At 41.8% G+C, this 72,089-nt stretch overlaps 1 protein-coding gene and 1 non-coding gene across 21 annotated transcripts; one reads left to right on the top strand and one right to left on the bottom strand.

Moving 5' to 3' along the window:
• Nucleotides 1-19,349: 19,349 nt before the first annotated feature.
• LOC120028374 lies at nt 19,350-19,403 on the bottom strand. The gene has a single exon (XR_005473440.1). It is a non-coding gene; the product is annotated as a U7 small nuclear RNA (small nuclear RNA).
• An 18,733-nt stretch (nt 19,404-38,136) lies between these two features.
• On the top strand, nt 38,137-71,228 carry slc8a1a (solute carrier family 8 member 1a). 20 transcript variants are annotated; one of them, XM_038971611.1, is made up of 10 exons: nt 38,137-39,950; nt 55,019-55,125; nt 57,732-57,752; nt 58,165-58,182; nt 58,285-58,299; nt 62,340-62,408; nt 63,798-63,925; nt 64,869-64,968; nt 67,534-67,806; nt 70,852-71,228. In XM_038971611.1, the coding sequence occupies exons 1-10, from the start codon at nt 38,137-38,139 to the stop codon at nt 71,226-71,228; spliced, it is 2,922 nt and encodes a 973-aa protein (XP_038827539.1). The 20 variants fall into 20 exon arrangements, with proteins under 20 accessions (XP_038827539.1, XP_038827530.1, XP_038827570.1 ...); XM_038971602.1 differs by lacking the exon at nt 58,285-58,299; XM_038971642.1 differs by lacking the exons at nt 55,019-55,125; nt 57,732-57,752; nt 58,285-58,299 and adding exons at nt 56,130-56,230; nt 60,843-60,856 and having other exon boundaries at nt 38,398-39,950; nt 58,165-58,187; nt 62,344-62,408.
• Nucleotides 71,229-72,089: the final 861 nt, after the last annotated feature.

Raw genomic sequence — 72,089 nt, 5'->3', positions numbered from 1 at the left:
CATTGTAAATAAAAATTTGACTGAAATAAAGGTTAAATATTTGTTTTTTGCTACAGTTTACTAAGGTGTACTACATAATTCTATAGAAAGTGCTGTATTATTCTATGGTAAACTATATTATTTTTCATGTGGGTATGAGGGTGTTAACCTTGATTTATTTCCATAAATATAATTATCTTATTCATTATATGCGTTTTCAAAATGCAGTTGACCCCTGACCGGGGGTCCCATAGGGCGGCACGCAATTGGCCGAGCGACGTCCGTGTTAGGGGAGGGTTTGGCCGAGGGCGGGGGCTTTACTTGGCTCATCGCGCTCTAGTGAATCTTTCTGGCGGGCCGGCGCCTGCAGGCTGACCTTGGTCGTCAGTTGAACGGTGTTTCCTCTGACACATTGGTGGGACTGGCATCCGGGGTTAAGCGTGCTGGTGTTAAGAAGCCTTGATTGGCGGGTCATGTTTCGGAGGATGCATGACTCGACCTTCGCCTCTCCCGAGCCCGTTGGGGAGTTGCAGCGATGAGACAAGACCGTAATTGGATCACAATTAGATATCACAAAATTGGAGAGAAAGAGGTGGTAAAAATGTTTGGCCTCTCAGTCCCACCTTTGATGCACCTGTACTGACCTCGCCTTCTGGATGGTAGCAGGGTGAACAGGCAGTGGCTCAGGTTGTTGTGGTCCTTGATGATCTTTTTGGCCTTCCTGTAAAATCGGGTGCTGTAGGTGTCTTGGAGGGCAGGTAGTTTGCCACCGGTGATGCGTTATGCAGACCGCACCACCCTCTGGAGAGCCTTGCAGTTGAGGACAGTGCAGCTGCCATACCAGGCGGTGATACAGCCTGACAGGATGCTCTCGATTGTGAATCTGTAAAAGTTTGTCAGGGTTTTAGGTGACAAGTAAAATTTCTTCAGCCTCCTGAGGTTGAAGAGGCGATGTTGCGCCTTCTTCACCACACTGTCTGTGTGGGTGGACCATTTCAGTTTGTCTGTGATGTGTATGCCGAAGAACTTAAAACTTTCCACCTTCTACACTACTATCCCTTCGATGTGGATAGGGGGGTGCTCCCTCTGCCTTTTCCTGAAGTCCACAATCATCTCCTTTGTTTTATTGACATTGAGTGAGAGGTTGTTTTCCTGAGTGCCCTCACCTCCTCCCTGTAGGCTGTGTCGTCGTTGTTGGTAATCAAGCCCACTACTGTTGTGTCGTCTGCAAACTTGATGATTGAGTTGGAGGCGTGCATGGCCACACGGTTATGGGTGAACAGGGAGTACAGGAGAGGGCTGAGCACGAACCCTTGTGGTGGATCAGCGAAGTGGATATGTTGTTTCCTACCTTCACCACTTGGGGGCGGCCCGTCAGAAAGTCCAGAACCAAATTACATAGGGAGGGGTTGAGACCCAGGGCCTCCAGTTTAATGATGAGCTTGGAGGGTACTATGGTGTTAAATGCTGAGCTGTAGTCAACGAACAGCAATCTTACATAGGTATTCCTCTTGTCCAGATAGGATAGGGCAGTGTGCAGTGTGATGGCGATTGCATCGCCTGTGGACCTGTTGGGGTGGTATGCAAACTGAAGTGGGTCTAGGGTGGCAGGTAAGGTGGAGGTGACATGATCCTTGACTAGTCTCTCAAAGCACTTCATGATGACAGAAGTGAGTGCTGCGGGGCGGTAGTCATTTAGTTCAGTTATCTTTGCCTTCTGGGTACAGGACCAATGGTTGCAGCAGACTGGGATAGGGAGCGATTGAATATGTCTGTAAACACATCAGCCAGCTGGTCTGCGCATGCTCTGAGGACGCGGCTAGGGATGCCATCTGGGCCAGCAGCCTTGCAAGGGTTAACACGTTTAAATGTCTTACTCACGTCAGCCACGGAGAAGGAGGGGGGGGGGGGGGGCAGTCCTTGTTAGCGGCCCGCGACGGTGGCACTGTATTATCCTCAAAGCGGGCAAAGAAGGTGTTTAGTTTGTCTGGAAGCGAGACGTTGGTGTCCGCGACGTGGCTGGTTTTCCTTTTGTAGTCCAGGATTTCCTGTAGACCCTGCCACATACGTCTTGTGTTTGAGCCGTTGAATTGCGACTCCACTTTGTCCCTATACCGATATTTCGCATGTGTCACGTTCTGACCATAGTTCTTTTGTATTTTCTTTGTTTTTGTGTTGGTCAGGACGTGAGCTGGGTGGGCATTCTATGTTGTGTGTCTAGTTTTCCTGTTTCTGTGTTTGGCCTAATATGGTTCCCAATCAGAGGCAGGTGTTAGTCGTTTGTCTCTGATTGGGAGCCATATTAAGGTAGCCTGTTTTGTGTTGGGTTTTGTGGGTGGTTGTCTTCTGTCTTTGTGTTCTCTGCACCAGATAGGACTGTTACGGTTTTTGCCACGTTTGTTATTTTGTATTTGTGTAGTGTTCACGTTATCGTCGTTTATTAAACATGTTGTACACGAACTACGCTGCGTCTTGGTCCGATCCCTGCTACACCTCCTCTTCAGACGAAGAGGAGGAAGGCTGCTGTTACAGCATGTTTGATAGCGGAGAGAATAACTACACTGTTTATATTCTGCCATATTCCCACTCCTCTTTCCATGCGGTTGTTTGTTCTTTCAATTTTGCGCCACAGTTTCTGGTTATGGTAGGTTTTAATAGTCACAGTGGGTACAACATCTCCAATGCACTTCCTTATGAACTCACTCACCAAGTCAGCCTATAGATCGATGTCATTCTCTGAGGCTGCCCGGAACATTTTCCATTCCGCGTGATCAAAACAATCTTGAAGTGTGAATTCCGATTGGTCAGACCAGCGTTGAATGGTTCTAGTCACGGGTACATACTGTTTGAGTTTCTGCCTATAAGACGGTAGGAGCAAGATGGGGTAATGGTTAGATTTGCCGAAGGGAGGGTGAGGGAAGGCCTTGTATGCATCTCAGAAGTTAGAGTAGCAGTGATCGAGTGTATTACTCGCGCGAGTGCTGCAATCAATAGGCTGATAGAATTGAGGTTGCCTTGTTCTCAAATTTGCTTTGTTAAAATCCCCAGCTACAATAAATGCAGCCTCATGATATATGGTTTCCAGTTTACAAAGAATCCAGTGAAGTTCCTTGAGGGTCGTCGTGGTGTCTGCTTGAGGGGGTATATACACCGCTGTGATGATAACTGACGAGAATTCTTTTGGAGATAATATGGCCAGCATTTGATTGTAAGGAATTCTAGGTCGGGTGAGCAGAAGGACTTGAGTTCCTGTATGTTGTTATGATTACACCATGAGTCGTTAATCATGAAGCATACACCCCCGCCCTTCCTCCTCCCAGAGAGGTGTTTATCTCTGTCGGCGAGACGCATGAAGAAGCCCAGTGGATGAACTGACACCGACAACATACCCGAGAGAGCCATGTTTCCATGAAACAGAGAATGTTACAATCTCTGATGTCTCTCTGGAAGGCAACCCTTGCTCTAATTTCGACTACCTTGTTGTCAAGAGACTGGGCGTTGGCGAGTAGTATACTCGGAAGCGGGGAGCGGTGTGCACGCCTACGGAGCCTGACCAGGAGGCCACTCTGTCTGCCTCTTCTGCGACGACATTGTTTTGGGTCGGCTTCTGGGATTAGATCCACTGTCCTGGGTGGTGATCCGAACAAGGGATCTGCTTTGGGAAAGTTGTATTCCTGGTCGTAATGTTGGTAAGTTGACGTCGCTCTTATATCCAATAGTTCTTCCCGGCTGTATGTAATAACACTTAAGATTTTCTGGGCTAACAATATGAGAAATAATGCATTAAAAAACTAAATACTGCATTGTTTCCTAAGGACCCGAAGCGAGGCGACCATCTCTGTCGGCGCCATCTTAGCCAAGCTCAGAGAGTTAGTCTGTGTTTAAAAAATCTCAGTAGATCAGTACATTTTCTTTCCAGTCACTAAATCATGATGATCAAAATTGCAGATGTTCTTTTAAAGTAGTCAAGCCTTCGATGGGCCTCTCCAGTGCACAGACTCTGTAGCCTACAGTTCTTCATCATTTTCGCCACTGCCAGAGAAAAGACAGGGAAGAAATCACCATTTACCTACCTCTAGGTTGCTATACATATTTATTTGGTTTACATGAAAAACTATAGAATGACAGTTTTATTGGTAATTAAATAGAATTTATTTAGAATTTATCAGAATACATTTTCCAGAAAGAGATTTACCAGCTCTGTGTATGCTAAAATGTCAATGATTACAGTTGCAAAAATAAGGAGACATTTTTAGTTTGACCATTTCTTACTTTTATATTTTTTTCAATTAATCTTCCACATTTTATTGAACAAACCAGAAATGTAAAATGTAATGAAATGTTTGTTTGCTTGTTTTTATATGCTTTGCTACTGATAGCATTTCTGTAAAATGTTGATCCTGTTATGTTCTAATAAAGGGGTTATGAAATATTGTAAACCTACAGTAGGACACATTAGTGATAATAGCTAATTGTCTTTAATATAGCTAGCTCTTTACAACGACCCAAAGTGTTTGTAGCCTCATAGACCAAACAAACAATAAAATGGGTAACCAGTCTATCTTTAGTTTCAGAGTTGACAGCTGTTAACGACAAAATAGGGTTGTGTTTCACCTCCAACAGGGTTCCATTTCAAGCCACGGGTGATGTCTGGTATTGACACTTAAACATTTTTCATCAGGCACAGTGTTGGGTGAATCAAGAACGCAGCTTCATTCTAATCTCCTTTTCCCCTGAGGGTCCATTTTGTCAAGTCAGAGGACCTAACAAAAGGGTCACGGATCTCTGGGACACGAAATGTACTTCAACCTGTATATTGCAGTGATGTTTTTGTTGTATTGTCTGTCACAAGTATCAGGTGCATTCTTATATTTCTTAATAATCTTTTTCTATGGTCCTCCCCATTTCTAATAACAGGTACACCACACCACCTAGTACTGTTTCCCACTGCAAGGCACTGGTATATGCAGTCAGAGTGAGACAGGTGTCATTACCTAAGGTAGAATAACATTATTCACAAACATATTACATCAGCAATATCATTTGGTGACATTTACTATGGTAGTGTAACATGTTGGCATTCAGTGTGAAGTACGCCCACTGAAAAAGGTTAACATATTCACTAAATTAAGTAATAAAATAGGATTTTATTTTGAATTTTTGAACCTGGGACTTGTTACATTACTTTGTGTACACGAACATCACAGGTGTTGTCCAGCGTTGCTTGCAAATCTTGTAACACTATTGTGTCAAAGACAAGTGGCTGTGGAACATGAATAGGTGCTAAGTAGTGTTTTAGTCTAGATGCTATCAGGTGGGGATCAGTATCTTTCTGTAAGAAGGCGGGGTGACTCATGGCCTGCTCTAGTCTGAAACCAGAATAACCTGAATCTGAATGCCCTGGCAGAGGGCGTAAATAATGTTGGGGCAGGGTGGCTGGGACACGCATGTCATTGGGACCCATTGGAGCAAGCATGCTACACACACACACACACCATTTTGAGTGGGCAGTAACTACTCCCGTCAGAGGTTAAGGAAATTAAAATCACCATATGACTTGTTCATATTATACACCATGGCTCATACTGTTGCCATGAATTAGCATCACTATTTGGCTGATATTTTGATTTGATACTGATTGTATGCCCATGAAACACACAGGTTCACTTACATACAGTGAATCAGAGAACTACAAATTGTGAAATACAATGAAAATGTAGAACCATTGATATTAGATTTTATACTTTCATCCATTTATGGCGCATGCATTTATTTTATCCATATGATACACACAGGTTAATTTACATAAAGTGAGTCAGAGGACTAGAAATGGTGAAATACAATGAAAAACAGTATTTAAATGAATCATCACTTAATGTACTGTAAGTGAACCACACACGACAAGGCGTTGCTTCATCTGTCATGAAATGTCATTATTGATATGTTAAATGTTGTAAAATAACACTCAAGCACCACCATGTGTTGGCCCGTCCACATTACATGAAAAAACTGACTCAGAGGAGAACTCCGCTTTGGGATTAGGTGAGTAAGCACATTAAACCACACACATTTTTATTTGATTTATTTCACCTTTATTTAACCAGGTAGGCCAGTTGAGAACAAGTTCTCATTTACAACTGTAACCTGGCCAAGATAAAGCAAAGCAGTGTGACCAAAACAACAACACAGAGTTATGTATACATGTATAGCCCCCACTTGCACAAGCTTTGTAAAGGGACAGATTGAATGGATGCCAATGTAACATTTGACTTAATTGTTCATTTGCTGAGCATTTTGGTAAAAAAACAAATGTTTATAGAGAAATAGCTAGGTTTCAAAACATTTCTTTAATGTAAACAGAATCTACTCTTCCAATTATATTTGTTACTTTAGAGGTCATTCAGGTCAAGAATGCACCAAAGCTTCAAAAACAGAATTAAAAGTGATCAAATGCTGCAATGAAAATGTCAGTACAGTCACATTTTGAAAGAGATGCATTTGAAAAGTTTTCCTTTCCCCCCTCTGATAACCAGGTGGTGAATCGCATCTCTGCATGTCTGGCAGACATATCAGTGTGGATGACGGATCACCACCTCAAGCTGAACCTCGGCAAGACGGAGCTGCTCTTCCTCCCGGGGAAGGACTGCCCGTTCCATGATCTCGCCATCACGGTTGACAACTCCATTGTGTCCTCCTCCCAGAGTGCTAAGAACCTTGGCGTGATCCTGGACAACACCCTGTCGTTCTCAACTAACATCAAGGCGGTGACCCGTTCCTGTAGGTTCATGCTCTACAACATTCGCAGAGTACGACCCTGCCTCACGCAGGAAGCGGCGCAGGTCCTAATCCAGGCACTTGTCATCTCCCGTCTGGATTACTGCAACTCGCTGTTGGCTGGGCTCCCTGCCTGTGCCATTAAACCCCTACAACTCATCCAGAACGCCGCAGCCCGTCTGGTGTTCAACTTTCCCAAGTTCTCTCACGTCACCCCGCTCCTCCGCTCTCTCCACTGGCTTCCAGTTGAAGCTCGCATCCGCTACAAGACCATGGTGCTTGCCTACGGAGCTGTGAGGGGAACGGCACCTCCGTACCTTCAGGCTCTGATCAGGCCCTACACCCAAACAAGGGCACTGCGTTCATCCACCTCTGGCCTGCTCGCCTCCCTACCTCTGAGGAAGTACAGTTCCCGCTCAGCCCAGTCAAAACTGTTCGCTGCTCTGGCACCCCAATGGTGGAACAAACTCCCTCACGACGCCAGGTCAGCGGAGTCAATCACCACCTTCCGGAGACACCTGAAACCCCACCTCTTTAAGGAATACCTAGGATAGGATAAAGTAATCCTTCTAACCCCCCCCCCCCTTAAAAGAGTTAGATGCACTATTGTAAAGTGGTTGTTCCACTGGATATCATAAGGTGAATGCACCAATTTGTAAGTCGCTCTGGATAAGAGCGTCTGCTAAATGACTTAAATGTAAAATGTAAATGTAAAAGAATATGCTCTGTGCTCCCCTCCCAAAAAATGTATGACTTATCTACTCCTTCCGGCGCTGGAAACAAACCACCAGCTATTCCCAAAATATCTTTTGGTGTCCAGAGAGTCAGTAGATAGGCTACAGTGGTTTGCGACAGTGGGCGACTGAAGATGAACTATTTGAGCACCGCCATTTGTGCGATGACATCTGCTGTGCTGTAACACCACATGAATACAAATGTACCCTCCCCTCCCAGTTTCAGATGTACTGTCTCACACTGTCATTCATTGTGAGTCCTGAGCCGCAAAACCTGACAGCTGTATTTTATCCCTTGATGAGATATAATATATATACAAAAGTATGTGGACACCCCTTCAAATTAGTGGATTTGACTATTTCAGCAACACCCGTTGCTGACAGGGGTATAAAATCGAGCACACAGCCATGCACTCTTCATAAACAAATATTGGCAGTAGACTTGCCTTACTGAAGAGCTCAGTGACTTTCAATGTGGCACTGTCATAGGATGCCACCTTTCCAGCAAGTCAGTTCCTCAAATTTCTGCCCTGCTAGAGCTGCTGCGGTCAACTGTAAGTGTTGTTAATGTGAAGTGGAAACGTCTTGGAGCAACAATGGCTCAGCCGCGAAGTGGTAGGCCACACAAGCTCACAGAACTGGACCGCAGAATGCTGAAGAAGCCTAGCATGTAAAAATCGTCTGTCCTCAGTTGCAACACTCACTACCAAGTTTCAAATTGCCTCTGGAAGCAACGTCAGCACAAGAACTGTTTGTCGGGAGCTTCATGAAATGGGTTTCCATGGCCGAGCAGCCACACAACCCTTATGAACTCACTCACCAAGTCAGCGTATAGATCGATGTTATTCTCTGAGGCTGCCCGGAACATTTTCCATTCCGCGTGATCAAAACAATCTTGAAGTGTGAATTCCGATTGGTCAGACCAGCGTTGAATGGTTCTAGTCACGGGTACATACTGTTTGAGTTTCTGCCTATAAGACGGTAGGAGCAAGATGGAGTAATGGTTAGATTTGCCGAAGGGAGGGCGAGGGAAGGCCTTGTATGCATCTCAGAAGTTAGAGTAGCAGTGATCATCAAATCAAATCAGGTTTATTTTATATAGCCCTTCGTACATCAGCTAATATCTCGAAGTGCTGTACAGAAACCCAGCCTAAAACCCCAAACAGCAAGCAATGCAGGTGTAGAAGCACGGTGGCTAGGAAAAACTCCCTAGAAAGGCCAAAACCTAGGAAGAAACCTAGAGAGGAACCAGGCTATGAGGGGTGGCCAGTCCTCTTCTGGCTCTGCCGTGATCGAGTGTATTACTCGCGCGAGTGCTGCAATCAATAGGCTGATAGAATTGAGGTTGCCTTGTTCTCAAATTTGCTTTGTTAAAATCCCCAGTACAATAAATGCAGCCTCATGATATATGGTTTCCAGTTTACAAAGAATCCAGTGAAGTTCCTTGAGGGTCGTTGTGGTGTCTGCTTGAGGGGGTATATACACCGCTGTGATGATAACTGACGAGAATTCTTTTGGAGATAATATGGCCAGCATTTGATTGTAAGGAATTCTAGGTCGGGTGAGCAGAAGGACTTGAGTTCCTGTATGTTGTTATGATTACACCATGAGTCGTTAATCATGAAGCATACACCCCCACCCTTCCTCCTCCCAGAGAGGTGTTTATCTCTGTCGGCGAGACGCATGAAGAAGCCCAGTGGGTGAACCGACACCGACAACATACCCGAGAGAGCCATGTTTCCATGAAACAGAGAATGTTACAATCTCTGATGTCTCTCTGGAAGGCAACCCTTGCTCTAATTTCGACTACCTTGTTGTCAAGAGACTGGGCATTGGCGAGTAGTATACTCGGAAGCGGGGAGCGGTGTGCACGCCTACGGAGCCTGACCAGGAGGCCACTCTGTCTGCCTCTTCTGCGACGACATTGTTTTGGGTCGGCTTCTGGGATTAGATCCACTGTCCTGGGTGGTGATCCGAACAAGGGATCTGCTTTGGGAAAGTTGTATTCCTGGTCGTAATGTTGGTAAGTTGACGTCGCTCTTATATCCAATAGGTCTTCCCGGCTGTATGTAATAACACTTAAGATTTTCTGGGCTAACAATATGAGAAATAATACGTTAAACTTCTTGCGAATATAGGGGGTGCTGTTTCGACTTAGCATAAATCGGGCTCCAGATTAAACGGCTTCCTACTCAATTCTTGCTCGTACAATATGCATATTATTATTATTATTGGATAGAAAACACTCTCTAGTTTCTATAGCCGTTGGAATTTTGTCTCTAAGTGAAACAGAACTCCTTCTACAGCACTTTTCCTGATAGGGATTTAGATTTTAGAAATGTTGGCCTCTGGTCCCAGGTCAGTTTTAAAGTCGCTGTAAATGCTATGGAGAAACAGACACTGCCTACGTCTTCCTCTGGATGTCAGTACGTGATGACGCTTTGAATGGAGTCGATTGCGCAATCAGAGCCACTATAAAACACCAAAACGTGGAGTTAGCATTCTTTCCCTGGCTGCGCCTGACGCAAGATGGACATCGGACTTGCCTCCTTCCAAATGGTTGTTTAGCCAGTAATATTTCTCTGGTCATGTTTTTACTCGTTAGAGGTGTTAAAAACATCATAAGGTAGTTAATTTAAACCGTTTTATAGCAATTTATATCCGTTTAGTGCGATTTTGAGGCATTTATTTCTGAGACACTTTGAACCGCTGGGCACGTTTCCAGTTCATGCCGAACGTTAGTGGGCATTTCCACATGGCAAGAGGACAGCTTTCGACCAAAAGACGATTAGACCCAAGAAAGGATTCTTTGCCCAAGATTCTGATGGAAGAACAGCTCACAGTAAGAACAATTTATGATGATAAATCGTGTTTCTGTCGAAAAATGTTAAACGCTTATGCCGCCATTTTGTTTTGTATAGCTTCGCTTGGCGCAACCTGTATTGAAAAGTAAGGATAATTTAAAAAATGTAAATCAGCGATTGCATTAAGAACTAATTTGTCTTTCGATTCCTGTCAACCCTGTATTTTTTTGTCAAGTATATGATTAGCTTTTGATTAAACTAGATCACTCTGAAAGATGGCGACCGACATTTCCATGCTTGTATTGCTACTATTTTCATTGTATAACCACGTTTTTTTATGGCTAAATATGCACATTTTCGAACAAACTCTATATGTATGTTGTAATATGATGTTACAGGAGTGTCATCGGAAGAATTCTGAGAAGGTTAGTGAAAAAATTAATATATTTTGGCGATGATAACGATATCGCTCTCTTTGGCTTGAATTCATGCTGGGGTAACGTTTGCATATGTGGTATGCTAATATAACGATTTATTGTGTTTTCGCCGTAAAACACTTAGAACATCTGAAATATTGTCTGAATTCACAAGATCTGTGTCTTCCATTGCTGTGAGCTGTGTATTTTTAAGAAATGTTTTATGATTAGTAATTAGGTAAGACACGTTGCTCTCTGTATTTTTTCTAGTCGAGTTGTGATGGTGGGTGCAATTGTAAACTATGAGTTATACCTGAAATATGCACATTTTTCTAACAAAACCTATCCTATACAATAAATATGTTATCAGACTGTCATCTGATGAGGTTTTTTCTTGGTTAGTGGCTATCAATATCTTTATTTGGCCGAATTGGTGATAGCTACTGATGCAGTAAGAAAATGGTGGAGTAAAAAAATTGTTGTCTTTTGCTAACAGTGGTTAGCTAATAGATTTACATATTGTGTCTTCCCTGTAAAACATTTTACAAATCAGAGATGACGGCTTGAATCACAAGATCTGTATCTTTCATTTGGTGTCTTGGACTTGTGATTTCATGAACAATTTTTTTTATGATATCCCTGTAACTTTAGGCTAGGCTATGCTAGTCAGCAATTATGCTGGGGGGGATCCCGGATCCGGGTTTGGTGGTCGGTAGAGGTTAAAAAACAAAATACTGCATAGTTTCCTAAGGACTCGAAGCGAGGCGACCATCTCTGTCGGCGCCATCTTAGCCAAGCTCAGAAAGTTAGTCTGTGTTTAAAAAATCTCAGTAGATCAGTACATTTTCTTTCCAGTCACTAAATCATGATGATCAAAATTGCAGATGTTCTTTTAAAGTAGTCAAGCCTTCGATGGGCCTCTCCAATGCACAGACTCTGTAGCCTACAGTTCTTCATCATTTTCGCCACTGCCAGAGAAAAGACAGGTAACTAACCACCATTTACCTACCTCTAGGCTGCTATACATATTTATTTGGTTTACATGAAAAACTATAGAATGACAGTTTTATTGGTAATTAAATAGAATTTATTTAGAATTTATCAGAATACATTTTCCAGAAAGAGATTTACTAGATCTGTGTATGCTAAAAAGTCCATTATTACAGTTGCAAAAATAAGGAAACATTTTTAGTTTGACCATTATTTACTTTTATATTTTTTTCAATTAATCTTCCACATTTTATTGAACAAACCAGAAATGTAAAATGTAATGAAATGTTTGTTTGCTTGTTTTTATATGCTTTGCTACTGATAGCATTTCTGTAAAATGTTGATCCTGATGGATCCACCTACTGTTATGTTCTAATAAAGGTGTTATGAAACATTGTAAACCTACAGTAGGACACATTAGTGATACTAAATAATTGTTTTTAATATAGCTAGCTCTCTTCAAATACCCAAAGTGTTTGTAGCCTCATAGACCAAACAAACAATAAAATGGGTAACCAGTCTATCTTTAGTTTCGGAGTTGACAGCTGTTAACGACAAAATAGGGTCGTGTTTGACCTTCAACAGGGTTCCATTTCAAGCCACGGGTGATGTCTGGTATTGACACTTAAACATTTTTCATCAGGCACAGTGTTGGGTGAATCAAGAACGCAGCTTCATTCTAATCTCCTTTTCCCCTGAGGGTCCATTTTGTCAAGTCAGAGGACCTAACAAAAGGGTCACGGATCTCTGGGACACGAAATGTACTTCAACCTGTATATTGCAGTGATGTTTTTGTTGTATTGTGTGTCACACGTATCAGGTGCATTCTTATCTTTCTTATTAATCTTATCTCTATGGTCGTCCCCATTTCTAATAACAGGTACACCACACCACCTAGTACTGTTTCCCACTGCAAGGCACTGGTGTATGCAGTTAGAGTGAGACAGGTGTCATTACCTAAGGTAGAATAACATTATTCACAAACATATTACATCAGCAATATCATTTGGTGACATTTACTATGGTAGTGTAACATGTTGGCATTCAATGTGTGACATACGCCCACTGAAAAAGGTTAACACATTTACTAAATTAAGTAATAAAGTAGGATTTTATTTAGAAAATTTGAACCTGGGACTTGTTAATTTACATTGTGTACACGAACATCACAGGTGTTGTCCAGCGTTGCTTGCAAATCTTGTAACACTATTGTGTCAAAGACAAGTGGCTGTGGAACATGAATAGGTGCTAAGTAGTGTTTTAGTCTAGATGCTATCAGGTGGGGATCAGTATCTTTCTGTAAGAAGGCGGGGTGACTCATGGACAGCTCTAGTCTGAAACCAGAATAACCTGAATCTGAATGCCCTGGCAGAGGGCGTACATAATGTTGGGGCAGGGTGGCTGGGACACGCATGTCATTTGGAACCATTGGAGCAAGCATGCTACACACACACACACACACACACACACACACACACACACACACACACACACACACACACACACACACACACACACACATTTTTTGAGTGGGCAGTAACTACTCCTGTCAGAGGTTAAGGAAATTAAAATCTCCATATGACTTGTTCATATTATACACAATGACTCATACTGTTACCCTGAATTAGCATCGCTATTTGGCTGATATTTTGACTTTACTGATTGTATGCCCATGATACACACAGGTTAACTTACATACAGTGAATAAGAGAACTAGAAATGGTGAAATACAATGAAATGCGTAACCATTGCTATTAGATTTTATACTTTCATCCATTTATGACCCATTCATTTATTTTATCCATTTGATACACACAGGTTAATTTACATAAAGTGAGTCAGAGGACTAGAAATGGTGAAACACAATGAAAAACAGTATTTAAATTAATCATCACTTATTGTACTGTAAGTGAACCACACACGACCAGGCGTTGCTTCGTCTGTCATCATGAAATGTCATTATTGATATGTTAAGTCTTGTAAAATAACACTCAAGCACCACCATGTGTTGGCCCGTCCACATTACATGAAAAAAACTGACTCAGAGGAAAACTCAGCTTTGGGATTAGGTGAGTAAGCACATTAAGCCACACATATTTTTTATTCAGTTTTATTTATTTCACCTTTATTTAATCAGGTAGGCCAGTTGAGAACAAGTTCTCATTTACAACTGTAACCTGGCCAAGATAAAGCAAAGCAGTGTGACCAAAACAACAACACAGAGTTATGTATACATGTATAGCCCCCACTTCCACAAGCTTTGTAAAGGGACAGATTGAATGGATGCCAATGTAACATTTGACTTAATTGTTCATTTGCTGAGCATTTTGGTGAAAAACAAATGTTTATAGAGAAATAGCTAGGTTTCAAAAAATGTCTTTAATGTAAACAGAATCTACTCTTCCAATTATATTTGTTACTTTAGAGGTCATTCAGGTCAAGAATGCACCAAAGCTTCAAAAACAAAAGACAAATTAGAGAATTAAAAGTGATCAAAGGCTGCAATGAACATGTCAGTACAGTCACATTTTGAAACAGATGCCTTTGAAAAGAATATGCTCTGTGCTCCCCTCCCAAAAATGTATGACTTATCTACTCCTTCCGGCGCTGGAAACAAACCACCAGCTATTCCCAAAATATCGTTGGTGTCCAGAGAGTCAGTAGATAGGCTACAGTGGTTTGCGACAGTGGGCGACTGAAGATGAACTATTTGAGCACGGCCATTTGTGCGATGACATCTGCTGTGCTGTAACACCACATGAATACAAATGTACCCTCCCCTCCCAGTTTCAGATGTACTGTCTCACACTGTCATTCATTGTGAGTCCTGAGCCGCAAAACCTGACAGCTGTATTTTATCCCTTGATGAGATATAATATATATACAAAAGTATGTGGACACCCCTTCAAATTAGTGGATTTGACTATTTCAGCAACACCAGTTGCTGACAGGGGTATAAAATCGAGCACACAGCCATGCACTCTTCATAGACAAATATTGGCAGTAGACTTGCCTTACTGAAGAGCAAAGCAGTGCGACAAAAACAACGACACAGAGTTACACATGGGATTAACAAACGTACAGCCAATGACACAATAGAAAAATCTGTATACAGTGTGTGCAAATGAAGTAAGGAGGTAAGGCGAACTCCGCTTTGGGATTAGGTGAGTAAGCACATTAAGCAACAGACATTTTACAACATCCATTTACCCTCTATTGTGTGTACTTTGTGTTTTGCTTCATAATGATGAAACTTGGGAAAGCACTATTGTCAGTTTATTGTCTAATGTAGAGGAAGTGTTGGGTCACAGAAAGTCATTTGAGGAAGTTAATCTTGTCATCTTGTCATCAAAACTTGCAGACCTCAAGTGACATATTGCCCTTGGGAACATGTATAGCCCCCACTTCCACAAGCTTTGTAAAGGGAGAGATTGAATGGACGCCAGTGTAACATTTGACTTAATTGTTCATTTGCTAATTATTTTGGTTAAAAACAAATGTTTATAGAGAAATAGCTAGGTTTCAAACATTTTCAAACAAACGTACAGTCAATTACACAATAGAAAACTCTGTATACAGTGTGTGCAAATGAAGTAAGGAGGTAAGGCAATAAATAGGCCATTGTGGCGAAGAAATGACAATTTAGCCATTAACATTGGAGTGATAGATGTGCAGATGAGGATTTGCAAGTAGAAATACTGGTGTGCAAAAGAACAGAAAAATAAAAACAAATGTGGGGATGAGGCAGGTAGTTGGTTGGATGGGCTATTTATAGATGGGCTGTGTACAGCTGCAGCGATCGGTAAGCTGCTCTGACAGCTGATGCTTAAAGTTAGTGAGGGAGATATAAGTCTCCTTCTTCAGTGATTTTTGCAATTCGTTCCAGTCATTGGCAGCAGAGAACTGGAAGAAAAGGCGGCCAAATGAGGTGTTGGCTTTGGGGATGACCAGTGAAATATACCTGCTGGAGCGCATGCTACGGGTGGGTGTTGCTATGGTGACCAGTGAGCTGAGATAAGTCTGAGCTTTACCTAGCAAAGACTTATAGATGACCAGGAGCCAGTGGGTTTGGCAACGAATATATAGCGAGGACCAGCCAACGAGAGCATACAGGTCGCAGTGGTGGGTGGTATATGGGGCTTTGGTGACAAAACGGATGGCACTGTGATAGACTGCATCCAATTTGCTGAGTAGAGTGTTGGAATCTATTTTGTAAATCACATCGCCGAAGTCAAGGATCGGTAGGATAGTCAGTTTTACGAGGGTATGTTTGGCAGCATGAGTGAAGGAGGCTTTGTTGCAAAATAGGAAGCCGATTCTAGATTTAATTTTGGATTGGAGATGCTTAATATGAGTCTGGAAGGAGAGTTTACAGTCTAGACACACACCTAGGTATTTATAGTTGTCCACATATTCTAAGTCAGAACCGTCAAGAGTAGTGATGCTAGTCGGGCGGGCGGGTGTGGGCAGCGATCGGTTGAAGAGCATGTATTTCGTTTTTCTAGCATTTAAGAGCAGTTGGAGGCCACCCTCTATTGTGTGTACTTTGTGTTTGGCTTCATAATGATGAAACTTGGGAAAGCACTATTGTCAGTTCATTGTCTAATGTAGAGGAAGTGTTGGATCACAGAAAGTCATTTGAGGAAGTTAATCTTGCATCTTGTCATCAAAACTTGCAGACCTCAAGTGACATTTTGCCCTTGGGAACATGTATAGCCGAGGGAGAGATTGAATGGACGCCAGTGTAAAATTTGATTTAATTGTTTGTTTGCTAATTATTTTGGTTCAAAGCAAATGTTTATAGAGAAATAGCTAGGTTTAAAAAAAAAAAATAATGTAAACAGAATCTACTCTTCCAATGATATTTGTTACTTTAGAGGTCATTCAGGTCAACAACGCACCAAAGCTTCAAAAACAAAAGACAAATTTGAGAATTAAAAGTCATGAAAGGCTACAATGAACATGTCAGTACAGTCACATTTTGAAACAGATGCATTTGAAAAGAATATGCTCTGTGCTCCCCTCCCAAAAATGTATGACTTATCTACTCCTTCCGGCGCTGGAAACAAACCACCAGCTATTCCCAAAATATCGTTGGTGTCCAGAGAGTCAGTAGATAGGCTACAGTGGTTTGCGCCAGTGGGCGACTGAAGAAGAACTACATGAGCACGGCCATTTGTCATCTGCTGTGCTGTAACACCACATGAATTCAAATGTACCCTCCCCTCCCAGTTTCCAATGTACTGTCTCACACTGTCACTCAGGGTTAGTCCTGAGGCGCAAAATCTGACTGCTGTATTTTATCCCTTGATGAGACACACTACATATACAAAAGTATGTGGACACCCCTTCAAATTTGTGGATTTGGCTATTTCAGCCACACCTGTTGCTGACAGGTGCATATAATCGAGCACACAGCCATGCAATCTCCATAGACAAATATTGGTAGTAGAATGGCTTTACTGAAGAGCTCAGTGACTTTCAATGTGGCACAGTCATAGGATGGCACCTTTCCAGCAAGTCAGTTCCTCAGATTTCTGCCCTGCTAGAGCTGCTGCGGTCAACTGTAAGCGTTGTTATTGTGAAGTGGAAACATCTAGGAGCCACAATGGGTCAGCCGCGAAGTGGTAGGCCACACAAGCTCACAGAACTGGACCGCAGAATGCTGAAGCGCGTAGCGAGTAAAAATCGTCTGTCCTCAGTTGCAACACTCACTACCGAGTTCCAAACTGCCTCTGGAAGCAACGTCAGCACAAGAACTGTTCATCGGGAGCTTCATGAAATGGGTTATCATGGCCGAGCAAGCTTAAGATCCCCATGTGCAATGCCAAGCATCGGTAGGAGTGGTGTAAAGCTCGCTACCTTGGTCTCTGGAGCAGTGGAAAAGCGTTCTCTGGAGTGATGAATGACCCTTCACAATCTGGCAGTCTGATTGGCGAATATGGGTTTGGCGGATACCAGGAGAATGCTACCTGCCGCAATGTATATTGCCAACTGTAAAGTTTGGTGGAGGAGGAATAATGGTCTGGGGCTGTTTTTCTCGGTTCGGGCTAGGCCTGTTAGTTCCAGTGAAGGGAAATCTGCTACAGCATACAATGATATTCCAGACGATTCTATGCTTCCAACTTTCAGCATGACAAGGCCTCCATGCACAAAGCCAGGTCCATACAGAAATGGTTTGTCGAGATTGGTGTGGAAAAATTTGACTGGGCTAAACAGATCTCTGACCTCAACCCCATCGAACACCTTTGGGTTGAATTGGAACACCAACTGCGAGCCAGGCCTAATCGCCCAACATCAGTGCCTGACCTCACTAATGCTCTTGTGGCTGTAGTGGAAAGTCTTCCCAGAAGAGTGGAGGCTTTTATAGCAGCAAAGGGGGGTTATAGTAGCAAAGAATGTCCATCATTCTGGAATGAGATGTTTGACGAGCTGTGTCCACATACTTTTGGTCATGCAGTGTATATCACCCCTAAATGACATTGTTGCCCCTGTGATGCCATTGTCATTCGTAATGCACACAGTTTGCCAATACTAGAAAATGAACTTGGACTCAGGGTTTTCAATTATTGTAGAGCTTGAAATGAAATATGAATCACTCATATTGAGACATATATAATGTTAAATGCATAAACATCCCAGCACCTTAGTTATGAATCTGTCAAAAATAAACAGTCATGTTTCACGAGGAAACACAACGACAGGGTTTACCGAAAAAAGATAATTAAAGCACAGTGTGTAACTTGTCAGCATAGATACCTTGTCACTTGCAGCTCCGGCAAAGTAAAAGAGGCAACAATGTGATTCTCGCTCTATAGTGGCCTTCCAATATCTTGCTGACGATAAAGTGCTGAATGAACAATAAACCAAATAACACTTACTAAGAAATATGTTGTTTACTAAGGGGGATAACATTAGCTTAGAGCATGAGCCTATTGTCACCCCTACTCTGCCCCCCTTGAAAGTATTACCTTGCAGTGTATTGATCGAGATAATCCATTTTTTTTAAAGCAGGATGTCTTAATACTGTACGCCATTAATATTGCATTAAGCCCCAGGGGTTACAGTTCCTCCAGTTCACCCATATGGTCTTTGGGAGCTGCTGCTTTCTGTCTTGAGTGGGTACCATAAGTTACAATGGTGGTTTCTTGGCATGAGCATTGTGCATCCCAAAAGGGACCCTATTCCCTGTATAGTGCACTACTTTTAAACAGAGCATGGGAATATTTAGTGTACTAAATAGGGAAAAGGGTGCCATTTGGGAAGTACACTCAATATAAAAAGTAGGAAAGAATGATCCCACACCGGCATTTTATAGTCAGCTTGGTCACCCATAGACGTTCACATAAAGCCAGCAATTCATGGATTCATGGAGATTAAACACACCTAGATTGCCTACCAATAATGAAAACTTTGGCTAACTAATCAATATTATGAAGAGATCTGTGAGAGCCTGCCCACATGAAAACATATTATAGTATACTATGGTATAAATGCTGTTGTATTACTAAGTTTATATACTGTAATATTCACTGTAGTGTTTTTGTGGACTTCACTGTAGTATTCACTAGTTTTTGCACAAAAACACATGGCTGTAATATACTGTAGTATTTACTATAGTGTTTTTGTTTTATTATCTTTGACATAGACGTGTGGGCTTTCTCCTTGAGGAAACCTACTGGACAAATATTAAAATAGCACCTTTTCCATGACTTTTAAGTAGGAAGGACTGGGGTTTGAATGGATAGGTTCAGAGTTTATACTCTTTTCTATAACCTGTAGCGAACGCAATATACAGTATGGTCTATCACAATCTAAACACAGTACATGTGTTCAGGTTAGCTCATAGATTTGTAGACTTTCCATTGGTGCACAGAACACAATCCACAATAGAAATAAAGGTGAATACAATGGAGGAACACAACTGTTATGGGTGGATTCAGAAAGTATTCACACCCCTTGAATTTTTCAAGATGTTGTTGTGTTACTGCCTGAATTTAAAATGGATTAAATTGAGATTTTTTTTGTCACTCGCCTACACGCAATACCCCATAATGTCAAAGTAGAATAATGTTTTTCACAATTATTACAAATTTATTTAAAACGAAAAGCTGAAATGTCTTGCGTCAGTAAGTATTCAACCCCTTTGCTATGACCAGCCTAAATAAGTTCAGGAGTAAACATTCACATAATAAGTTGCATGGGCTCACTCTGTGTGCAATGATAGTTTTTAACATGATTTTTTAAGGACTACTTCATCTCTGTACCCCACACATACAATTATTTGTAAGATCCCTCAGTTGAGCAGTGCATTTTTAACAGCTTCGACCACAAAGACCAGGGAGGTTTTCCAATGCCTTGCAAAGAAGGGAACCTATTGGAAGTTAGGTAATAATTTAAAAAGCAGACACTGAATATCCCTTTGAGTACGGCGAAGTTATGAATTACACTTTGGATGGTGTATCAATACACCCAGTCACTACAAAGATATAGGCGGCCTTCCTTTTGTGCAGTAGTATTTACTGATTGCCGGAAACAGTCAACACAATTGCACATATTTCTCTTCTGATGAAAACAATTTGCTAATATTCTGTGAACAAAACACTTAATGGTGAATTTTGTATTCACTGATGACATTTGTATGTCATGTTTTGCGAAAGGTAGTCTAAGATATGCGAGTCGGGTACTAAGGCAAGAAAATGATCAGAAGTTTGATCATTGCTTTTCTGCTATAGATTACATTTCAACACAGATCTAAAATTGCTTGTACGCTATTGAGAAAAACTGTAATGACTGAAAGGTACAGTGTGTAGTGTATTCTACAGTATACTATGCACTTCTATAGTAAGGAGTAAACAATTGAGGGATACGACAGGGTGTAGTAGCAAAGTGGGTGGGGTTATATCCTTCCTGTTTGGCCCTGTCCGTGGGTATCATAGGATGGGGCTACAGTGTCTCCTGACCCCTCCTGTCTCAGCCTCCAGTGTTTATGCAGCAGTAGTTTATGTGTCGGAGGGCTAGGGTCAGTTTGTTATATCTGGAGTACTTCTGTCTTATCCGGTGTCCTGTGTGAATTTAAGTATGCTCTCTCTAATTCTCTCTTTCTCTCTTTCTTTCTCTCTCTCGGAGGACCTGAGCCCTAGGACCATGCCTCAGGACGACCTGACATGATGACTCCTTGCTGTCCCCAGTCCACCTGGCCGTGCTGCTGCTCCAGTTTCAACTGTTCTGCCTGCGGCTATGGAACCCTGACCTGTTCACCGGACGTGCTACCTGTCCCAGACCTGCTGTTTTCAATTCTCTAGAGGCCGCAGGAGCGGTAGAGATACTCTTAATGATCGGCTATGAAAAGCCAACTGACATTTACTCCTGAGGTGCTGCACCCTCGACAACTACTGTGATTATTATTATTTCACCATGCTGTTCATTTATGAACATTTGAACATCTTGGCCATGTTCTGTTATAATCTCCACCCGGCATAGCCAGAAGAGGACTGGCCACCCCTCATAGCCTGGTTCTTCTCTAAGTTTCTTCCTAGGTTTTGGCCTTTCTAGGGAGTTTTTCCTAGCCACCGTGCTTCTACACCTGCATTGCTTGCTGTTTGGGGTTTTAGGCTGGGTTTCTGTACAGCACTTTGAGATATCAGCTGATGTACGAAGGGCTATATAAATACATTTGATTTGTAGTATAGTATTCTACAGTATACTACAAAATGCTATATATAGTAAGCACTACACGATCAAGGGATACTACAGTTTATATACTGTATAATCTTGTTGTAACGTGTTGCCTGCAGTCTGTCAGTCATATTTGATGCCAGGCAGTATTTTCCCCTTGGGAATAACTAAAATTAAAATTGGTAAATGGTCGTGAGCCCTGTGTCACAGAGCCATCTTCTGTAGACACCCACAGACACCTCCTGCTTGCAGGGGCGAGGTGTGAGCTGAGGGCCACACAATCCCATTAACACCCTTCTGCTTCTCTCCTCCTACTCCGTTCCAGTGTCCTGCGCTTGACATTTTACACACCGCAGATAAAAATAAACCGATCTACCGGAATGTTGGAAAATCAAGTGTCTGCTTCTCGTCCTCCTGCGGCAATAAGATAAGTGTTACCACTCGGATGATGTCACGCCGGAACTGCTTAATGTTTTGTTACACTGTGGTTTAATGAATTAACATCCAATTGTGACCATATAAGAGAAGTGATGCCCTGTGTAAATAAGCTTTTATGTGTAATGCCTTGGATTGTCATTACCATACATTATGATAATGAAATGTATGTGATATTGTGTTGTAGTAATGTATGTAATAATGTGTTTGAGGGGATAATATATAGAAACAGGATCATTCATTTTTACATATTTATTTTTTATCGAACCTTTATTTAACTAGGCAAGTCAGTTAAGAACAAATTCTTATTTACAATGACGGCCTACCCTGGCCAAACCCGGACAACGCTGGGCCAATTGTGCGCTGCCCAATGGGACTCCCAATCACGGCCGGATGTGATGCATCACAAAGAAATATCCAAAATGATTGAATCCTTTTGAATAAAACATCATGTACAATCCTTTTCCCCTCATTACTATCAGTAGCCTACTGCAGATCCCCAAATCACTTGATATTGACTAAGAATCTGCAGTCAGTGTTGTGTGTGGAAGCATCATGGCAGAACCAGGTATTCGTATGTCTCAGCTGTTTGATGAATATTATTGATGAATCCATAACTTGACCGTGTGATGACTTGTGTGTTTGTGTGTGTGTGTGTGAGAGAGAGAGGTAGAATTAGTCTGATACCTGCTAATTATCAAAATCCAGAAAATAGACGTAAAACTCTACAACCACCTAAAAGGAAGCGATTCCCAAACCTTCCATAACAAAGCCATCCCCTACAGAGAGATGAAGCTGGAGAAGAGTCCCCTAAGCAAGCTTGTCCTGGGGTTCACAAACACAAACAGACCCCACAGAGCCCTAGGACAGAAACACAATTAGACATAACCAAATCATGAGAAAACAAAAAGATAATTCATTGACACATTGGAAAGAATTAACAAATAACAGAGGAAACTAGAATGTTATTTGGCCCTAAACAGAGAGTACACAGTGGCAGAACACCTGACCACTGTGACTGACCCAAATTTAAGGAAAGCTTTGACTATGTACAGACTCAGTGAACATAGCCTTGCTATTGAGAAAGGCCGCCGTAGGCAGACCTGGCTCTCAAGAGAAGACAGGCTATATGCACACTGCCCACAAAATGAGATGGAAACTGAGCTGCAATTCCTAACCTCCTGCCAAATGTATGACCATATTAGAGAAGCATATTTCCCTCAGATTACACAGACCCACAAATAATTAGAAAACAAACCCAATTTTGATAAACTCCTATATCTAATGGGTGAAATACCACAGTGTGCCATCACAGCAGCAAGATGTGTGACCTGTTGTTGCCACAAGAAAAGCGCAACCGGTGAAGAACAAACACCATTGTAAATACAACCCATATTTATGTTTATATATTTCCCTTTTGTACTTGAACTATTTGCACATAATATGACATTTGAAATGTCTTTATTCTTTTGGAACTTTTGTGAGTGGAATGTTTACTGTTATTATTTTAATTGTTTATTTCACTTTTGTTTATTATCTATTTAACTTGCTTAGGCAATGTAAACATATGTTTCCCATGCCAATAAAGCCGCTTAAATTGAATTGATATTCAATTGAAATTAAATTGAGAGAGAGCGCGAGTGAGTGAGTGACCAAGCATGCGTTGGAAGTAGTGACTGTTCCGGATATGTTTCTTGAGTACATTTCCCGTGAGGCCTTAATAATCATACTTGACAAAATTGACATTGAGTGCTAAATCACAAGAGATAGCCTATATTGTTGACACTTTAAATGTTGCCTGCATAGCAACACTATGTTGTCTTAAGAATGATCTGTAATTAGGCTACACTGCTTCTGACATATGAAACAACTGTGCTATGACGCATGCAACGAAAGCGTTAAACCACAATTCCAATCATTAACATTCGGTGCATCATAATAGTCCAATCTAACAACTTTTTGCCTGGAGATTTTCGTGGGCCTTTATTCATTTTTTTTATTTACCTTTTGTAGTGTTTCTTTCTGACAGATTGAGCTATTCTTTGATGGGTCCTTTGTTTTGGGATCATTTGAAATGTGGTTCATGTAAGACTCTTTCTCCTGAGCATCAGCAGCGTCGAGCAGATCCAGCAAATCCCCTCAGTCACATGAAAATCTTGAATCCCGCCGCGGGCGGCAAGAATGAGATGGCACATTGGGTTCATTACAATGATTTCCTGTCTTCCATAATTATTTGAGTGAACTTATTATTGTCTCTGTATATTCAAATGATTTACCCTCACAATAAGAAACTGCATTCGTACGGGCATTAATGTCTTTATTGAGTTTTCAAAACAAATTGCATTGAAATGGGTTTGAATCCCCAAAGCAGGTGTAATTGAAATATAAATGAGAAGAAATCATTCTTCATCAAGTTAACTCTTGGATATGAGGGGAATGAGGCATATGACTGTCTATTAATTCAATTACTTTTTTATTTTTTACTGTCAGTTGACTCAAGTCAATCAGTTCAAATCCTTTAACACTCAATTTTCAGTTGCAGCAAAGTACAAGGCCACAACCTAAAATGATATTATGTACGTGTATGTAAGAAAAGCAATGCATTTCCAATGTCTCAAACAAGACTGGCTGGAATTCAATCATTGCAGATGATAGTTTTCCACACGGCCCTTTTACAGCAGCAAGTCCGGGCTGGAAGAAGTTGACACTTGATTTAGGAATTGTCAGTGCTGTTGTGTGCCCTGGATGACTTCTCAGCCAAGTTTTGCATCACTACTGAACAGGTCACAACACCAGACTGCCCATTTCTAAATCACATGTCAACTTCCTCCTTCTGAGGTAAATGCTGTGCAAATCAAACGCACTTCTGAAAAGGCAGTTTGGAAAATGTAACATCTGCAAGGATTGAATGCCAGCTTATGTCTCAAGACTTTTGACTAGCTAATATGTTGTAGCATTGTCCTCCAAAATGGTCAGTGCTCCATGATGTAAGTTACTCTCAAAACCGAAATAATTTCTTTTGAGATAATGGGGTATTTTGTAGAAACATATCCATGGTTATTTTCCTCTGAACACAACAGAGGAAAATAGTGGCAACTTAAACGTAAAAGTGGCAAAACCAAGGTCCCATTCACTGGGAAAAAGATCAATTACATTTCCAAACATAAACGCTACCAAGACACCGTCTGACCTCGTCCAATAGCACCGCTTATTTATGCTTCAAAAGCGATTGCTCCCACTTGAAGTTAATGTATGCGTCCTAACTCTGTGTGGAACAGACGTTTGGCATGACTTGAATTTTCCAACTTGGATTATGATGTCGATGGAGCACAAAGGGTAGTCCAGTAAATAGAGCAGCGTGCTGCTTGGGGCCAAACGAAATGGAGCCCAGGCACAGATTCTGTGCCACAGACGGGGAGAGATAAGGCTTCTATTTCAAGGGAAGCGAGGAGGGAGCATTGTCACTGCAAATAAGTCACGACTACGACTCGATTGGAGAGGAAAACCAAATGGTGTGAAAATACCTACGACAGTTTGCTTTACAAAACTCAGCTATATGCTTCATATTGTTTTATAACACTTAGCATAGCAGAATATAGGGTATGTAACATCCTCATTGATCTACATTCATGCCTGCCTATAAAGTGCATGAGGGGTAAAATAGCAGATTATGCTAATCAGCTCATTATGGGTTCAGATATGCAGATATGTCAATCATTTTGTCCGAGAGAATGAGTTCCTGTTTTACAGTAGCTTTAATGAGCCTCAACCCTTTTAAGCCTGCCACCCTTCCTCTCAATATCTCTTCTCTTCCACCAGATGCTAGTGACGATGGCTGATATCTGTGTGCTCATGACAAAGACAGATATCAATTGGGTGTGCTATCTTCTTCAAATAATCACTGCCTTGCTCTCACCTCAGTTTTGATAGGGGATTTGTTGGCTTCACAATGGAAAATTGGAGGCACATAAGCCATATTGGAATGGCTATTTGAATGCCTCTGGTTGATTATCAATCAAAATGTATTTGGCAGCAAGTGGTCATAACTTTGAAACTGATGTTCACGCACTGTACAGTGTCTTAGAGAGTAAAACGATATGATGCATGTGGTCCGTCACACACTGTGAACACACGTGTAAAAGGGCTGAACACATTCACACACACATTCAATGAAGCTTGCAAGTGATGGGAAATCACACAACGTACCCCTATAGTTCACATCTCTGTTACAAAGCTTCCAAACGTATCGACAGACTGAAACCTTGTCACTTTGATGAACACATTGGGGAGAACTGAAACACTCCGAAGATCCTCTTTTTTTCACCTCTCCTCTACGGATCCACCTCTAATCCATCCACCCCCTGGATCCATAATACGGACTTCAAGACAATTAATGGAGATATCCAATCTCCATATACCACCTCCACGGTCAAAGGGCCTGGAAACAGTGGAAAAACACCCTGGAGGGAACCACTTATCCACCACATTCCTCCACTGGTGGGGGGGTTCAACATTGTCTAAAAAGTACCCACCATCCAAATACTCCAAACCCTTTATCTCCCATGTGTCGGTGGCGACAAGGAGCTGCCAGATAGCCGGTCTACTCCAGAAGCCCAGAGTGACAGGCTCTATCAGCAGAGTCCTTGTATGGCCATGGATCGGGCTGAGGAGGACGATAAGCAGCAGCCAGCCCAGCTATGCGGCCCATGTTTAGAGAGACTCCTTGGGACCGGGCATCCGCGGGAACAGTCTGTTTCTGTTCAATTTAGAGGGGTTATCGCACGCCATTCTTCCCGCTAGGCAGTACGTATTTTTCACAGCTCCATTGGGACTAACAGAGGTGAGTAGAGGGGTTCTTGTTCGGTTGGTCAACCCGTTCACCTTTGACAAATTTGAAATGTATTTGTCACCAATGGAGTTTTTTCAAGCATGGTGATATGTTTGGCTTTGGTTTTTTGACTGTGTGAGGTGCATGGATGGTTGGACTTCCATGAATGTCTGTCACCTTTAGAAAGAATGATGGTGCAGTTGACTAGCAGATGGGGAATCATCATGTGTCATCATAATTCTATGTTTTTGCATGATTTTCATAGTGAGATGATAGTCTTGTTTACCGCAGTGGGTAATTCCATTATAATATGGATTATGGGAGATTCAAATATTACATTAGCAAACCATACGATATTGATTTTCAGCCCTTTTATCCAATTGATGGCAGAAGCACCTGAACAAAAGTCCTCTACATTCAGTGAGAAATTGGACTTTCAGGCAAAGGGGGTCAGATAAATCATGATTCAGACTTAATTAACTGGTGCAGCTCATGCACTGGATAGGAGCGGGGAAGTTAGACCATGAATAATTACAAGAACATAAATAAAAAATAAATCCAAGACATACATTTGTATGACATTTAAAGAGATAGTTCTCCCAATTTACAAAAATGTATATGTTTGCTCCTTTACCCAGAAATCAGATTATGGACAAGGAGGGTCTGCAATCCACACTTTGGTTTGGTTGAACTTTTGACTGCCACCAACAGCGATGGGACAAGACTGTAACTACCAATTGGATACCACGAAATTGGGGGGGGAAGGGGTATAAAAATAAAAATAAATAGAAATAAGTGAATATTAGCATTTTCTTACCGAAATGTAAGTTGATGTCCCACAGTTAAAAGTTAAAAGTTATCTCTTTTGGTGGAAGAACCTTTGGCAGCCATTACAGCTGTGAATCATTTTGAATAAGGGTCTACCAACCTTGCACAACTCTTAGGGTAACATACTGGGCATTTGGAAAGTATTCAGACGCCTTTACTTTTTCCACATTTTGTTACATTAGTCCTATTCTAAAATGGATTAAAAACATGTATTAATCCTCATCAATCTACACACAATACCCCATAATGACAAAGCGAAAACAGTTTTTAGATAACCTACATTTTTTAATGTTTTTATTAAGAAATACCTTATTTACTAAGTATTCAGACCCTTTGCTGTGAGACTCGGAATTGAGCTCATGTGCATCCTGTTTCCATTCATCATCCTTGAGATGTTTCTGCAACTTGATTGGAGTCCACCTGTGGTAAATTCAATTGATTGGACATGATTTGTAAAGGCACTCACCTGTCTATATAAGGTCCCACAGTTTACAGTGCATGTCAGAGCAAAAACCAAGCGATGAGGTTGAAGAAATTGTCCGTAGCACTCCAAGACAAGATTGTTTCGAGGCACAGATCTGGGGAAGGGTACCAAAAATGTTCTGCAGCATTGAAGGTCCCCAAGAACACAGTGGCCTCCATCATTCTTAAATGGAAGACGTTTGGAACCACCAAGACGCTTCCTAGAACTGGCCACCCGGCCAAACTGAGCAATCGGGGGAGAAGGGCCTTGGTCAAGGAGGTGACCAAGTTCCTCTGTGGAGATGGGAGAACCTTCCAGAAGGACAGCCATCTCTGCAGCACTCCACCAATCAGGCCTTTATGGTAGGGTTGCCAGATGGGAGCCAGTAAAAGGCACTTTACAGCCCGCTTGGAGTTTGCCAAAAGGCACCATGAGAAACAAGATTCTCTGGTCTCAAGAAACCAAGACTGAACTATTTGGTCTGAATGCCAAGCGTCACGTCTGGAGGAAAGCAGACACCATCCCTACGGTGAAGCATGGTGGTGGCAGTGTTTTTCAAGGTCAGGGAGTGCGAGCCTAGTCAGGATTTAGGGAAAAATGAACGGAGCAAGTACAGAGAGATCTTTGATGAAAACCTGCTCCAGAGCACTCAGGACCTCAGACCGGGGCGAAGGTTCACCTTGCAACAGGACAACGAACCTAAGCACACAGCCAAGACAACGCAGGAGTAGCTTCGGGGACAAGACTCTGAACCTGGTCAAACATCTCTGGTGAGACCTGAAAATAGCTCTACGCTCCCCATCCAACCTGACAGAGCTTGAGAGGATCTGCAGAAAATAATGGCAGAAACTCCCCAAATACAGGTGTGCCAAGCTTGTAGCGTCATACCCAAGAAGACTTGAGGCTGTAATTGCTGCCAAAGGTGCTTCAATAAAGGGTCTGAATACTTATGTAAATGTGATATATCCGTTTTTTTATGGGGTATTGTGTGTAGATGATGAGGGGGGAAAAAACGATTTAATCAATTTTAAAATGTCGACAAAGTCAAGGCGTCTGAATACTTTCCGAATGCACTGTATATCAATTGATTTTATTAAAATTGCTCAAGCTCAGTAATTTGGGTGGGAATCATTGATAGACAGCAATATTCAAATCTTGTCTCTGATTTTCAAGCAGATTTCAATCAGGACCGAGACTGGACCATTCAGGAGCACCTCTTGGAAAGACATTCTGGTGTGTCTGGCATTAACATTTGTGCTGAAATTGTCCCGCTGAAAATAAAACTCTGTCCCAGGGTTAGGTTTTCAGAAGACTACGGTGGGTTTTCCGCTAAACTTCCCGGTCCCTGCTGGTGCCAAGCATACCCATATCATGATGCTGCCACCACAATACTTGAAAATACAGAGGATCAACAACATTGCATTGTATTTTTGTTTTAAAAAAGGAGAAAGGAAAAGTGTTGAAGCCCATGGACCTGTTATTATGATTTTTTGAGCAGTTTGATCATCATTTGACTAATAGTCTGCAGTAACATTTTACAGACACCAGCCCCAAAGTAGTTTAGTGGAACGGCCCATCAATCAATAAGTGCATAGATAAAAAAGGGATGGTGTGGAGAAATGCTATGGGAGTGATTTCTGTTCCCAATCCATACTTGGCCTTACAAATGTGTACACTGTATCCTCTGAACATCACTTTCATTCAGTTATGCAGCAAGCTATCCATGAAAGCTTGCGTTCCTACTATATCACCTACTTTAGATATATCGTGACTGCTTATCACATCTTTTACTTACTATGTGTCATACGACGATGCAAAGGACTGTTTAAGGACTGAGGGAGTACAAGCAAAGTCTGGCCAAGTGCATGTAAGCCAAAATAACCCTGTAAGCCAAAATAACTGATAACTGTAAAATCATGAATGACTAACTAACTGACTGACGTTCAAGTAAAGTGTGTCCAGTCTGCGTGAGCCAAGAGCAAAAACATGACTGACTCAACTGTGAGTTCACCTCAACTCTCCCTCTTGCTCTATGATGAAGTTATTTGAGGTGAAAGCTTCCCAGTACTACGATATCGTCATTAAAACTCCACTGACTCAGAATGGAGTCAGGTTCAACTGCATACTGTGTCTCTGCCAAGGGACGCGCATCTACATTGTTTCAAAAGGAAACAAATCACGCACCGGCACATTTGATGAACCTTTGATGGAACCACTCTCGCCTCTCCCATAAGGTGAAATGATTTCAAAGTCAAAGCTTCAAAAAATGAAAGGTAGTCACTGTGTAACCTAATGTAGTAGGCATAGAAAGACGCATGAGCAGAGTTCCCACTTCCATTTTTCAGGGGAAACGGAAGTTAGGTTAAAAATACCGTATCCCTGAAAACCGAATGTTAACGTTTCCTGGTGACTCTGCATAGGCTAGTCACTGTGTGGTGTGTGTAGTGCATTTGGAGCAGCATGGGCTAATTCAAAGAGTGACTGTTGCAGCATCATCTGACATATTATTCATATCTGTCGTCTGCTAAGCTAGCCTTCTACCGGAGGCCTGGAGATAGAGTGGGCAAACAAGGGGGGACAAAAAATGTCAGAGAGCTCAGCGTTGGGTAACTTGACCTGACATGGCATTGCAGTGACTCAAGATTACAAGCAGGAGCAGAAACTCTTTTCTTTGGTGAGTTATAATTGACCTCAGCTTATCTGACAGGCTGGTCTCATAGACTAGACGTAAGATAGTAAACGGAAATCGGGGACACGCAAATTAGTATGATATGTTATGTTTGGTGGGGTTACATATCACATAAGGTTACTTAAGGCAGAACTGAAAGGAGGGTGGTTGGTCAGGGTGGAAAGGTAGGTGTATAATGCGAACATCTAGCAACCCAAAGGTTGTGTGTTTGAATCTCATCATGGACAATTTTAGCTAATTACCGACTTAATTAGCAACAACTTACTACTTTTTAGCTACTTTTTAAGTACTTAGCATGTTAGCTAACCCTTCCCCTATCCCTTAAGCTAACTCTTAGAGATATGCATCTTTCCCTTTCAAGACGATTTGAAAAGTATCTAGATACATGGGCTTCAATACTATACAGGAATGATACATTTTAGTTTGAAATGATTCAGTGTGATTCAGTTTGATTAGAGGAATAACGCAAATGTCTAGCAACCCAAAGGTTCTGTGTTTGAATGCCATCACCGACAACTTTAGCATTTTAGCTAATTATCAACTTTGCAATTACTTACTACTTTTTAACTACTTTTTAAGTACTTAGCATGTTAGCTAACCCTTCCCCTATCCCTTAAGCTAACTCTTAGAGATATGCATCTTTCCCTTTCAAGACGATTTGAAAAGTACCTAGATACATGGGCTTCGAAACTATACAGGAATGATACATTTTAGTTTGAAATGATTCAGTGTGATTCAGTTTGATTAGAGGAATAACGCAAATGTCTAGCAACCCAAAGGTTATGTGTTTGAATCCCATCACCGACAATTTTAGTTAATGATCAACTTTGCAACTACTTACTACTTTTTAAATACTTTTTAAGTACTTAGCATGTTAGCTAACCCTTCCCCTATCCCTTAAGCTAACTCTTAGAGATATGCATCTTTCCCTTTCAAGACGATTTGAAAAGTATCTAGATACATGGGCTTCGAAACTATACAGGAATTATACATTTTAGTTTGAAATGATTCAGTGTGATTCAGTTTGATTAGAGGAATAACGCAAATGTCTAGCAACCCAAAGGTTCTGTGTTTGAATCCCATCACCGACAACTTTAGCATTTTAGCTAATGATCAACTTTGCAACTACTTACTACTTTTTAGATACTTTTTAAGTACTTAGCATGTTAGCTAACCCTTCCCCTATCCCTTAAGCTAACTCTTAGAGATATGCATCTTTCCCTTTCAAGACGATTTGAAAAGTATCTAGATACATGGGCTTCGAAACTATACAGGAATTATACATTTTAGTTTGAAATGATTCAGTGTGATTCAGTTTGATTAGAGGAATAACGCAAATGTCTAGCAACCCAAAGGTTCTGTGTTTGAATCCCATCACCGACAACTTTAGCATTTTAGCTAATTATCAACTTTGCAATTACTTACTACTTTTTAACTACTTTTTAAGTACTTAGCATGTTAGCTAACCCTTCCCCTATCCCTTAAGCTAACTCTTAGAGATATGCATCTTTCCCTTTCAAGACGATTTGAAAAGTATCTAGATACATGGGCTTCGAAACTATACACGAATGATACATTTTAGTTTGAGATGATTCAGTGTGATTCAGTTTGATTAGAGGAATAACGCAAATGTCTAGCAAACCAAAGGTTCTGTGCTTGAATCCCATCACAGAATATTTTAGCTAATGATCAACTTTGCAACTACTTACTACTTTTTAGATACTTTTTAAGTACTTAGCATGTTAGCTAACCCTTCCCCTATCCCTTAAGCTAACTCTTAGAGATATGCATCTTTCCCTTTCAAGACGATTTGAAAAGTATCTAGATACATGGGTTTCGAAACTATACAGGAATGATACATTTTAGTTTGAAATGATTCAGTGTGATTCAGTTTGATTAGAGGAATAACGCAAATATCTAGCAACCCAAAGGTTCTGTGTTTGAATCCCATCACCGACAACTTTAGCATTTTAGCTAATGATCAAGTTTGCAACTACTTACTACTTTTAGCTACTTTTTAAGTACTTAGCATGTTAGCTAACCCTTCCCCTATCCCTTAAGCTGACTCTTAGAGATATGCATCTTTCCCTTTCAAGACGATTTGAAAAGTATCTAGATACATGGGTTTCGAAACTATACAGGAATGATACATTTTAGTTTGAAATGATTCAGTGTGATTCAGTTTGATTAGAGGAATAACGCAAATATCTAGCAACCCAAAGGTTCTGTGTTTGAATCCCATCACCGACAACTTTAGCATTTTAGCTAATGATCAACTTTGCAACTACTTACTACTTTTAGCTACTTTTTAAGTACTTAGCATGTTAGCTAACCCTTCCCCTATCCCTTAAGCTAACTCTTAGAGATATGCATCTTTCCCTTTCAAGACGTTTTGAAAAGTATCTAGATACATGGGCTTTGAAACTATACAGGAATGATACATTTTAGTTTGAAATGATTCAGTGTGATTCAGTTTGATTAGAGGAATAAAGCAAATGTCTAGCAACCCAAAGGTTCTGTGTTTGAATCCCATCACGGACAATTTTAGTTAATGATCAACTTTGCAACTACTTACTACTTTTTAGATACTTTTTAAGTACTTAGCATGTTAGCTAACCCTTCCCCTATCCCTTAAGCTAACTCTTAGAGATATGCATCTTTCCCTTTCAAGACGATTTGAAAAGTATCTAGATACATGGGCTTCGAAACTATACAGGAATGATACATTTTAGTTTGAAATTATTCAGTGTGATTCAGTTTGATTAGAGGAATAACGCAAATGTCTAGCAACCCAAAGGTTCTGTGTTTGAATGCCATCACCGACAACTTTAGCATTTTAGCTAATTATCAACTTTGCAATTACTTACTACTTTTTAACTACTTTTTAAGTACTTAGCATGTTAGCTAACCCTTCCCCTATCCCTTAAGCTAACTCTTAGAGATATGCATCTTTCCCTTTCAAGACGTTTTGAAAAGTATCTAGATACATGGGCTTCGAAACTATACAGGAATGATACATTTTAGTTTGAAATGATTCAGTGTGATTCAGTTTGATTAGAGGAATAACGCAAATGTCTAGCAAACCAAAGGTTCTGTGTTTGAATCCCATCACCGAATATTTTAGCTAATGATCAACTTTGCAACTACTTACTACTTTTTAGCTACTTTTTAAGTACTTAGCATGTTAGCTAACCCTTCCCCTATCCCTTAAGCTAACTCTTAGAGATATGCATCTTTCCCTTTCAAGACGATTTGAAAAGTATCTAGATACATGGGCTTTGAAACTATACAGGAATGATACATTTTAGTTTGAAATGATTCAGTGTGATTCAGTTTGATTAGAGGAATAACGCAAATGTCTAGCAACCCAAAGGTTCTGTGTTTGAATCCCATCATCAACAACTTTAGCATTTTAGCTAATTATCAACTTTGCAACTACTTACTACTTTTTAGATACTTTTTAAGTACTTAGCATGTTAGCTAACCCTTCCCCTAATCCTAACCTTAACCCTTTAACCGAACTCCTAGGGTGTGAATCTTTCCCTTTCAAGAAGATTCGATACGTATCTAGATACATAGCCTCCGATACGATACAGGAACGATAAGTTTTAGTTCGAAACGATTCAGTGCAATTTGGTTTGATTAGAAGAACGAATCGATGCCTTTCGGTTCGATGAGATACGATTCGATGCACTAACATTTGTTTCATAAACTCAATCATTTTCCATTCTAAATTAAAATCTGCTGTTCATGAGCTGGGCCTCTTTGAGCTGGATCTGTCTAAGCTGACTTCTGTGTGTGTGTGTGTGTGTGGGGGGGGGGGTGTGTTGGTGTGCGTGTGCGTGTGTGCGTGTCTATGGTGTATGTAGGCACCTAAGCTGAGCCATGAGGGAAACTAGGTATCTACCACCCCACTATCAGTGATCTGAAATCACCCACTAATTAATTTGTCATTTTTGCAGATTCAACGTGTTAAGCGCTTGTAATGTATCAGTATTTATCTTTAAAAATTAGCTATGACATAGCCAATGAATATATAGCACAACTTTGGATTTCAACCCCTTGTCATAATTTAATGATTTAGACCGTTTGGGAGTTTTGAAGGACTTGGAGCTTCTCTTCTTCTCCTGCTTCGACCATGCAGTGCGGGTAGCAAAAGTGATTGCTGTCTTTGTTATGAAATGATCAAATTTCGCCTGATTGTTTCAAGCAAAATTACCAAAACTATTCCTGATGGTGAACAACGAACAATGTAAATACAATCTAATGTAAGCCCCGATCAGCATACAGTATAGCCTACCTATAACAAGATGAGAGTTGTAGCTTAGGCTGGTAGAACACAATTTTCAACAGTGCATTTGATAAAAATAACCTACCAAATTACATTGGTTGTCACTCAACTAATAAAGCCTAATAATGCGCAAGCCATTTTACAAACATTTGAATGCTGAAGTTAACACGCAGATGTGCCAGATCAAAAATAGGCCTACCTCTAGTTGGTCAGCACATGAAGCTGCGCACAGCACGCAGTTTGAATATAGTAGGGTACTGATATTGCCTGGGGTTGTTCAGCATGCAAAATGACCTTTAGATCAATGACCGTCAACATAATTACATGCTTAGTTCGACACTGAAGGAAAGGACACATATTTTTGGAAGGAAGTAATTTGAGCAACAACCCTAATCTTAATCTTAAACTAATGTTAGTGTTAGCCACCTAGCTAAAATTAGACACAACACATTGGAATTTGTAACATATCATACGTATTGCAAATTCTTAACATATTGAATTAATTGCAATTCGTAACATATCATACGAAATAGATGATGGACGTCCACAAATTAATACATACCATACCAAATGTAACATACTAATTTGAGTGTTGTATTTTCGTTCAGCATGTTACGTCTACCTCTGAGTCCAGGTTGCATTTGGGCTTCTCTGTAAATACTCAATGAAATAAATAGCTTGGGATCAGACTCCTGAATTGTCCAAATGGATTAAAAAAAACTTAGGCCTATATCCTGTCAAACATAACAATATTGCAGTTGGATAAGGATCAGCCCCTTTTTTCAATTTTCGCCTAAAATGATATACCCAAATATAATTATCTGCTTGTAGCTCAGGCATTGAAGCAAGGATATGCATATTCTTGATACCATTTGAAAGGAAACACTTTGAAGTTTGTGGAAATGTGAAATTAATGTAGGAGAATATAACACATTAGATCTGGTAAAAGAAAATACAAAGAAAAAAACAGCTGTTAATATTTGTTTTCCATCATCTTTGAAATGCAAGAGAAAGGCCATAATGTATAATTCCAGCCCAGGCACAATTTAGATTTTGGCCACTAGATGGCAGCAGTGTATGCGCAAAGTTTTTGACCGATCCAATGCACCATTGCATTTCTGTTCAAAATGTTGCATCAAGACTGCCAAAATGTGCCTAATTGGTTGATGAATAACTTTTCAAGTTCATAACTGTGCACTCTCCTCAAACAATAGCATAGTATTATTTCACTGTAATACTTTCACTACTGTAAATTGGACAGTGCAATTAGATTAACAAGAATTTAAGCTTTCTGACAATATCAGATATGTCTATATCCTGGGAAATTTCCTTGTTACTTACAACCTCATGCTAATCGCATTAGCCTACGTTAGCTCAATCGTCCCGTGCGGGACCCGCTGATCCTGAAGAAGTGTTAAATATTTATTGTTTAAAGGATATTTAAAAAAAAATAGCATTATGGCTAAACAAAATGGAGCATATCTAGGTTTGCATTAGGCCTAGGTTGCATTAACCTCCAATACTATATTAATATTGTGCCAATAATATAGTTTCCACAAGTAAGTGCTTCTAAAATACATGAGATGAAGATACAGTACTGATTTGTTCAAACTTGATTCATGTTCAAGTTTTGGTTAGATATAATGAAACTATTCCTAAAATAAGCTGTTAGAATAAATGCATTATTTTTTCTCAAGACAGCAAATCAAATAATATATGGAAATTAATTCCTCCATTGCTTTGCGTCACTATCGAAAAAACATTACCACCTCACTTTGGAGATGAGAGCATGGACATTAAAACCAGTACATATGAGAGATATGAGAGAGAGAGAGAGAGAGAGAGAGAGAGAGAGAGCGAGAGAGAGAGAGAGAGCAGTCCGGAGGAAGCGCGCGTTGAGAGCCCATGATTGTCTCTATTCGGCTATCTACAGTGTGGCAGAACATTTAGATTTTTTGGGTACGAAGGGTTTACCTATACAACAACTGAAGATTTATTGACGATGGCGCAACTTACATCATTGTTTTATAAAGGTTTGGAAATTGAGGATTTCTCAAGGACTTCTGTATCCTTTCTTCAACCTCAAATTATTTTTGAGTAGTTTATAAATTCCGTTCCCCATTACGTGGATTAAAACGGTAGGCTAAAATTCTGGGCAACTACTGTCACTTGAAATGTTACACATTTTTGTAGGCTACTTTATCGGCTAGTTGGCTTTAAATCCTACCTGTAAAGAACATGTGCATGGATGTACTGTAAATTGCGGACTATCATTTTCTGATACTGTATCTTTGTGATTTCATGTTGCAAATGAGAATCATGTAATTAGGACAAATGTTGTCTAGCCTTTCTCAAAAGAATAACCTATGTAAAGAAAGATAAGACTATGAAATACATTTTACTATCGCCAGCTCTAGCCTTCTGGGGACCCTAAGCAAGATTTGGTTGGGGTGCCCCGACTTCGGGCAAACATTTTAGTGACTCCCCTCTTGATGGTGGAGAGAACATTTTTTTGTTTTTAAGTTCATTTCCTGCAATTCTACACATTTTGTCATGGGGGGGTAAAGAAAATGTTTCAGTTTAAAAGCAAGTTCTCTGCAATTTTACACATTTTACCATGGGGCAAAGAGAAAACTTAGCAGTTTTACAACAAATTTCCTGCAATTCTACACATTCTGTAATGACTTTGCAATGTTAGTATGATATCTGAGGGAGAATGACTAACAAATTCAATGTGGCCTCCCCCCTGGATGTCAGGGCCCCTGGACACGTGCCCTGTGTGCCCAGTCGGGATTCGGGCATGAGTACTATAAGGTTACATGGCTGGCTAGACTAACTGCCAATCTAATTTTTTTTTGCTGACATTGCTAATTGAGTGACTGTCAGTGACTGACATAACAAGAGAAACTGCTGATGCACCACCAAATTTCGAAATTGCACCTGGTGTATTCTACTGTTCTTACTCTCAATAGTAAGTTGAGAGCCCAACTGAGTAAAAAAAAATATATAATATGTCAATCAAAACTAGACGTTGAATAGGTTTGAATCCCCGAACCGACGAGGTGAACAATCTGTCGATGTCTCCTTGAGCAAGGAATATTGACATTTCTCTTTCAGTCATTTGTAAATTTTCAAATTTGAACAGTTTTTGGTAGTTCTGTTCTCATCGATCCCTTTTTTTTGCATAGGTGAAAGGAAGAGTTGGAGCATAACACCTCGTCAGAATCATGGGACAAACTGGGACATCATCTTTCCGCTTCTGCACTCTTCAACTCACAGTGTTGTTGGCAGTTTTTTCATCTGAAATTACATTTGTTACAGCGGTGAATTCAAACCCAAGCCTCGGAACAAACTCTTCCATTGGCAAGCAGACTAACAAGAAATGTGATTCAGTGGGTACTGAATGCAAAGTGGGTGTCATTCTGCCCATATGGTTACCAGAGAACCCATCCTTTGGAGATAAACTGGCAAGAGCCACAGTTTACTTTGTGGCCTTGTTTTACATGTTCCTGGGGGTCTCTATCATTGCGGATCGCTTCATGGCATCCATCGAGGTAATTACATCACAAGAGAGGGAGATCACCATCAAGAAACCAAATGGTGAAAAAGTGACAACCACTGTGCATGTATGGAACGAGACAGTGTCCAACCTGACCCTTATGGCCCTGGGTTCCTCCGCCCCGGAGATCCTACTGTCCGTCGTTGAGGTGTGCGGTCACAACTTTGACGCAGGTGATCTGGGCCCGAACACCATCGTTGGTAGTGCTGCCTTCAACATGTTCGTTATCATTGGATTCTGTGTTTCTGTCATTCCCGATGGAGAGCACCGGAAAGTCAAACATTTGAGGGTATTTTTTGTTACCGCCACCTGGAGTATATTCGCGTACACCTGGCTTTATCTCATCTTGGCTGTCATCTCTCCGGGCATCGTACAGGTGTGGGAGGGCCTTGTCACACTGTTCTTTTTCCCGTTGTGTGTAGGGATGGCTTACGTTGCGGATCGCAGACTTCTTGTCTATAAGTACATGTACAAGCGCTACCGCGCAGGGAAGCGAAGAGGGGTGATCATTGAGACGGAAGGGGAGGCTCAACTTCCTTCAAAGATGGACATTGAAATGGATGGGAAAATGCTCAACTCAGAGGGCTTCATGGACGGAGCGATGGGTTTTGATGAGAAGGACCTGGATGAGGAGGAGGCCAGGAAGGAAATGGCCCGGATCCTGAAGGAACTGAAGCAGAAGCATCCAGAGAAGGAGACAGAGCAGCTGATAGAACTGGCCAACTACCAGGTACTGACACAGCAGCAAAAGAGTCGCGCCTTCTACCGATGCCAGGCTACCAGGATCATGACGGGAGCAGGGAATGTACTGAAGAAGCATGCAGCAGACCAAGCCAGGAAAGCTGTTGGTGCGTACGAGATCCGCTCCGAAGTTTCGGAGAATGACTTTTCGTCAAAGGTCTTCTTTGACCCCGGTACATACCAGTGCTTGGAGAACTGCGGTACAGTGGCCTTGAATGTAGTACGCCTTGGTGGGGACTTGACTAACACCGTTTCAGTGGAATACCGTACCGAAGACGGCACAGCCAATGTCGGCTCGGACTACAAGTTCACTGAGGGCGTTGTGGTGTTCAAACCTGGTGAGACTGAGAAGGAGATCCGGATAGACATCATTGACGATGACATCTTTGAGGAGGATGAGCATTTTCTGGTCCACCTTAGCAACGTGAAGGTCATATCCGAGGGCACTGGCTACGGACAACCAAGGGCTAATCACGTGGACACTTTGGCGGGCCTTGGCCTACCCTGCTCAGCTACTGTGACTATCTTTGACGATGACCATGCCGGGATCTTTACTTTTGAAGAACCGGTAATGACCGTGAGCGAGAGTATCGGCATGATGGAAGTAAAGGTTCTTCGTACCTCAGGAGCGCGGGGACTAGTGGTCGTACCCTACAAGACCATGGAGGGTACAGCAAAAGGAGGGGGAGAAGACTTTGAAGATACGCACGGATCGCTGGAATTCCAGAACGATGAGATCTTGTAAGTTACATACTTGCTTTTAACGTTGTCATGTTTGTATTGTTGTCATGTAAATGAGGTGAGGCCCACGGCACATTGACGTTCAATTTGGACAAATGTTATGTCTAAGTTATGACAATGTCCCTGTTTCTAGTTTGTCCCACAGAAGCAGTTTTCTGTCTCAAAAAGAAAATAGCTGTATTGTTATCGCCTACCACTAGGAGACTTCCCACTGGGCACAGACGTCAACTTATTTTTTAAATTTACACTTGGTTTAGTTGTCAGCTAATGTGAATTTAATGTGAAATCAACAAAAAATGTCATCATGTCACTGGATTTGGGTTAAAGGTTCGGGGGGAAAAAATGAAATTCCCATATGTTGATGACTTTTTGCAAATCCAATAAGTTTTCCACGTTGATTCAACTTCATTTTTTGGTTTATGACATGGAAACAACGTTGATTCAACCAGTTTTTGCACAGTGGGTTGTACTTTGTATGGCCTGTTGACCTCGTCATTTCAATGTGCTGTCCATTCCTATTGTTGTTTTAATCTATTGTCTTAGGTTACATTTTCTCAGGGGATGTAAGTGTCTCTGGGGTTCAAGAAGGAATCCTGTCTTAAGTTTCTATCTTTCCACTGTACTTCATCCTTTCTGCTTCACTGTCTTGTGTTCTTTTTCTCTCAGCTTTGCCCTCACTGCCCCTCTTGTTTTAATCATTCATGTGAGCATTCAATTGACTGCCTGACTAGCGCCTGCCTACAAATCTACCAATTAGTGTTTTTCATACCATATGTAGAGATACTGTGGACTAGAGGTCGACCGATTATGATTTTTCAACGCCGATACCGATACCGATTATTGGAGGACCAAAAAAGCCGATACCGATTAATAATGACAATTACAACAATACTGAATGAACACTTATTTTAACTTAATATAATAGATCAATAAAATCAATTTAGCCTCAATTAAATAATGAAACATGTCCAATTTGGTTTAAATAATACAAAAACAAAGTGTTGGAGAAGAAAGTAAAAGTGCAATATGTGCCATGTAAGAAAGCTAACGTTTAAGTTCCTTGCTCAGAACATGAGAACATATGAAAGCTGGTGGTTCCTTTTAACATGAGTCTTCAATATTCCCAGGTAAGAAGTTTTAGGTTGTAGTTATTATAGGAATTATAGGACTATTTCTCTCTATACGATTTGTATTTCATATACCTTTGACTATTAGATGTTCTTATCTTCTCTAGGGTAGGGGGCAGCATTCGGAATTTTGGATGAAAAGCATGCCCAAATTAAACTGCCTGCTTCTCAGGCCCAGAAGATATGATATGCATATAACTGGTAGATTTGGATAGAAAACACTCTAATGTTTCCAAAACTGTTCAAATAGTGTCTGTGAGTATAACAGAACTGATTTGGCAGGCGAAAACCGAAGAAAAATCCATTCAGGAAGTAGGATTTTTTTTGGTTTTGTAGTTTTCTATTCAATGCCATTACAGTATCCATTGACTTAGGACTCAAATTGCAGTTCCTATGCCTTCCACTGGATGTCAACAGTCTTTAGAAATTGTTTCAGGCTTGTATTTTGAAAAATGAGGAAGTAAGAGCAGTCTGAATGAGTGGACCCTGCCATGTCACAGAGCTTTTTCAGGGGCGCGACCGAGAGAGTGCCTTTCATGTTTACCTTTTATATTGACGACGTTATTGTCCGGTTGAAGTATTATCGATTATTTAGGCTAAAAACAACCTGACGATTGAATATAAACATCGTTTGACATGTTTCTATGAACCTTACGGATACAATTTTGATTTTTTTGTCTGCCTGTTGTGACTGCGTTTGAGCCTGTGGATTACTGAAGAAAACGCGCGAACAAAACGGAGGTTTTTGGATATAAAGAGACTTTATCGAACAAAAGGAACATTTATTGAGTAAATGAATGTCTTCTGAGTGCAACCATATGAAGATCATCAAAGGTAAGGGATTAATTTTATCTCTATTTCTGACTTGTGTAACTCTTCTACTTGGCTTGTTACTGTTTGTAATGATTTGTCTGCTGGGCTATGTTCACAAATAATCGTAAGGTATGCTTTCGCCGTAAAGCATTTTAAAAATCTGACACCGTGGTTGGATTCACAAGAAGTTCATCTTTAAACCTATGTAAAATATGTTTTGTTTTCTGAATTTTTATAATGAGTATTTCTGTATTTGAATTTGGCGCCCTGCAGTTTCACTGGCTGTTGAAGAGGTGGGACGCTAACGTCTCACGTACCCTAGAGAGGTTATAGGCACGTTAGTATTGCCAGTCTAACAGTATGGCTTCCATCCCTCTCCTCGCCGCTACCTGGGCTCGAACCAGGAACACATCGACAACAGCCACCCTCGAAGCAGCATTACCAATGCAGAGAAAGGGGAACAACTACTCCAAGTCTCAGAGCGAGTGACGTTTGAAACGCTATTAGCGCGCACCCCGCTAACTAGCTAGCCATTTCACATCGGTTACACCAGCCTAATCTCAGGAGTTGATAGGCTTGAAGTCATAAACAGCGCAATGCTTGAGGCATTGCGAAGAGCTGCTGGCAAAACGCACGAAAGTGCTGTTTGAATGAATGCTTACGAGCCTGTTGATGCCTACCATCGCTCAGTCAGACTGCTCTATCAAATCATAGACTTAATTATAACATAATAACACACAGAAATACGAGCCTTAGGTCATCAATATGGTCGAATCCGGAAACTATCATCTCGCAAAACAAAACATTTATTCTTTCAGTGAAATACGGAACCGTTCCGTATTTTATCTAACGGGTGGCATCCATAAGTCTAAATATTCCTGTTACATTGCACAACCTTCAATGTTATGTCATAATTACGTAAACTTCTGGCAAATTAGTTCGCAATGAGCCAGGGGGCCCAAACTGTTGCATATACCCTGACTCTGCGTGCAATGAACGCAAGAGAAGTGACACAATTTCACCTGGTTAATATTGCCTGCTAACCTGGATTTCTTTTAGCTAAATATGCAGGTTTAAAAATATACACTTCTGTGTATTGATTTTAAGAAAGGCATTGATGTTTATGGTTAGGTACACGCTGGAGCACTCACTGGTGCTGGAAAAAAGAGAGAAAACACATCAAGAAATGATCATTGTGATGCTAATGATAACGATGCATTAGCATGTAGCATGAATCGATTAGGTATGGAATATGTTGGAGCCCAGAGGCAGCAGCTGTTCTTTGGCTGTTCATTTTGTGTATGCGATGTAAAAACACTGGAATACCTTCCTGATAAAGATTAAAAATAATATCAATATAAACAGGTGTATCAAAAGATGTAATGGACTCTAAACAGTTGGCAAATGGTTACTATTTATGAAGAGCTCCCAACAACTACTAAATTCATTTTACTACGTTATAGGTTCCAGAGAGATACGAGTAGAGAAAGGGGTTATGAACATGAGACAGTAGGACTCCTACATGTTCACTCCACATGTAGTTTACATACTAGCTAAAATAATTTGGATCTTGAACTACTCCGCAGTCTATCCTGTTTTATTTCAACTCAAAACAATCTCCTCTTTCATAAGACATTACTTGTAAGCTAAGCAGTTGTAATATTGAAAGGTTTTTCATCAATATCCTATTGAACAAAAATGCAGCTGCTTTCGATAGAGATTTTCCATATCAGTGTGTCCATCATTTATAGGAAACCACCATAATTGAATGTGAGTAAGGCCTTTTTGCCTTTTTCAATGGGAAATCCAGCAACACTTTCATCACTCCCCTCTTCAAACTGGAACTCCCGTAAATGATATACTGGTATAGTCAGGTATACTGTACATACCTAGAATAGCAGTTGGGCCAGACATTTTCCATGGATTGTGGGGTGGGGGATATAATGACAACAAATGTATTCCATAGAGGATAAACATTGCCAGTTTGAGGACAGCACCAAATGGAAAAGGCCCTGTGCTTGTTTTAAGTTTTAAGACATCCACACATTTATACAGAGGCAAACGGATTGCTTTGAAGTGAGCAGTGTAAATCGTCTCAGCAAGCTTTGCATAGAGAAGCAGCACCATATATAGACAAGGCAGCAGCCTCTGTTGGGAAGTCGGTTCTTAAGTTATCATTTGGGAAATGTATTAACGTTGGCATTGACACATCTGAGAGGATGCAGTTGCAAGTTATTTCCAAATCTATTTTAAGATGCATGCAATGTCCGTTGGAATGTAAACATTTATTTATGTTTCTGCACATATCACTCACTTATGCTACAGACAGAATATGATTGACAGTAATTACATTTTTCACTGAAGCAAGAGGCCTGGTTACTCTCAACCATGCTGTATCCAGATAAGGGGGGTTGATGAGTCAAAGATGATCTAGTTATATCGTTACAAGAAGTTACACGGTCAGGACCATGTTCTTTTGTTTTGCTGGTAGGAACAAGTGTTAGTTGTTGTGATGATATTGGTAGACATTAATGTGTAATAAGGGCTTCGCTCCTGACTGAGCCAGTATAGGTTTTAAAGAATCATCACCCGATACTCCTCCAAGGACCTTTCAGCCACCTTTGAAATATCAAACTAACAATGTTCTACAAAGTACCCACTTCAGTTCAATTTCTACTGGATCTATTCTCAAAAAAATGTGGTTCGGTCCACTGTACTTAACTATACTGAATGATAACTATGCTGTAAATTTCATTTTACATCACAATTTGTTATAGCCAGAATGTGTCCTTTGTGTCCTACTGTCCTTATCAGACAAGATCATATCTGCTGCCCTCAACCGTAGAGAATGATGGTTCAACCATGCCTTTTTTTTGTTTTGACAAGACCCACCCTCTGGTAATGTAGATATTATTAACTTTGCTGCTTACATGTAGTGAAATTAATGACTTTGCTTTGACTACACACATTGACAAGCATGCAACTTGACAGGGGGTTACTTTGGGCTTTAGGAGGAGGTACTATTTTAAACAACTAATTAAATCGTTTTTTTGCCTATGCTAATTTTGCCCTCTCGTCTCTGGCCTGCTCTCGCATGAGGACAGATCTCGTGCTCCTCCTCAGACCACTGTCATGATCCAGGGCTAGCGTAGCTGCCCCCGCGGACCAGTGGCGGCTCTGGCCTGTGGATCACATGGCTGGGGGAGTGACGTGTTCCCTTGGGCTGCATGACAGTGGGGCTGTCACCACCGCTTCATCAGACGAGCAACAGACAGAGGCAGGAGACCAAGGCACTTTAGACCATAGAGGAGCAAGAAGACCAAGGGTTCAAATCATGTTTGAAATCTTTCAAATTACTCCAAGCTGTGCTTGATTGAGCTTGCCTGGTGCAGGCTCAATCAAATTGCTTAAAGTATTTGAATGATATCAACTACTATATAAACCCAGGCCTATCCAAACCCAACCCCCTCAACCTCTGTCTAAATACGCCTCACGTTTTCCCTTGCAGCCTTTGGATGTTTTTTGAGGAGGATGGTCAGTGCAGTGCAATGTCCCAATTTCTGGGGAGCTAATCGCTTCAGGGGGGATGGACGTATTTGTGTCTTTTTTTTCTGCAGGCAAAAGAGGACCCTGCTGGCTGAAATGTTTGTCAGGCTTTCTACATGGCTGAAATAATGTTTTTCAGGCCTCTAATTGGCTGAGACACAGAGACTGGGAGAAGATAATAGCAGACGTGTTACTTACAAAGCAGTTAGATCAATCACTATGGCCATCTCGTCTGTGCTGACGGATTCTCTTAGCGTTGTATCCTATTGTACACTTTGTGCAAAAACCGATCACACATACGACCCTGGCTGCTGCTCAAGTAAGCACGTTAATGAAGATGCCATGAAATAAACATACCGTTTCTAAGCAAAATACATTTATTTTCGTGGAAAGACACTCAATATAGGACACACATGCCCGATAGTCAGAAACAGCATTGTTACATTCTGCATCTCAGCCCCTTAGGAACACTCGGCTGCCTCTCTATCAAGTAACATTTTTGTACACACCAAGGGTATAGTCTATAGGTTATGAATAGCTGTAAGAAAAACTGTGTCAAGTGATGAATTGTAGAATTATTTCTACTTTTTTGGTACCTTTGCTGATGTAATACCATAGGACTTCTTCCCACCCCAAGAGGGATACTTAACATTATGTACACTGCACATAGGGGAACCCACATCTCTTTGTAAATCAATTTAAATTCTGAGACCGCATGAACTCAAATCACATTTTCCATGCTTTAGCAGGGAGGAATAAAGGACAAGGAGAAACTTTCAGTAGGCTGCATTTTATATTTTGTGACGGAAGCAGCAATTAGCATTGCAAACTGCCTATCTTTGTGAAGCCATCTTTGGTGTGTAATTTGAATTGTATGATTTACAAAGAGGAAATAGCTTATTGGGGCATTTAAGATGGTAAAATGTGACTACAAAATGTATTCAAAATCTTGGAATACGGTTTTCAAGCCTCCTGTTCGGCATCTTTCGTACTCCTGCTTCCAGCCCTATGCATGAGTATCAAACATATGAACAAATCTGTTATGTAAATTACTTTACAGACATAGTGTACATTTTTTCAGTCTGCAAGAAAATATTCTACCTAGTATTACATAGACATCAACAGAATAATGGGCCACAGGAAGCCTAGCGGTTAACATTAAATGAAGACCAAAGAGCAAATGTTATCATACATTTTTTACATTATACCCAATTTTGACTTCACAGCTTGCAGAAATCGCAGAAATCGCTCAGATCTGCCTCCAGGGTAAGATTTATGACAATAAATGTCATCCTGCTGAAAAATCTGTCATTGTGCCGTTGAGCAAGGCACTTAACCCTAATTGCTTGAGGGTTACCGTTGATAATGGCAGACACTGGCCATGACACCACTCTCGGAGGCGATACTCAGCTGGAGTTGGGATATGCACATTTCTTATTTTGCCATCATTTTACCAGGTAAAGAAACACATTTCCAATTCACACATGCTTATTAATACACGTGTACATGTGTGAAATAGGACAAATAAGCACCCACCAAATTATTATTATTATTATTTAATAAGCCTCCCTCACTTTATGAGCTGTCTTCTTACTTACCGTAGTCTTCATGTTCTCAAAATCTGCAAATGATTTCAAGACCACTGGCATAAGGATCTTATAGCAGGGCCAGAAATAGAAAACTAATGTGAGGCAGGAAAAACGAATTATATTCATGGTAGGGAAGGCAACTTATTGGTCTGCCGGCTCCTTAGGCACCAAAAGAAAATGACTCCTGACAGAATCCAATGAGAGACAAACTGTAGCCTACTTTCTGCATGGAAGTATGATGTACTACTGTATGTGGTTGGAAGGTTATAATTGAGTAGGTCGCGAAGGAGTTGGTTAATAGAGTTCTTACATTAGGGAGTTTTCCTCCTCGGTTACAGTGACTGATAGAGTGGAGTCGCTGAGTCAGGCCTTGTACAGTATTCTCTAGTTAATCACAGATACTGCCAGTCCAGCTGGAGGGCTTGAATGTAAAGGCGAAGCTTAAATGTATTGGGACTGCTACTCTGTTATCAAGCCTCGCTCTCAGTCTCCTTTTGTGCGGCTGGGTCTGAAGACTAGAGGGTAATGCCTGTTACTGGTTGGTGTTAACTCTTTCCCTGTTAGAATTCTCCATAAGAGGGTCTGGGCTACTTTTGCACATTTGTTGTCCGAGTGAGGGAAATGCTGTAAATCGAGAGGAGTCGATGTGTTCTGAAAGATGAGACGTTGAGGGTTATAATAAATACCGCTTTGATGTGGGCTTCACATTTCCATATTTGAAGACATGTAATTTACAGTATCAAGCTTTATGAGCACTATGTTTGATCCACAGTTACAAGGATGATATGCGTTATACCCTGGGTTGTCCTGAACACAATGAGCTTATATGTTTGTTGTATTGTGAAGAAAATTAGACGCGGAAAACACACTTGAATGCACTGATTCTATATGCACCAAAACTACAATCTGTTTCTCTGAAGTGCCTTTTCAAAGCCTAACAATGTACAGTCTTATTTTATAACTTATCTAGCCATGTTGGCAATAAAATAAGCTTTCAAAAGATGCCCACCTGACCCAGTTTGCGATTCATAACGGAACGTTTTTGGATTGTGTATACAGCAACAGTAATTGTGTGATGGGGCTGTGTTCCAAACAAAAAACTATAAGTGGGCTTGCTTCAGTTCCTCAATGGCAAAGCTAGGAGAGCTCAAAAAAACACCTTATAGTTGAAGGCGCTTTCCTTGAGTCATAAAAGTGCATTGAAATGACTTAGGAAATGTGCAGTTTGGAGAGGTGTGTGGCCACCTGGAAACACCAGTTAGACCTCTCACTCAAACCCTTGAAATTGTTTTTTCTTAGTTTGCACCAATCCAACATTTCAGTGAATATTCTTAGTACGTTCCTGAATGTATCCAGAGTATTTTCAGATTTTGTTATTGACAAAGACTGTGAAAAGTACAGTAAATGTAAAATGCACATAAAATCAACAGTGTAATGTTTGGATTCAGTCTCGTGTCCTCACCCTTGGTCTGATTATTTCTCCATAATCTCCAGTGTTCTCTTTCAGTTGCTACCATTGTCCTGCATATGCTTTTTTTATAGTTCTTCTGTTATAAATATTTTACATTTGGCCCTAACCAAATAGGCCAATTTCCACAAGTGTAAGGGGTTTTAAACCATTCATTTTTATTCAATTCTGGTCACAGTAAAGCCTACTCTGAACTTACGTCTTTCGCAAATCGGACATTAAAGTATAACTATCTGGGGCTCTCTTTCACTGGAAATAAAATGGTCAAGGAAGGTAACTGACGTTGACAAGGTCACTGGTGTTGACATTCAGTGGCAGTGTGACCGTTGACACTGCCTATTTTGTGGGATGGATGCCTTTGAGTGGGAGTGCTGAGGACTGTGGAGATGCTGGCTCACAGCTGGTGGTTGGCCCTGAGTCAAAGCGCATCGGCTGATTTGACTCAGTTGGAGGGCTGGCTCACAGGGATAGGATTGACACGGGGCTAAGAAGCCAGAGGAACATTCTCTCTCCTCCCCTTGTCCCCATGTCCTCTTTCTCTCACTCTTTTTTCTCTCTCCCGCTCTCTCTGTTGTTCACTTCTCTTTTCCCCTTTATGTCCTCTCTGCCCCCCCTCTCTTTCTCTCTCTCTCTCTCTCTCTCTCTCTCTCTCTCTCTCTCTCTCTCTTACTGTCATTGCCATTCAGTCGCTCTGTCATGACTCACCCACTGTCTGTCAGTCTCTCTCCCCCCCCCCCTCTCTCTCTCTCTTTCTCTGTATCTCTCAGTTAAACTTCTTGTACACTTGGCTTCTGTAAAAGTTACATCCAGAGCTTGCCTTTGACAAAGCTGTGAGGAAGCCGTCACATGTAATCCTGCTCAGAGCCAGCACTAGAAATATCCCCTCGTTTTTCAAACCGACTGCTCAACAGAGTTGTTTGCCTCCAACTTTTACTTTGTTGCGCATCCTTGACAAAGGGGACTTTATCTCTTCAAAAGCCAGTTGAAATGTGGAGACAGTCCTATCCCTGGTTTCCAATGCTTGTGAGAGTAACAATGGCTCACTAGGGCGGTCTCTCTGTTGACTTTTGCAGATTAGAGCCACTGAATAGGTTTTGTAACACAAGCCGTCTGAATTTGCCAAATGAGTATTAGTTTGCAGGCTGTACCTGTTTGAAGTTACAGTTTCAGACTGTGGCTATTTGATCATAATGTAGGCCTACTAGAGTGGCCTACCATCAAAAACAATGGCGAAAATGCATCCATAACATTTTAACATGGAAATAGCTGTCACCTCCTTGTCTGAAGGACAAGTGGATAAACAGGTTAATGCCAAGCCTACATTGAACACCACACATTGGCTGCTACTGTTATTACAGAGAATCAGATAAAGTATGCTGCCCTCTGCCTATTGGCAACTTAGCTTATTCAAGCCTGTTTCAAAATACAACACTGCCCTTTTACTGGACTCGCTTTTCAAAGATGTCTAAAAATGTACACATTTTGTGCTCTTGTAGGAAGCAATCACTCCCCCATTGCTGACTACAAATGATATATAACTGGGCTAATAACTCACTAACTAGCAAAGGATATGAACAAAATGTGCACACCTGGCTACATGCAACTCTTGCTTTGATCTCAAACCAAACGCATCTACTCACGACGATATGTGAAAGGGAAAGACCTATTTGCATATAGGTCTACAGCAGCTCTGATTGTTTATGCCATACAGGTCTGTGTAGAGAACGGCTGAGTCATGCATGTCAATGCATTAGAATCCTACTCAGATGCGTTCTGCCTTTGCATTCTAAGTCTTGCGTAGATCATTTTGTTTCAGTATGTTGACTTGAAAGGGGCGTATATTGTGTTGATTCGATCACAATTCCCACAGTTGATAGTGTTAACTAAGGGGGAGACTCTAGAAAGTTGAGTAAAGTTCAATCTCGTGCTTCTCTGTGCGGGTTGATATTTATTCTGTGTGGCAGTCTTGGTGGAGCTGCGCGCGGGTGGATTTAAAATTGAGGGGGGGGCGAAACTAACTCAATATTCTTTAAAATAACTCAAATCAAATCTAAACTGTGTAGAAAGTGGACCTACAATGTATTCATATAGTTTATTGACTGTCCAGCTCACTAATAATCACTGTGCACAGTCAATGGACCTACACTAGCGTTCAAAAGTTTGGGGTCACTTAGAAATGTCTGTCACGGACTTCTATGGGAGAGAGAGAGAGAGGACCAAGGCGCAGCGTGTGAAAAATACATCTTCTCTTTATTAGAAGAAGAACAACGAAACAAAACAACAAACGTGAAGCTATCAAAGACTAAGTGCAAACATGCAACATAGATACAGACAATTACCCACAAAACCCCAATGCCTATGACTGCCTTAAATATGGCTCTCAATCAGAGACAATGAACCACAGCTGCCTCTAATTGAGAACCAATCTAGGCAGCCATAGACATAACTAGACAACTACACTAGACACTACAAAAACACATACATTCCCCATGTCACACCCTGACCTAACTAAAAAACATAAAGAAAACAAAGAACACTAAGGCCAGGGCGTGACAATGTCCTTGTTTTTGAAAATAAAAAACGTTTTTTTCCCTACATTCAAATAACATCAAATTGATCAGAAATACAGTGTAGACATTGTTAATGTTGTAAATGACCATTGTAGTTGGAAGGCTGATTTTTAATGGAATATCTAAATAGGCGTACAGAGGCCCATTATCAGCAACCATCACTTCTGTGTTCCAATGGCACGTTGTGTTAGCTAATCCAAGTTTATAATTTTAAAAGGCAAATTGATCATTAGAAAACCCTTTTGCGATTATGTTAGCACAGCTGAAAACTGTTGTCCTGATTAAAGAAGTAATAAAACTGGCCTTCTTTAGACTAGTTGAGGATCTGGAGCATCAGCATTTGTGTGTTCGATTACAGGCTCAAAATGGCCAGAAACAAAGAACTTTCTCCTGGAACTCATCAGTCTATTCTTGTTCTGAGAAATGAAGGCTATTCCATGCGAGAAATTGCCAAGAAGCTGAAGATCTCGTACAACGTTGTGTACTACTCCCTTCACAGAACAGTGCAAACTGGCTCTAACCAGAATAGAAAGAGGACTGCACAACTGAGCAAGAGGACAAGTACATTAGAGTGTCTAGTTAGCACAACGTGCCATTGGATCACAGGTGTGATGGTTGCTGATAATTGGCCTCTGTACACCTATGTAGATATTCCATAAAAAATCTGCTGTTTCCAGCTACAATAGTCATTTACAACATTAACAATGTCTACACTGTATTTCTGATCAATTTGATGTTATTTGAATGGACAAGAAAAGGTGCTTTTCTTTCAAAAACAAGGACATTTCTAAGTGAACTCAAACTTTTGAATGGTAGTGTACATTAGTACAGTTTCTTGACTGTCCAAATCGCTAATAATCACTAGACAGTCAGGAAGCATTGAAAATTCCCAAAACGATGGAATTATGATGGCAAGGAAACATAACCAATTTTCAGTGTGGCCCACCGGACCTCGTAGAAGACCGAATGCGGCACCTGGGGCAAAATGACTTTGACACCCCTGGTTTAATCCATGACACACAGGGCTGCCTGAGAGGGTGAATAGGAGGTGTCACAAAAGGAAGTGACTGACTCCCTGTTATGTCACCCAAGGGCCCAGCAGGACTCTTGGTATTTCCTTTCACCAGAGACTCATTCACCTCTGTGGCACCAAGAGGCCGTTGATCAATAATTCATGTTAATCTTAGTCAATCACATGAACATCAGCTTAATGACGCTATATAAAGGTCCCCTGTCACTTAGTAGTTGACTTTGAGTAATGGGCAATTCCAGCGTGATGGATGTGACATTTCCACACAAAATCACAAGTTACATTTCTCACAGAATGGACAAACAAAACATTAATTAAACTGTTGCATGCTCAGGTTGACTATCCCACATAATTGCCCTAAATCTAATCAGTTTGGAGGTTCCAATAAGTTTGAACTAGTTTGTGGTTTGTCAATCCCTCTCTAGCTTCCACCTAATGAGGTTTTGAAAAAGTAAGCAAAGTATTCGGGTTCCCGAGTGGCGCTGCGGTCTAAGGCACTGCATCCCAGTGCTAGAGGCGTCACTACAGACCCTGGTTTGATTCTAAGCTGTATCACAACCGGCTGTGATTGGGAGTCCCATAGGGCGCTGTGGAACCCACGTATACCAGCCTGGTCTCATAGAGTAGACGTAACATAGTAAATGTAAATCCGAGATACTCAAATTAGTATGAAATGTTATGTTTGGTATGGTTATATAATACAGATGTTTACTTACTGTGGTGGTTGGTCAGGGTGGATGGTAGTCCCGTGTAGCTCAGTTGGTTGAGCATGGCGCTTGCAATGCCAGGGTTGTCGGTTTGAGTCCCACGGGGGACCAGTATGAAAAAAAGTATTAAAATGTATGCACTCACTACTGTAAGTAGCTCTGCATGAGAGTGTCTTCTAAAGGACAAAAATTATGGGTTGGCTTATAACGGACAACTGTAGCTACTTCGCAACTACTTAGCATGTTAGCTAATCCTAACTTTAACCTAAACCCTAACCTTAAACCCTAACCCATAGCCTAGCTAATGTTAGCCACCTGGCTAGAATTTCTAACATATCATATGTTTTGGAAATTTGTAACATATTGTACATTTAGCAAATTTGTAACATATAAAACGAATTGTAATTCTTAACTTATCAAACGAAATGGGTGATGGACATCCACATATTAATACTTAACATACGAAACGTAACATATCATACTAAACAGGAGTGTTCTCGGAATTACATACAGAATAATATGAAATGGTCTGAGACCAGGTTGACTATACGGCATGTGTTTATTTTCTATGGCAATTTTCCCTTCCAAAGGTTTTGGACATTTCCATTTGCTACAAAGCAGCACTGTTTTATCAAGGGACAGTGTAATTCCATTCCAATTAATGACCCTGTTTATCCCACAGTCTCTGAATATGTGTAAGCAATTGAAATCGCACCAATGTTGACATAATGCTATTAGGACTCACAATCAGTGTTTAGCCTACCTTTAATGAAGGAAATACATGTCAGACCATGGACATGTTCTGTTATTAGATGCAGTTATCTGCCAGATTTAAATTGTCCATCTTGTAAGGGGTGGAATGTGGCAAACACAGCAGCCTTGAAGTATTGTTCATCAACCATCCACAAGGTTACATTTCGTGTGTCACATGGATTGGCTGTTTATTTTACTAGGACGATAAATTGTCAACAAATCGTGGATGCATTTTCTTAATTGTTTTTGATGGTAGGCCACTCTAGTAGGCCTACATTATGAACAAATAGCCACAGTCTGAAACTTGTCACAATCTGTTGGGATTATTTGCTATTATTTCAAATCCAACAGCAAATGGCAATCTGCTACAGCAGCTGGTTTCTGCATTATTCAACAGTAGCAATCAGACAATTCGTAACTTATAAATTGGCAATGTCATATCCTGTTTAGGCCCAAAGCAAGTAGAAAGGCTTTTCTTTCAAAGCTACCTACATAGTTTTTGTCATTACTTGTATATTTTGTCCAAGTTTATTAGTAGTGTGGTGTTTTGAGATATGTTCAGACATGTTTGGCTATCTGTTAGAGCGAGAAGCCTGTCGTCTCCCTCCCTCCCCTGGTCTGGTCTGGTCCCAGATCTGTTTGTGCTGTCTTGCCAAATCCTATGGTCATTGTCATGAGTTGGATATACAGCACAAACATATCTGGGATCAGGCAATAATTTCCCCCTGGTTTAGTTTATAAACAATATGCAAGAGTGCGTCTTCAACCCATGGGTGCTCTGTTTTTGTCTTGGAGAGTTGTTTTAGTCTCCATATTTGGGTAGCATCGCTGTTGAGGGTATCCTGGTCATTCTCAAACATGGGCCTGAGCCACAGTATAAGACTATAAAATATACTGATTGACTCTCTAGGCCTTATTATATTACTGAGCCAAGCCAAGCACAACTTACATTTGACCTATTGTTGAGAAGAAAATGCAATAATATATATTGGAGGGAAAAAATGTCCACCATGCCTGTCTGTACATAGGGCCTGTGGCCTATAAGAACACTAACAGTACAATACAGCACTGCATAGTCACACTCTTGAAAATATTTCAGTCTTGTTGTGAATTGTTGTTTGTCTCAAAATACTTTCATTCAGAACTTAAATGTAGTGTTTTGATGAGGCGATATATGGGGGTGTTTTCATTTTCCCAGTACATTTTTGTATAAAAGACATTGATTTCATTGTTTGTGATGTATTGTTTCCTCCCACCCCACCGGAATCGCTTAATGTCACCCTACAATCCATCTTCCCATTTTTTTTTTGTGCTGTCGCCTTTGTGTCGTTTGACGATGCATGGCTCGTCGTTTGATGATGCATGGCTCGTCGTTCTTCTTCCCTCATGTTCGCACTCTCCATACGCTGTTCTATCTGCAACCTTGTCTTCTTTCTCTCTCTTTCTCTCTCTCTCTTTGTTTCAGCAAAACTATACAGATCAATATAATCGATGACGAGGAATATGAGAAAAACAAGAACTTCTTCCTTGAGATGGGAGAGCCTCAGCTGCTGGAGATGAGTGAGAGGAAAGGTGGGGCGTTCCCTTCCCAGGCTTTGGTCCCAACACTGTACCCCTTAACCCCGCCCCCATTCCATTCGCCTACTGGATCCATCCACTATTACTTTGTGCTTGCCCAGACCTACTGAATTGGGTATACATGGATAAAGGCCACATTTCCATCCTCCATGGAGCATTTTCCCAATCCTGGTCCAAGAGGAGAACAGTATAAAGGCAGGTTTTCCTACCCACTGGATTCTCTATTTTGGTCTTTTTTCATTGTTACCTTTCAACCATATTTGTGTAATGGTCAGGTGTATATTTCTTGATTATAAATCCCAGGTTTTCCTACCCACTGGATTCTCTTTTTTGGTCTTTTTTCATTGTTACCTTTCCACCATATTTGTGTAATGGTCAGGTGTATATTTCTTGATTATAAATCCCAAGATTCATTGGAGCCGAAACCAGCATACATAGTGGTCCTCCAGGACCAGCATTGATCCTAAAACAATTTTAGTCAGACCTAGACTACAGAGCACTTGTTCTGAGTAGTCACTTTTTTTTTAGCTGTGACCTTTTATTTACCTCAGCACCTAGACAAAACAATATCAATGTTATGAGAGGTAAATACCAGGACATAACAATATCAAATGCACAGACATAACAATATTGATATTATGATTAGAGGTGAAGATCAATGAAGATAGTTGAGGTGAAAAGCTTTCATCTTTAAACTCAAACTGAGATCATAGAGGCTTCCAAACAGAGTTCCAACTGTCCCTCCATGTATGCACCATGAGGTGGTACGGGTATGCAACAGAGCTCGACTTCCCCCCTACCCCCGAACCCCGACAAACTGTTCCATCTGTTCCATCTGTTCCATCTGGTGGATATCGAAACCAATCCAAATCCTTTTTGGTGTGTGTGTGTGTGTTTGTGAAACTTGCACAATCTATCCTTCCCCCTTCCCCCACCTCCCGCCCTCGTCCTTCACCTTGCCCTTTTTGTTTTGTACCTTGTCTTGTGTCCCCTTGCAGGAAGACCATAGTGGTTAGAATACTTGACCACGACGAATATGAAAGACAGGCCAGATTCTACATAGAGCTACAGGAGCCCCATTGGAAAAGGCGATTGACAGGTGTGAGAGTAACTGAAAAGAGTAGAAGATGGGCTCAAGCTTCTGACCTCCTCCTTCTCTCCTTCCTCCCACTCCTTCCTTCTTACTTTCCTGTTCTTTTTTTCACCCTCTTCTGCTCCCTTTCGTATTTTCTCTGCTGTCGCAAGGCTACCTACCCTCTCCTCTGGTTTCTTGTGTTTCTACTGCCCCTGGTCAACACCGCTGTTCAATGGGGTTGGGCTGAACAGGATTTGAGCAGAGTCAGAGACGTTTCTTTCTGTCTCGTTAAGGAGTCCCATCCTATGAGGCGTGCAGAGTGATAATGGCTTTTTGGTTGATAAACAAAGGTGGAACGTTGAGTGGTAGTGGTTGTATGCTCAAGAAGGTGCTGTAGAAATGTGTACCTCCACATGTTCTAGCCCTTGAGCTCTCGTGGTCTTCAGCCAAGCAAATGGTCCGAGTTGACTCTTTCCTAACCATACCCCTTGGGTACTAACTGTGTTCCACTGTTTCTGTTTGTGGTGTTGCTTGGAACACACACACTCACAATACTCAAGAACTTTATGAGTTTTGCAGTATGCATTTTGGACTTTGATTAACTCCTTACTGTAGGATTTTGGAAGAAACACCATTAGATATATTTTTATCATTACATAATACAATATTAACGTCTATATACGGTACCAATGCATATACTAAATCACCACTCTCAATGTATGGAAATGACGTTTTAACATTTTATCATTGTGCTATTGAGAAAATGGTGTGTTGCGGTGGTTAATTTATTAGGCACATTTTGCCATCACAGAGAAGTGATTGCAGTACATGTTTATTGTGGTACCATTTCATTTAATATTTGTTTTATGTTGACCTCCAAATGAAGCTATGCCAGAGCCTAAGGCCCTGTTTCCCAAAACCCTCATAACATTACATTTTGGAACATTAGGGACAGTGCATCGTTAAAACGCTCTCATGAGACTTCCGTTCCATCTCAGGAAACTTGGCCCAAAACACTACACTGCAGGTTAATGTTAACGCATCATTTTGACAATAATCTGTTTTGACTTATTCAGTGTGCATTTAGGCATCATTTGTCATTGCTTAAACTTTCATCCAGTGGAAACATTTAGCGTGTAACAAATGCCACTATGAAACCCTTGTTTTTATTTCCGAATATGTTACATCTTTAAATACTCATAGATATTGGGAATTGAAATTGTGCCTCTGAGATTTGATTGGCCCAAGTCTTTTATTGGCATTTAATGTATAACATTTCGAGTCCTACAAGCCTGATTTGAAATTCAAAAACTTGCTAGACATGTCTAGTCTGTAGTGAACAACAACCTAACCACGAAATCTATATATTATAACTAACTTGCCTGATGGCTATAACTTTTTGCCACCGGCTTGTGTATATTCATTCCTCTGTTTCCCTTGTTACTTGTTTCCATTTCTCTTGTTTCTCATCTCTCGTTTCTTTCTGCTCAACTGTCTCTTGTTTCATCTGTTTCCATCCTATCAGCTGTGTTGCTTCAAGAAATTGGTAAGCAGTCTACTTTTTCTCGTTAGTCTGCTCTGGTGTGCTGTCACACTCTTCGTTTACCTCGCTTCTGAAGTCACTTATTACTTGAAATGTCAATCATTGTCTGTTACTGTTGTAGTGTCAAGTGTCAAGCGTGCAAACACTGGTAGTCCTTGTACATAGTAACCTTCTACGGAAGGGTAAATACATTTCCTAAATTATGTTCTCAGTTGCAAGAAAACATGTGTAACTGTTCTTATTAAAGAGTGATTTAGAGTGAGTTGGAAGTAGGCCTATACAGTATTTTTTATCATTTGCTGATCAAAATGTGTCATTAATCAATAATACTATTAAGATAATTCATATAAACTAATACCCACTCACAACCAAAAGGCATGTTTTGATTTATTTTCTTTATTTTTTATGGTTTTAGGTGGATTCGTGAAGACAGGTATTGTATATTACTATTGCAAAAAAATATATATTATTTGGATTCAATGTATATATTGATTGATTGATTAATTAATTGGTCATTTTTTGTTAATTGTAATAGACAAAAAGCTTTATGGTAAGAGACAATTCAGTGTTTTGCATTTGATTGCTTTAAATCGTTGAAATTTAAAGCAAGTCAAATTCAAGTAACATATGTGTCACCTTGGTGAGAATCGTGCGTTCTCCTACCCATTACTAATGGCACAAGCCTTTCAGGCTACTCTTTCATTGTTTAGACTATCTTTGTAACTATGTCTATTTACACATAGACATTTATAACAAACCGATGTAATATATTGATTATATTGAGAATGCTTTGATAGACTTTAGTTGATTTGAGCATGGCATATTTTCAAATCAAATATACTCCAAAGACAGCACTGAGTACACGTGAATGGATATGTTTTGTGTACTACTGTAGTACTACTATAGTATTTTCTTTGGTGAATATTAGAAATGTAGTTTGTTTGGTTTGCACCTTGGTTTGTGGCACTTCCAGGCATTCAATGTGTAGGCCTATCCTATCACTGAATGAGTCACACTTCACTGTGTGCGAAAGAGTGTGAAAGATGATGAATGCGTGTGTGCGACCTCACTGTGTGTTCATGTAGGCATGTACCAGTGGACGCTGCTGAGGGGAGGACGGCTCATAACAAAGGCTGGAATGGAGTCAATGGAGTGGTATTAACCACATGGAAATCACGTCTTTGATGTGTTTGATACCATGCCAATGACAGGGTTGGGGAGCAACGGATTACATGTAATCCGTTACTTGTAAGGGATTACAAAAAAATGCTAACTGTAATCCGTTACATTACCAGAAAAAAATGTGTAATCAGATTACAGATACTTTTGAAAAACTAGATGATTACTTTGAGGATTACTTTTTAATTCAGAAAGGATGTTTGCGAAAAATATCTTTGACACTTCTCTGTTTTCTCAATGACATTCAAATCAGCATTGAAAAAAGGCTCGATTTTAAATTTGTTCCATCTGGGCGAGTCTGACCACTATGACGACACACCAAATGTGTTCGATGGATCACGGGAAAAGAGCACAAATAGGCTTTTGTAGGCTACAGTACAAGCTATGTCTTACAATGGTGCGACTGCTGTCGGCATCCAAAGATTATCCAATTTGAATAAACGCTTGGAGGTAAGGATGACAGCAGTGGTGTAGTCTACGGCGATACGGATATCACTTATTATTGAGATCTACATAGCGCATTGATATGAATCACACTGCTGCTCTCTCATTTAGCTATTTGCGCCTTACAGATTGTGGTTGTTGTGGATAGCTGCTCACATATCTAAATGTGTATTTGAACCCAATAATGGTTTAAATTCAAGAAGTTCAAGCTGCCTATCAATCATTGTTTTTGAAACCAGTCAGTGAAAAATGCACTCTTGCAACAGCTGCATAGTGCGGATCCCAGCCTATGGAATGAAAGTGGGGCTTTTATTGCTCAATCTAATTCATTCTGATAAAACATATTTTAAAAAATCCACAGGCCTAATGGACACACTGAGCGCATTCTGTGGTCCTTTAACGGTTGGGTCGTGAACCGTTAATGGTCGGCTATTCATCAGGGTTCAATCAAGTCTCTTGGGAATGCAATTTCCACAAACACTTTGTACTTACTCAACTGTATACAGTAGGCTAATTACACAGATAAGGTAAATATAACAATGTAATGAAAATGAACTAGCTAAATTCTGGTTCAAATAATTTCATGTCTCCAGAAACTTGAATTGAATTCCCCCTATTTTACAGGAAATAGACATTCATAAAGCTTACACACTTGACACACTTTAATCATGGTAATTCAGGTATTACAAATGATTCATGAATGGTTTATGAATGTGTTCCTGTTGTGTTAGGTGTGACCAGTTGTAATATCATATCACCTAACATGTCTGGTGATTACTGTATGTGCTACAGTACAGTTGAAGGCAGAAGTTTACTTACACTTAGGTTGGAGTCATCAAAACTTGTTTTTCAACCACTCCACAAATGTCTTGTTAACAAACTATAGTTTTGGCAAATCAGTTAGGACATCTACATTGTGCATGACACAAGTAATTTTTCCAACAATTGTTTACAGACAGATTATTTCACTTATAATTCACTGTATCACAATTCCAGTGGGTCAGAAGTTTACATACCCTGAGTTGACTGTGCCTTTAAACAGCTTGGAAAATTCAAAAAAATGATGTCATAGCTTTAGAAGCTTCTGATCGGCTAAATGACATCATTTGAGTCAATTGGAGGTGTACCTGTGGATGTATTTCAAGGCCGACCTTCAAACTCAGTGCCTCTTTGTTTGACATCATGGGAAAATCAAAATCAGCCAAGACCTCAGAAAAAATAATTACAGACCTCCACAAGTCTGGTTGATCCTTGGGAGAAATTTCCAAACGCCTGAAGGTACAACGTTCATCTGTACAAATAATAGTACGCAAGTATAAACACCATGGGACCACACAGCCATCATACCGCTCAGGAAGGAGACGCATTCTGTCTCCTAGAGATGAACGTACTTTGGTGCGAAAAGTGTAAATCAATCACAGAACAACAGCAAAGGACCTTGTGAAGATGCTGGAGGAAACAGGTACAAAGTATCTATATCCACAGTAAAACGAGTCCTATATCGACATAACCTGAAAGGCCGCTCAGCAAGGAAGAAGCCAATGCTCCAAAACTGCCATAAAAAAGCTAGACTACCGTTTGCAACTGCACATAGGGACAAAGATCGTACTTTTTGTAGAAATGTTCTCTTGTCTGATGAAACAAAAATAGAACTGTTTGGCCATAATGAACATTGTTATGTTTGGAGGAAAAAGGGGGAGGCTTGCAAGCCGAAGAGCATCATCCCAACCGTGAAGCACGGTGGTGGCAGCATCATGTTGTGGGGGTTCTTTGCTGCAGGAGGGACTGGGGCACTTCACAAAATAGATGGCATCATGAGGAAGGGACATTATGTGGATATATTGAAGCAACATCTCAAGACATCAGTCAGGAAGTTCAAGCTTGGTCGCAAATGGGTCTTCCAAATGGACAATGATCCCAAACATACCTCCAAAGTTGTGGCAAAATGGCTTAAGGACAACAAAGTCAAGGTATTGAAGTGGCCATCACAAAGCCCTGACCTCAATCCTATAGAAAATGTGTGGGCAGAACTGAAAAGGCGTGTGCGAGCAAGGAGGCCTACAAACCTGACTCAGTTACACCAGCTCTGTCAGGAGGAATGTGCCAAAATTCACCCAACTTATTGTGGGAAGCTTGTGGAAGGCTACCCGAAACGTTTGACCCAAGTTAATCAATTTAAAGGCAATGCTACCAAATACTAATTGAGTGTATGTAAACTTCTGACCCACTGGGAATGTGATGAAAGAAATGAAACCTGAAATAAATCATTCTCTCTACTATTATTCTGACATTTTACATTCTTAAAATAAAGTGGTGATCCTAACTGACCTAAAACAGGGAATTTTTACTGGGATTAAATTGTGAATTGTGAAAAACTGAGTTTAAATGTATTTGGCTAAGGTGTATGTAAACTTCCGACTTCAAATGTATGTCAGTGGTCACTCCGGTCCTGAAGATGTACTGAGTGTGCAGGCTTTTGTTCCAGCCCAGCAATAACACAGTTGATAGGACTTAGCCTACACACTTCATTCAGCTCTTCGGTCTGGGCTGGGATTAGGTGAATCAGGTGTGTTAATGGTGGACAGGAACAAAACTCTTCACATTCAGTAGCTCTTCAGGAGGAGTGTTTGAATCCAATGCTATATGAAAAACAATCTTTTCAATCAAACACAGTCACTGGTTTTCCCCGGATAACTTTAAAAGCATATTTCCTCTATAGCTGCAACTTTAATTAACAAAAGTCTCAAAGCAAATGTACTCAAATTCATGTACTCAACAAAGTAAAGTTTACAGTGGGATCAAAGAATCTCAACAGCTTTTCAATTGAAACCTGCGTTCCTCCACCATAATATTGTGAAATATATTGGATAGTGTTTTTGACTTATCCGGAAACCTTGGGAAACAGTTTTTTTTATCTAATGGGGGCTCTTTGTGCAATGAACTTTGAACTGTGAACTTGTCCCTCAGGCAGGGACGTCTACCGGAAAGTGCAGGGTAGGGATAACCCTGTCCCTGCCACCATTATCAGCATTGCAGGTATACATCCTCCCTTTGTCCTCTCTATCCTCCCCTCACTTCTCTATCGTCTCGCTCTCTTCTATCCTCCCTCTCACCATCCATGTGCCGGTGTTGTGTCAAAGGCTGTGCGCACGCCACTGTGTGACTCATGAGTTCTCTGTCACTGCCGTCTCAATACTGCCTCCGGCTGGAAATCTCTGCGAAATAACAGTCTGCTTTTTTATTTCCAGTGTCACTCTGAAAGAACTCCCTTTCTTTATCAGCTCAGTACGTCTCTGTTTCTGCTTCGATGACTAGCTTTGGGCCAGTCAAATGACTAGATTGTCACAGCGACGCTAATAGTCAGTATCATGCAGCTATTGCACATTTGCCTCTTTCACACACCTTTGTGGCTTCTCCTACCACAGATCGTTTATGTAGCCTGTGAATGCACACTTTTCCTAGTCCTCACTTTATCTTTGCTCAGTTAGCGTAAACAGAGCACAAGAAGGTACACTTGCAACAGAAACCTGGACTCAAGTGACATTTTCACACTTATGAGCCTCGCAAAACAGAGCCAAGCTGAACTGTTATGCTCTGGCCAGGTTATGCATATGTAACAGTATAACTTTAAACCGTCCCCTCGCCCCGACACGGGCGCGAACCAGGGACCCTCTGCACACATCAACAACAGTCACCCACGAAGCGTCGTTACCCATCGCTCCACAAAAGCCACGGCCCTTGCAGAGCAAGGTGCAACACTACTTCTAGGTTTCAGAGCAAGTGACGTAACTGATTGAAACGCTAGTAGCGCGTACCCGCTAACTAGCTAGCCATTTCACATCCGTTACACTCACCCCCCTTTCAACCTCCTCCTTTTCCGCAGCAACCAGTGATCCGGGTCAACAGCATCAATGTAACAGTATAACTTTAAACCGTCCCCTCGCCCCGACACGGGCGCGAACCAGGGACCCTCTGCACACATCAACAACAGTCACCCACGAAGCGTCGTTACCCATCGCTCCACAAAAGCCACGGCCCTTGCAGAGCAAGGTGCAACACTACTTCTAGGTTTCAGAGCAAGTGACGTAACTGATTGAAACGCTAGTAGCGCGTACCCGCTAACTAGCTAGCCATTTCACATCCGTTACACATCCACCACAGTATCTGGAACTGTGCTAGAAAGGATTATGGGAAAATAAAATATCCAAGGCAGCATAGTACTTAGCACAATATTTTCAAAAGTGTAAAGGTTTTCAAAGGCAGGTGTTGAACAGTCAACAGCTACCTTGACCACTCACGGAAACACATGAATGTTCTCTTATGGGTATCGTCCGTGTCATGGCCGCTAACCACCCAAATGTGTTCTCTCTCCTTTCCTCTTTCTTTATCCCTCTCTCTCTATCTTTCTCCCCCTCTCACCCTCAGAGGAAGGGGACGAGGAAGCTCTCTCCAAGAAAGAGGAGGAGGAACGCCGCATCGCTGAGATGGGCCGGCCCACCCTCGGGGAGCACGTCAAACTGGAAGTTGTCATCGAGGAGTCGTATGAGTTCAAGGTACGAGACCACACTTCTGCTTTGGTCTGTTTCTGAGGCGCTCTATTTTACTAGATTAATGACTACCTTTTGGTTTGTTAGAAAGAAGTTTCCTGGTTACTAAAATGTTCCCCTGATTTTAGTTTTAGTGACACAAAAAAGCAATGTATAGTGTAGAGAATCGTTGCAATATCTAAAACGCTGTGACATATATTTGGAATAACCCAAAATATTGTATTTTCAGCTCTTGAAGCTGACGTACAAAACTAAAACAAAAAATAAGCAAAAACGAAACTTATAGAGGGGAAGCATAGCATACCGCACAAAGAACGGATCTACCGCTTACCAGACTTGCTTTCAATGAGAATGACAGATCATTAACTCTCATTTATATCGGAAATCTGCCGTGTCGCGCACAAACCTGCAAATTGTACCTTTAATAATAGTAAATCACAGCTTTGATAGGACCGTAAAACAACTAGTGGACCTTTAAAACCACCCACTCCACCACTTGGAAAGGGAGGGAGTAAGTCAACCAGCTGCACTTGAGATTGTATCTCCCATTACTTACAGTAAGTCGTACCTCTGGTGTCTTAAGTGGTATCTCCCATCTGTCAATCCAAAAGGTGTACTGATACTGTAAGTTCCATTTTCCACATGAAAGAGACAGTGATCAGGATGAACATTTTGGAATTTGAGCATTAAAAATGTCTTTGCAGTTTGGGGTAGTTTTAGGTGTAGGAGTCAGGGTATGTTTTGAGGTTGATATAGGGTATGTGAAATGGTTTGGCTCACAGTCTGCCCTGATAAATCAAACTGGTTTGTCTTTATTGTATTTTATAGACTTGTACATCATGTTCACCGCCAAGGTGTGTTCATTGGGCATGTATCTGTGTTTGTGGAAAGCTAAATAAGCAGGTTTGAGGATTAATAGACTGAAATATTATCTTCTGGTGCCCCACAGAACACAGTGGATAAGCTGATTAAGAAGACCAACTTGGCTCTATTGATTGGAACCAATAGCTGGAGGCAGCAGTTTATGGAAGCTATCACAGTCAGCTCTGGTAAGCAGATCAATCAATCAATCATTTCATTGGCAGCCTTTTATAGAAAAGTGTTTGTAACAAATTGCCTAACCAACAAACCAGGCCTAAACCCCAAAAGAGCAAGCCACAACTAGAGTGGCAGGGGAAAACTCCCTAGGTCTAGGAAGTGCAGTAGGAAGAACCCTTCAGGGTAGCCTCTTAAACATAACACCATTCTGCGTCCCAAATGGCATCATATTCCCTTTATAGTGCACTACTTTTTTAAAAATTTTATTATTTTTTTATTTTTTATTTTGGTTTGCGCGCACTGCGCCCGGCCCGCCACAGGAGTCGCTGGTGCACGATGAGACAAGGATATCCCTACCGGCCAAACCCTCCCTAACCCGGACGACGCTAGGCCAATTGTGCGTCGCCCCACAGACCTCCCGGTCGCAGCCGGCTGCGACAGAACCTGGAGTCTCTGGTGGCACAGCTAGCGCTGCGATGCAGTGCCCTAGACCACTGCGCCACCCGGGAGGCCCAGTGCACTACTTTTTGACCAAGGCCTAGTAGTGCACTACAGGGAATAGGTTGCCATTTGGGACGCAAACCTATATTCTGATTCTTGGACAACAATACGGGATGATGTATTCAGAGCAAAATCAAATCTTGTCCCAAATATGTTATTTTCCTTTCAAATCATATTTGTCTTAATTGGCTACACAATCACCCTAGCCACAATGTCATCTGCCCAGATCTTAATTGGAACGCTTTTTGTAATTAGCGGGAACTGTGAAGTTCCAGTAGCGGCGCCCTCCGAAGCACATTCCGAAGCACTGTTGATTTATCAGCGGAGCAGCGCCGAAGCACAACGAACTCATCAAGCAACACACACACATACACACACACACACACACACACCCCCACACACAATCACATATACACACATCTCACACATCTCACACAAAGTTCCACTGAGAGCTTGAGTGGAGATGGCTAAGCTTGTTAGCCATGGGAGTGCACTCCAGAGTAGATTCCTCCAGGGCTAGTAATGAGATCATTAAAAAGTCCATGTAATGAATTAGTATGTAATGAATTCATGAATTCTAAACTACGTGTGTGTGTGTGTGGCCGTGTGTTTGTGGCCATGTCCAGAATCAGGCTTTCCTACTATTTACTTAAACTGCATATTGTGTGCTAGTACCACATACTGTTTAGAAAAAAACTAATTCGGTAAGCAACAAATATCAGCATACTAGGCTCCTGAGAATGCATCATCTAATGAGCAATTACGTTTATTCCCGCCATTCGTTCTTTTTTGGTACAGCACGTCCCCTCAGCTGATTATCATCTTCCTCAAAAGTGTCCAGTGAATTCTACTAGCTGACAAGCTGAAATTAGTATGACATCCTGCCATTTAAAGCATACAAACATTTTGAAATTTCACATACTATAAAACATTCTATAAAACAATGCCTACTATTTAGAATGCAAGTATGGGTATTCACACACGACCATTGTGTGTGTGTGTGTGTGTGTGTGTGTGTGTGTGTGTGTGTGTGTGTGTGTGTGTGTGTGTGTGTGTGTGTGTGTGTGTGTGTGTGTGTGTGTGTGTGTGTGTGTGTGTGTGTGTGTGTGTGTGTGTGTGTGTGTGTGTGTGTGTGTGTGTGTGTACTCGTGAGTTCTGAACTGTGCTAATATCCGGGCAGACCCTTTCCTCTGGGATAGGCACAGAGTCTTTGCTGCAGATGGGCTATGGTTGATCTCATCCCTAACCTGTATGTTTACCGTAACACATATTCGATTGGAAACAAAACAAGGCAGGACATGGTCAAGCTGGATCTTTTGAACCACTATGGCCTCCTGTCCACTCAAATGCATGCATGAGCACACACACGCACCCATGCATGCACGCGTGCATAGAAACAAGCATTGAAACAGGTATTGAAATGCAGGCCTATGTCTTGAGACATACTCATGGACACGTGTATTGTATTAGCAAAAATACACACAAATACAGACACACACACACACACACACTCACACACACACACACACGCACAAAAACGTGACCATTCCCTGCTCCCATGCAGAGAAACGCATTCAGATGGATTTTGCCCATCAGCTATTTTAAGCCACGCTGTCAGTCACCCTAATGAACTCTCCCATGGCTTCAATGAGTAGAGATGTGGCTCACTGTCCTGACTTGATGTGATGAGAGGCTTCATTGGTTGTGTCATGTGGAAATTCACTCTCCACACAGACTGTAGGGAGTGGAGAGAGTGGGGCTAACGGCTAACACTACTAGGAATGCCGGAACGTCTGTGTTTTAATTTAGAATGGACTAGTGGTGGCTAGTTTCTCCTGGTCCACTCACAGTTTAAGACTTGATTACATTGCAGAGAAACTTAACATTGTAGCAGAGGTTTTAAACATGTTACATTTACATTTTACATTTAAGTCATTTAGCAGACGCTCTTATCCAGAGCGACTTACAAATTGGTGCATTCACCTCCAGATATCCAGTTTCAACATGTTAAATGTTGAAATTGAACCACGAAGTTGGGGTTACAACACATCTTTCCTCCCCTCAAAATGTCTCAGGCGATGATGATGAGGACGAGTGCGGCGAGGAGAAGCTGCCCTCCTGCTTTGATTACGTCATGCACTTTCTCACCGTCTTCTGGAAGCTCCTGTTCGCCTTTGTGCCGCCCACCGACTACTGGAACGGCTGGGCCTGCTTCGTGGTCTCCATCAGTATGATTGGCCTGCTCACCGCCTTCATTGGAGACCTGGCCTCCCACTTTGGCTGTACCGTGGGCCTCAAGGACTCCGTGACCGCCGTGGTGTTTGTGGCGCTCGGGACGTCTGTGCCAGGTGCGTTCCATACATGCCGCAATACACACAGACATGTATACACACTGTCACGTTCCTGACCTTATTTCCTTTGTTTAGTCTTTGTTTAGTTGGTCAGGACGTGAGCTGGGTGGGCATTCTATGTTATGTGTTTCTATGTTTGGTTTAGGGTTGTCAACTAGCCTGATATGGTTCTCAATCAGGGGCAGGTGTTTTACGTTTCCTCTGATTGAGAACCATATTTAGGTAGGCTGTTCTCACTGTTTGTTTGTGGGTGATTGTTCCTGTTTCAGTGTACCAGTGTTAAGTGTTCACGTTACGGGACTGTATCGTCTTCGTTCCTTTGTTTGTCGGTTTGTTGTTTTTTGTTCGTGTTAAAAGAAGTATTCCAATAAATATGGAAACATACCACGCTGCGCTTTGGTCCTCCTCACTTTCACCCGAAGACTAGCGTTACAGAATCACCCACCAAAACCGGACCAAGCAGCGTGGTAACAGGCAGCGGCAGTAGGAGCAGCGCAAGAAGGAGGAATGGACATGGGAGGACGTTTTGGACGGCAAGGGTTGCTACACATGGGAGGAGATCCTGGCTGGAAAGGATCACCTCCCATGGGAACAGGTGGAGGCAGCTAGGAGAGCATAGGCAACCGGAGAGAGGAACCGGCGTTATGAAGGTACGCGGCTAGCACGGAAGCCTGAGAGTCAAGCCCAAAAATTTATTGGGGGGGCTACAAGGGAGTGTGGCGAAGTCAGGTAGGAGACCTGCGCCAACTCCCGAGCTTACCGTGGAGGGCGAAAGTACGGGCAGACACCGTGTTATGCGGTAAAGCGCACGGTGTCTCCTGTACGTGTGCTTAGCCCGGTGCGGTACATTCCAGCTCCTCGTATCGGCCGGGCTAGATTGAGCATTGAGGCAGGTGCCATGAAGCCGGCTCAACGCGTCTGGTCTCCAGTGCGTCTCCTCGGGCCGGCATACATGGCACCAGCCTTATGCATGGTGTCCCCGGTTCGCCAACACAGCACAGTGCGGGTTATTCCACCTCCCTGCACTGGTTGGGCTACGGGGAGCATTCAACCAGGTAAGGTTGGGCAGGCTCGGTGCTCAAGGGAGCCAGTACGCCTGCACGGTCCGGTATATCCGGCGCCACCTCCCCGCCCCAGCCCAGTACCACCAGTGCCTACACCACGCACCAGGCTTCCAGTGCGTTTCCAGAGCCCTGTTCCTCCTCCACGCACTTGCCCTATGGTGCGTGTCTCCAGCCCGGTACCACCAGTTCCGGCACCACGCACCAAGCCTCCTGTGCGTCTCCAGAGCCCTGTGCGCCCTGTTGCTGCTCCCCGCACTAGCCTTGAGGTGCGTGTCCTTAGCCCGGTACCACCAGTTCCGGCACCACGCACCAGGCCTACTGTGCGTCTCAGCCGGCCAGAGTCTGCCGTCTGCCCAGCGCTGCCCGTCTGCCCAGCGCCGCCTGCGCTACCTGTCTGCCCAGCGCTGTCTGAACTGCCCGTCTGCCCAGCGCCGTCTGAGCTAACCGTCTGTCCTGAGCCTTCAAAGCCACCCGTCTGTCCTGAGCCTGCAAAGCCACCCGTCTGTCCTGAGCCTTCAAAGCCGTCCGTCAGTCAGGAGCCGCTAGAGCCGTCCGTCAGTCAGGAGCCGCTAGAGCCGTCCGTCAGTCAGGAGCCGCTAGAGCCATCCGCCAGACAGGAGCCGCCAGAGCCGTCCTCCAGACAGGAGCCGCCAGAGCCGCCCGCCAGACAGGAGCTGCCAGAGCCGCCCGCCAGACAGGGGCTGCCAGAGCCGCCAGCCAGCCATGACCTGCCAGAGCCGCCCGCCAGCCATGACCTGCCAGAGCCGCCAGCCAGCCATGACCTGCCATAGCCGCCAGCCAGCCATGACCTGCCAGAGCCGCCAGCCAGCCATGACCTGCCAGAGCCGCCAGCCAGCCATGACCTGCCAGAGCCGTCAGCCAGCCATGACCTGCCAGAGCCGTCAGCCAGCCATGACCTGCCAGAGCCGTCAGCCAGCCATGACCTGCCAGAGCAGTCAGCCAGCCATGACCTGCCAGAGCCGTCAGTCAGTCCGGAGCTGCCCCTCAGTCCGGAGCTGCCCCTCGGTGCCCTCGGTCCGGTGCTGCCCCTCGGTCCGGTGCTGCCCCTCAGTCCGGTGCTGCCCCTTAGTCCAGTGGGGATCAAATGGAGGGTCGCCATTAAAAGGAGGCCACGGAAGCGGGGATTAACTATGGTGGGGTGGGGGCCACGTCCAGAGCCAGAGCCGCCACCGTGGACAGATGCCCACCCAGACCCTCCCCTATAGGTTCAGGTTTTGCGGCCGGAGTCCGCACCTTGGGGGGGGGGGTACTGTCACGTTCCTGACCTTATTTCCTTTGTTTAGTCTTTGTTTAGTTGGTCAGGACGTGAGCTGGGTGGGCATTCTATGTTATGTGTTTCTATGTTTGGTTTAGGGTTGTCAACTAGCCTGATATGGTTCTCAATCAGGGGCAGGTGTTTTACGTTTCCTCTGATTGAGAACCATATTTAGGTAGGCTGTTCTCACTGTTTGTTTGTGGGTGATTGTTCCTGTTTCAGTGTACCAGTGTTAAGTGTTCACGTTACGGGACTGTATCGTCTTCGTTCCTTTGTTTGTCGGTTTGTTGTTTTTTGTTCGTGATAAAAGAAGTATTCCAATAAATATGGAAACATACCACGCTGCGCTTTGGTCCTCCTCACTTTCACCCGAAGACGAGCGTTACACACACAAACAGACATATTCACAAACGGTGGGTCTTATTAGGACTCTGTCACCAATCTAGTGTTTGCTGCATTGGGAGGTCAGGTTAGTAACATACACCATCTAACTCTACATTCTCATGACAGGGTTGTAATCACAATTAGGCATTGTCACTCCTAAAAGCAGTGCTTTGTATGCAGTGTTCTTGAATAGTACACTATGTCATATCTCTTGTCATGCATGGACATCTAATTTTGGATCCATGTCACTCTACCACCATTCACAATTCTTCCTTTTCTTCCTTTCCCTTTCTCTTCATCTCTCTCTCGCTCCCCCAGACACGTTTGCCAGCAAGGTAGCTGCAATCCAGGACCAGTACGCAGACGCCTCCATCGGCAACGTAACGGGCAGCAATGCCGTTAACGTCTTCTTGGGGATCGGCGTGGCCTGGTCCATTGCAGCCATCTACCACAATTCCAAGGGCAACGACTTCCGGGTGGACCCGGGCACCCTGGCCTTCTCCGTCACCCTATTCACCATCTTCGCCTTTGTCGCCGTGGCCGTGCTCATGTACCGGCGCCGACCTGAGATTGGGGGCGAGCTGGGTGGGCCCCGGGGCCCCAAAATTGCGACCACCTGTCTCTTCTTCAGCCTGTGGCTCATGTACATCGTATTCTCCTCCCTGGAAGCGTATTGCCACATCAAGGGCTTCTAACTTCTCTATAAAGAATCTGAAAGCAAGATTCAAAAAGCAATAGCTTCTAGAGTCTTCAAAAGCTTCAGAAAGATCTTCGAAAGCTTCTTAGTCTTTGAAAGCTTCTATAAGGTCTTATAAAGCTATTCAAAATTATTTGAAAGCTTCTTTAAATAAAATTGAAAGATTTTTAGTTTTTGAAAGCAAAAAAATAAATATATAACCATTTTATTGCTTTCATCCAAGGCCTCTGAACTATGTACGATTAAATCCAAGGATTTGGAGGCATTGACGTGTCACATCCAAGGTCTCTTACGCCATTGACTACCACCTCCCTTTATCCTAAATCTAACATCCATGACATCCAATGCTTAAGCCACCTACTGCCACATCCAAGACATCTGAAGTATCCACTAATATAACTAAGGCCTCTGAACCAACACCAGCAGGATGGTGGCCCAAATATTTTAGACGTGAATTATATATATTTTTTTAAACTATTAATTTAGTGTTTGTCCTCTAGCTCCTTTAATCCTGTTGTTGCAGCTTTATTTTAAATGGAAGCTCTCTGTTGACTTTCATTGGATCAAGACTCCTAAGGCTGTGTATCCAAAATGTAATTTCAGATGAAGCAAAAAACTTGTGCTTGTTTGGTTATACAGAACTTCAAAGCTATGCCTAAAAGTGCTGCTGGCTGGCGTCCACAATCTATTCAGTGCCCCCCAAAAATACACTAGACAAATATGTCATAATATTCCTGTAACACAGAAACGTGAGTGGTTGTTTAAATGCGAAGGGCATATGGATGATAACTACATAGTTACTGAGGTAAATACCTAAATGAGACTATAACTCATTTTATGTCTACACAGTACTGTTGCA

Source organism: Salvelinus namaycush, chromosome 2 (genome assembly GCF_016432855.1).
Source record: "Salvelinus namaycush isolate Seneca chromosome 2, SaNama_1.0, whole genome shotgun sequence".
NCBI lineage: Eukaryota > Metazoa > Chordata > Actinopteri > Salmoniformes > Salmonidae > Salvelinus > Salvelinus namaycush.
This window is presented reverse-complemented; position numbering and strand designations above follow the sequence as displayed.

Excerpts from the sequence above, each read along its gene's own strand:
- slc8a1a (XM_038971611.1), top strand. The coding sequence starts at position 38,137 with ATGGGACAAACTGGGACATCATCTTTCCGCTTCTGCACTCTTCAACTC. Across the intron at positions 39,951-55,018 it reads TTCCAGAACGATGAGATCTT|CAAAACTATACAGATCAATA; the intron begins GTAAGTTACATA and ends TCTTTGTTTCAG. Across the intron at positions 67,807-70,851 it reads GCTCGGGACGTCTGTGCCAG|ACACGTTTGCCAGCAAGGTA; the intron begins GTGCGTTCCATA and ends TCGCTCCCCCAG.